This window comes from Eretmochelys imbricata, chromosome 1 (assembly GCF_965152235.1).
Source record: "Eretmochelys imbricata isolate rEreImb1 chromosome 1, rEreImb1.hap1, whole genome shotgun sequence".
In the NCBI taxonomy this organism is placed as follows: domain Eukaryota; kingdom Metazoa; phylum Chordata; order Testudines; family Cheloniidae; genus Eretmochelys; species Eretmochelys imbricata.
This window is the reverse complement of record NC_135572.1, coordinates 4714389-4786477: the sequence shown is the minus strand read 5'-3', so window position 1 is coordinate 4786477 and position 72089 is coordinate 4714389. Positions and strand designations below refer to the sequence as shown.

The 72089-nt window shown below is 45.5% G+C and overlaps 2 protein-coding genes and 1 pseudogene across 2 annotated transcripts; 2 read left to right on the top strand and 1 right to left on the bottom strand.

The window, feature by feature from the left end:
* The window catches only part of LOC144278484 (olfactory receptor 52E2-like), a 928-nt pseudogene extending 50 nt beyond the window's left edge, over nucleotides 1-878 (bottom strand).
* Nucleotides 879-19948: 19070 nt separating this feature from the next.
* LOC144278476 (olfactory receptor 52E2-like) lies at nucleotides 19949-20887 on the top strand. The gene has a single exon (XM_077839797.1). The coding sequence runs from the start codon at nucleotides 19949-19951 to the stop codon at nucleotides 20885-20887; it is 939 nt and encodes a 312-aa protein (XP_077695923.1).
* A 23387-nt stretch (nucleotides 20888-44274) lies between these two features.
* On the top strand, nucleotides 44275-45782 carry LOC144278469 (olfactory receptor 52P1-like). The gene is made up of 2 exons (XM_077839786.1): nucleotides 44275-44320; nucleotides 44800-45782. Exon 2 carries the CDS (start codon nucleotides 44844-44846, stop codon nucleotides 45780-45782), a length of 939 nt encoding a protein of 312 aa, XP_077695912.1. The 5' UTR covers nucleotides 44275-44320; nucleotides 44800-44843.
* Nucleotides 45783-72089: the final 26307 nt, after the last annotated feature.

Genomic DNA, 72089 nt, shown 5'->3' with positions numbered 1-72089 from the left:
TGACCCCGTAAATGTTAGGGTTGAGCATGGGAGGGACGATGAAATACAGGTTGGCCAGGATGATGTGAATGTGGGGAGCAATGCCCTGACCAAACTGCTGTGTCAGAATGGAGAAGAGGGAGTGAGTATAAATGTCAGCATCGCACAGATGTGGGCTGTGCAGGTTTTGAGGGCTTTCATGTGGGCTTTCTTGGAGGAGATTCTGAGGATGATCCTGATGATCAGACCATAGGATAAGGCAATGAGTGTCAGGTCTAACCAGATGACTACAAATGCTGTCACTGAGCTGTACGTCCTGTTGACTGTGATGTCCCCACATGACATCTTTGCCACAGTCATGTGCGTGCAGTACGTGTGGGGGATAATGTGGTTGGCATAGAATGGCAGCCGCCTCAAGAATAGGGGCTTGGGTTGAACGAAGATTACAGCTCTTGTCAAACCCACAAGCTCTAGCTTAGCTATTTGTGCATTGGTGAGGATGGTGGTGTATCTCAGAAGATCACATATGGCAATCTAGCAATTAAAGGCCATTGTCACAAGAATGTCTGAGTGCATAACAGCAATCGTGTGAAGGAAGAACATTTGGGTGAGACAACCATCCATTGTAATTCCTTTCAAACTGAACCAAAATATAAGCAGTGCTTTAGGCACTACATGCCAATGTCTGTGAGTGCCAGTATGCAGATCAGCAGGTACATCAGCTTGTGCAGGGTCTGCTCTTTGCCTACAACAAACAGAACCATGAAATTTCCCAACAGGGTGATAAAGTAGAAAGTAAAGAAAGGGATGGACATCCAGGCATTAGCAGCTTCCAGTCCAGGCATGCCTGCGAGAATGAATATTGAAGAGTCAGAAAGGGTGAGGTTGAAAGCTGCCATGAGGTGGTTGATACATTGATTGGGCTCATAAAAGGTCAAGGTGCCTGTGAAGGGAGAAAAGCCGAGTAAGGAGGGGTTACATTCTTTATAACAAATACTACAGTAAATATTTTCTAGTTATTAACAATCTAAGCAGGGGGTGATCAGTGCATTGCCAACATTTGCAGATGGCACCAGAATATTTAGATCATAGTCAAGTCCAGAGAAGGCCTCAGATGGCACTAAGCAAGCCAAGTCATTGGGTAATATGATGGCAGATGAACTCGATGTTAATAACTGCGATGTGTATTCCCATTGGAAGGAAAAACTTGAATGCCTCAATTTCCTAACAAGGGTCTAGTTTAACTGCATGAGCTCAGGACAGAGAACTGGGCGTCATGGTGTACAGCTCTGTGAAATCCTACTTACACTGCAAACCAAGAGAGAAACTGAGAAAAACATTGGGATCCAGGAAGAGTTGGATGGGGAATCCTACACAAAATACAGTGCCATGAGAACAGTCAGTCAGCGTTTCACCCTCCTCTGGACTTCTCTGTGTAGTACTGGGCACCCTTCTCACATGGGATATTGCAGAACCAGTAGGGATTCAGGGAATGGCAGTGAGAATGATCAAGGACTTGGGGAAACTCTCATATGGACAGAGGTTGAAAAGACTGGGATTGTAATCTTAGAAAGGAGATGAATAAGAGGGGACATGAGAAAAGTCTATAAATTATTGATAGTAGAGAGTACATAACACAATATCAAGAGGACATTCAATTAAACTGAAATGGGAAAAATTCAAAACACCTAACATTTGAAATTAGACTGAGAAACTCATTTGCCCACAAGGTTGCATTTACGAGGAGACTATCCTGTTACAATCATTTAGCTAAATAAATATTTTGGAAAACCTATATGTATATGGTCATGTGTTTCAGGGCACAAGCCAATCTCTAGCTGTTAGGAATTAGGTGACCCCCTCAGGATGGTCAGGTCATACCTGCATCCACCTGCTGCTGGGTTTCTTACACCTTCTTCTGCAGCATTTAGGGCTGTCACTGTGAGAGGGAGGACACTGGACCAAATGGACGATAAGTCTGATCCACAGTACAATTCCTACATTGGAAAAGAGCCAACTTTTCCTCATGGAAACAGACATTATGCTACTGGGCTTTCACTTTGTGCTCAACATCATGGGCATGACGGCCACAAGGGTCTTGGTATTTAAGGCTACAGGCCTCAGAGCCATCCCGTCCATAGGATAGGTTGGGGCAGTCACCCCGGGCCCCACACTTTGGGTGGCTCTGCTCCTCTACCCTGCCCCCACATGACGCGTCGGAGTCATGGCGGCATGGCACTGGGCAGCAGTGCTACCAGCCTGGCCTGGCCAACCACGGCTTGTCTGCCCCACCCATGCTTTAGGGGACAGTTAGGGGCCAGGGCGGTGCAGGGCCAGGGGATAACAGCACTGCTACTGGCCCGGCCCTGCTTTGGCCCACCGGCTCTGGGCATCGCTCGGGGGAGGAGAGCGGATGAGGGCTAACTGGCAGGGCTGGAACAGGGCCAGAGCAAGGACGGGAAGTGGCAGGGGTTTGGGGGAAGGGGTGGAGTGGGGTGGGGGCTTCTCCCAGGCTCCGCAACCCTGAAGGAACTGCCCCGACAAGCCTGCACTTCTGTTCTATCCTTTTTTTTTTTTTTTTGGTGAGAGACTTTCGTGCAGGAACCCATCTTTGTCTGAGATATCAGTGTGACACTCTATACCTCAGGGGAGCACTCTGTAACCCCCATATTCCTCATGTGTATATAATTGTGATCTTGCATCTAAAGTAGATCATGTGAGATATCAGGGGAAAGGCTCTGATCTGCTGAAAGTCTTTGTTCTAGCTAAATATGGATATCATTAGTGCAACTGATGTTAGGAGATCAGGTTGTATGATTGTCACTAAATCATGCTGTAAGTTGGGAATCAGCAGCTCCCCAGAGACAACAGCAAGGCAACGTTTCCAAAGCCTGTGAGGGTGTTGAACAACTATCAACAGCCATTGTCCTGCAAGGGAGTTACACTGCAATGGCTCACCTGAATAAGGCCACACCAGGAGAATTTCTCAACCTCATATGAACTAAGGGTTTAAAAAAACACGGGGCCTCATGCTTGGCCTTTTCTCTTCTCCCCCAACTATGCTGCAAGTAACAAGGATTCTCAGAAGACTGAAGACTCCAACAGAGGAGTCTGGGGGATGTTTCAAGGGTGAAAACACTATACTATGAACTGAAATATAAACTCTGTAACCTAGATGTTGTCCAGGCTCATGGCATTGAGAGTTTAGACTGCATGCTTATGTATATATATATATATGGTAACTAAGTAATGTTTTTCCTGTTGCTTATAATCACTTAAAATCTATCATTTGTAGTCAATAAACTTGTTTTATTGTTTATCTTTACCAGTGAGTTTTCCTGAAGTGTTTGGTAAATTTGTTCAAGTTTGCAAAGGGTGGTGTATATACACCTTGCATTGATGATGTGGTGAACCCAGGGCCAGCCCACGACATTTTGGCACCTGAGGCAGGGAGCTCAAATGATGCCCCCATGCTGCCTCATTTGAGCCAAAACTTTAAAACTCTGCATCCTAGTGGCACCCCCACACAATCTGGCACCTGAGGTGGCCGCCTCAGTTCGCCTCATGATAAGGCCAGCCCTGCATGAACAGATCAATAAACTTTCACTGCTCATCTTGAGCAGTGCAAGATGGTATATTCCTGAGGTACTGTGCTGGAGGGATTTGGCTGGTGCCTTTCCCTGTGTAATTTGTAAGTGGCTCTGAAAGCATTTATGCAATCCAGCGAGGTGTGAACCTTCACATTTGGTTGTGCTGTGTGATAACAGCTCCTGGAGGGGTTTCCTGATATTCAATAGCAAAGGCTGGAGACTTAAGGGGGCACAGCCATCCCACAGTCTCAGGCTGTACCCTGTGGATCCCACCACAATAAGTTTGTTGTTAACTGAGAAGTTTAAGCAGCGACACGTGTCAGCAACACAGCTACTTACCTTTCTCATGCCTGAATATTGGTAAAATTTGCAGATGTCCTAAAAATTGGGTGATCATAAATAGTGAAGAGGACAGGTCACTGATTGGTTGGTCACTCTGGATTGGTTCATAACATGAGTCAAAGCAAACAATATGTGTTAAGCATTGCCAACTTTCACGCTGTATATAAGCACCCCAACTTTCACAATAAGAAAAAATCAAGCTAATCCCGTTTCAAACCAAGGCCAGAAGAAGCCAATCCCTAAAAGAACCACAATACTCTGTGACAAGATCCCTGGCATGCAGTGTGGGACTGTGGTGGGCAGCTGTGCACCTCTGAAACCTTTCCCCCACTTTCCCCTGCTTGCCCCCTCCTTCCCTCACCTTGCCAACACCCAGGTAAGAATCAAGAAAGAAATGGCAACAAAGAACATAAAGGTTTAGAAATAAAATTGGTAAAAAAAAAAATTAGTTAGACGGTAAATATAAATCGGGTGAATAAATTCCCTGTTACTGACCCAGTGTTACTGACCCCGAAGTGTGACTGATACTAAGTAAGGCACCTGTTATTCAAAACAATCTTGTTCAGTGTCTGGCTATCAATATTAAATCCTGATGCCGCAAAGCTACAGGTGCATCATAGAGCAATACAACCAATGGATAAGAGAAGTTGTATTAACCAAAGGGTGACAACCAGCAGTATGGGAAACCTGTAACATGAATGAACAGTACTCATGATGAGTGCAGTAACTCATTATGTTTATAAATAAAGACATTTATATATATAAAGGCCTCATTTGTCATGTCATTACTCCAAATTTCTGTTTTACTTCTCATACACATAGCACTGTGGAACACACTGTAATAATGCCAATAACAGTAAATTGCTATCATATATACACATACTCTCTATGCATAATATACCCATATGTAACATACAATTATATCCACAATAACTATATGCAGCTTCTTGTCTACTGTAATCCTCAGGTTCTTTTCTTCAGAACTGTCGCTTAGCCAGTCAGTCCCCAGCTGTATCAGTACCTAGGATTTTTCCGTCCTAACTGTGGTGTGCCCTAGTTGCCAAGAAGGCTAATGGCATATTGGGCTCCATTAGTATGAGAATTGCCAGCAGATCGAGTGAAGTGATTATTCCCCTCTACAGTGCATTGGTGAGGCCACATCCACAGTATTGCATCCATTTTTGGGTTTAGGAGGGAATCTATGACCACCGCCAACTGTTGCCTCTTCTTGGGAGTGATGGTTGCGGAACCCGCATCCCTGGAACAATGCATCCCATGCCTTCCAGTCAATGGGGTCTCCTTCTGATCCCTGATGGCTCGTCCAAACTGTCATCAGTGTTCTTTGATAGTACTGACCAATGTTGTTCGGCTGTGTGCATACCCTTGTGTGTATGATGTCTCAGTTTCTGCAGGTAACTGAGACAACACTCTGTGATCAAAGATATTGACACAACCACAGATTAGATGAGCAGTGAAGGCTCCCGAGCCCCGGTTTATTGTCATGAAGCACAATGAGAAGCATCCTATATCTTAGAGGACCCTTCAAATAAGACCACTCCAATACAATGGAATGGCTGGAACACTGGTCGATCTGCCAGCATCCCCTGGGCCAAACAAGTTGTTTTATTGTACACTGTTATTTATACCATACTTGGAGTTGGGGTTTTACTGTCCCCCGATGCTCATGCTCATCACCTCTTGACGAGGTCATGTACAACCCTGTGATGTAACCTAAGCTTACCCATCTCCATGTCTGGGGTGGTATAGCCAAAACATCTCTGTTCATCGTGTCATGATACCTTGGAGGTTGGAAGGTTCTAGTTATTGCTCTGGTGTCAGGATGTCTCAGCGCTTCATGTCCCAGGAGCTCCTAATTCTACGTACAGGAGTCCATGATTCTATCCTAGATGTGTTTATTTTTTCAGCCTCAACTCTTTTCCTGCCAGTGGCTGGACTTTTCCACACACACAGTCTGACCGCGAGGCTGGCTGCGCTATGCTGCACCTGTGAGAAGTGTTTGCTTCTAGCCACAGCTCTTGCTCAGGTTGAAGGCCTAGTTCTGGGCCTCTAGTACAAGGTCTTGTTTCAGACTCTCTTTCTACTGTACAAACCATTCTCTGCCATAGTACCTGTGCAGAAAGCCTGAAAACGGTTTCTGACCTCTATGGGCATTGGGGGTACATGAGTTCTCCTCTTTCTTCTACTGGAGGTCACATGCTGCCAATTTTCTTTCCACTTCTATGCTGACCTCTCTGATTCTTCAGCACGCTGGGCCTGCAGAACCAAATGAAGAACATCTTCATTTTGTCTGTTGCAATGCAGGGTTGATACTTGGGTCTCTAGTCTTTTAACCTTCTCTTCCAATATGGAGACCAGCTTGCACTTCATATAGACAAAGTCACTTCTATCCTCTGGGAGAAAGACAAACATGGCACATCCTGTGCAGGTCACAACAGCTGATCACTCACAATCCATATTGTCTTCCATCTAAAAGCATCTTCAAATGTTGTATTTGCTGCTCACAGAAACCTGAAAGACAAAAAATTCTCTGGAAACTCCTCCACTTGATGAAAAGGACCAATAAGGGAAGAAGATTCTTTCAAATCTGTGGGGGGAGGTTTCGTTTTGTGCTCCCTTTGCTGTTCTCTCTTGGACAGAGAGGGACCAGGGTAGGAAAAAACATCTCCTAAAACTTTACCTGAAGTAAGCATCCAAGTGTACAAAAATTGTAAGTAATAGCAAGGAAATGCGTTAGCTTATCTTTTGTTTTGCTTTGTGAATTTTTCCTATGCTAAGAGGGAGGTTTATTCCTGGGTTTTCGTTTTTTTTTTTTTTTTTGGTAACTTTAAATTTTGCCGAGAGGGGGATCCTCTGTGTTTTAAATCTTATTACCCTGTAAAATTACCTTCCATCCTCATTTTACAGAGGTGCTTCTTTTACTTTTTTCTTTATAATAAAGTTCTGTTTTTAAGAATCTGATCGGTTTTTAGTGTCCTAAAAACCCAAAGGTCTGATCTGTGCTCACCTTGTTTACCTATTTGGTTGGTACATGATTCTCAAGCCTCCCCAGGAAAGGGGCTGAAGGGGCTTGGGGGGATATTTTGGGGAAATAGGAACTCCAAGTGGTCCTTTTCCTGAATCTTTGTCTAGGTCACTTGGTGGTGGCAGCAGTACCATCCAAGGACAAGGAAGGATTTGTGCCTTGGGTAAGTTTTTAACCTAAGCTAGTAGAAATAAGCTTAGGGGGTCTTTCATGCTGGTCCCAACATCTGTACCCCAGAGTTCAGAGTGAGGAGGGAACCCTGACAAAGTCCATTATGGGTACCTGTATTTTTCCACAAACTAGACGGGGAACTGTTTTTTGAAACAAAGGATTCCCTCCATATCTTAAAGCTATATGAGCTGATTAGAGGGGCACAGCAGTTTGCATGGCTCCAAGACTGCTCCCCAAAGGTGACATCCCCTAACACTCATACCCTTGGAAGTGAAAATAAGGCCCCCAGGCATCTGTGATCCAGGCATGGAGGAGGGACTATAGCCCAAAGAAAAGATTCAGACATAACAGTTGTTTGATTCCTTTACCACTGTGTTCTCACCTCAGCAGAACACACCTACCAAAAAAAAAAGAATAAAATAAAAATGACCCCTGGGCAACAGATCTCGGAATCTCAGTGAATTCCAGGTGATTTGGAACTTCGGAGTGGTGAAGGAATCACAGAGCGAGCGGAGAAGGCCCATTGTACCAGTTCTGACAGAGGTTAGCACAACCCATTTCTGCATGGATTTCTGAAAGATCAACACAGTATTGAAATACTTCCTTGCTGCAAAGAGTAGAGGAACACTGGGAGATGCCGGATATATATTCAATTTTAGATATCAAAAAGGGACACTGGCAAATACCTTTGATACCAGAATCCTGGGAAAAGAAAGCCTTTTTCAGGCCCTTCAGCTTGCATCAATTCAGGATCATGTGATCTCACAGTGTGGCAGTGACTTTTCAGAGGCTACACACAGAAAAGAAAGCCATCACCAATTGTTAAGATGAACAGTTTGCGAGATTCAGTTTGCCCTGATAATCTGAGCTCCTGGTATCTGCAAATCATTTTTTCATTCCCTGAGGAGGCTCTCAGGATGAATTTTTCCAGGGTCTATTTTCCGCTCTTTAGAGAGCTCAGGGAATTCTCCAGGAGTTCTGGCCAACCAGAGAGTCCTCAGGGACTGTATAGGAGAATCGTAAAGGATGCTGTTCAGCATGCTGAGTGGGAGATGTGAAATTTCTACACCATTTCTTAGGGCTCTGCCTTCCTGTCACTGTAAGAAGATTTCCTCTCTCTGCTGATCAGGATTTTGGTGAGTTGTGTGTTTCTGCATTAAAGTTAGTGCTCAGGGCTCAGTCAGAGACAAGAAACTGATCTTAAAAACAAGAATTTGTCTCAAATGAATTCTAGTCCATTTGTAGTTCCAATTTACCAGGTAAATTCCTTGGTCTTTCTGACAATATTAAACCTTCAGGTTGCCATGGTGGTGAATTTCTACTGAGACGGTTCTTGACTTGAACCTTGGAACCCTTCCTGTGTCCTTCATTCTTTCTCATTAGCTGCCTTTTGGTGGGCTGTCTGATTTTTCCTCTGGTTCGCTCAAGTATTCCAGTTCAGCGACTCCACTGCCCTGTTGGGAAGAGCAGCCAAAGCCTCTGCAGTGGATATCTGTGTTACCAGAGGGTTCACAACAAGAATGGGTCACACACTGGACAGATTCTGCTCTCACATTCTGCCTTCATTGAATCACTCCAGACTAACACTGGCCTCCCTGAGAGAAAATCACAGCCCACATGTTTGAAATCCTATCTTTCATACCCGGTCTCCAAACGCCACATAAACTGGGGATTTCCTTCAGACTCTTTGAGCACCGTGACCCTAACCCTAACACTAACAGAATAGCAGTCTATGGAGCAGGACCCGAAGCCGTGATTTTCACTTCTCAGAGCCAAAAGTTAAACTGTAAGTGTGAATCTGGTCCCAGTGATTTCAATGGCAAAACTCCCAACAGGGGCAGGAATTCACTCTAAATCCACATGCAGGGACTTAAATAAATGGCCTGATTTACACCGGCCATGAGCCTCCAGTAATTTCAACTGGAGTAGTCCCGTGGCCTCAAAGAACGGGTGAGCTTGTTTGGCCTAAAGAAGAAATGAGAGGAGAATTGCTGAAATCTCAAACTCACAGGTTTAAAGGTTAAGAACAATGAGGATAGTAAGTTTTTCAGGAAGGGGTCTACTTTCTCTGTGCCCCCGCATCTCTGGCTCTGGAGAGGATGAGAAGCACCAAAAAGCAGTAAAACAAAAAGCATTTTTCTGGCATGGAGGAAATCTGGCAGGGTTGGAAATCTCAGCAGAGGAGGTCCAGGAATGCACAGTGTGTGTGTGGGTGGGAGGGGGAGCAACTCTGTTGCAATAAACAGTGATACTAGAGTAAATGGTCCTGCCTCCAGAGTCAATCCTTCCAGCTCTCTGAATTTCTACCCCCAACACCCTGCATAGGCTGAGCAGCTGCTGGGGTTCCCTTCGCCCCCGGAAAGGCTGTTCATTCTAATCTCCCTTGTTTCAATGGTGCAGGCAGACATAGAGTTTAACCTTATCTGAAAAGGTATTTCTGTGAGCTTGTCATAAATATAAAGGGAAGGGTAAACCCCTTTGAAATCCCTCCTGGCCAGGGGAAAGCTCCTCTCACCTGTAAAGGGTTAAGAAGCTAAAGGTAACCTCGCTGGCACCTGACCAAAATGACCAATGAGGGGACAAGATACTTTCAAAAGCTGGGAGGAGGGAGAGAAACAAAGGGTCTGTGTCTGTCTGTATGCTGCTTTTGCCAGGGACAGAACAGGAATGGAGTCTTAGAACTTTTAGTAAGTAATCTAGCTAGGTATGTGTTAGATTATGATTTCTTTAAATGGCTGAGAAAAGAATTGTGCTGAATAGAATAACTATTTCTGTCTGTGTATCTTTTTTGTAACTTAAGGTTTTGCCTAGAGGGGTTCTCTATGTTTTTGAATTTAATTACCCTGTAAGATATCTACCATCCTGATTTTACAGGGGGGATTTCTTCATTTCTATTTACTTCTATTTTCTATTAAAAGTCTTCTTGTAAAAAACTGAATGTTTTTTCATTGTTCTCAGATCCAAGGGTTTGGGTCTGTGGTCACCTATGCAAATTGGTGAGGCTTTTTACCAAACCTTGTCCAGGAAGTGGGGTGCAGGGTTTTGGGAAGTATTTTGGGGGGAAAGACGCGTCCAAACAGCTCTTCCCCAGTAACCAGTATTAGTTTGGTGGTGGTAGCGGCCATTCCAAGGACCACGGGTGGAATACTTTGTACCTTGGGGAAGTTTTGACCTAAGCTGGTAAAGATAAGCTTAGGAGGTTTTTCATGCAGGTCCCCACATCTGTACCCTAGAGTTCAGAGTGGGGGAGGAACCTTGACAGAGCTGTTGCTGTCGGGTCTGGCACCTGGTTTTGGACCTGGGTGAGGGGTGTCACTGTGTGGCAGGGCTGGAAGTTGTGGGTGTGGAGGACACACATGGACAGGCGGACAATGCTTGGGGCTGTGGGGGCACGCAGGGGGCAGGTACACACACAAGCAGGCAGTACTGAATGTTGTTGGGGTATGCAGGTAGTACATGGAAAAGCGGGCAGTGCTGGGGCTTGTGGGGAGGTAGGGGGTGCATGACAGGCGGGCAGCGCTGTTGGTTGTGGGGACAAACAGAGCAGTGTTCACAGAGAAGCAGCAGCTCTGGAGTTGTAGAGGAGTAAGCGGGTATACACAGGCAGGCAGTGCAGGGGTGTGTGGGTTGGCAGGGGGTGTACATGGACAGGTGGGCAGTGCTGGACTTTGCAGAGGTAGGCATAGGGTGTATATGGACAGGCAGGCAGTGCTGGGAGTTGTTGGGGCAAGCAGTGGGTACACAGACAATCGGGCAAGCGCTGGAGTATGTGGGGAGGCAGGGGTATGTAGATGGAGAGGTGGAGAGCACTGGGGTTGTGGGGAAGGCAGAGGGTGTACACAGACAGGTGGGCAGCAATGCTGAAATTCATATTTTCAGTTTGATTGTTGGTCCAAGTCCAACACTAGGGACCTTTCCTGGCACCAAGTACCTGTGGGCGGGTCTCAGGGTCTCTTTGCCCCTGTAAGCCACAGAACTGCAGCCTGGGTGTCACAACCTTTGCTCAGTTTGGTTTCCAATTGTTGTTATTGAATGTTATTTACGCAACTTCAGGCATTTCACCAGTGGAAAGAATCATTTTTCTTTGCTCCTCAGATGGTTCAACGTCCCATCATATTCTGACCCACTGTCTGTTCCCTCCTTCCCTATCCCAGGCTGGCCCAATTCCAACATCATCCTGGTCACTGTGGTTAGATGACTGGCTGTGTGTGTGTATTCTCTCTGTGTGCTGTCCCAACTCGGCACACACAGTTGGCACAGTTCACCTGGAGTGAACTCCCCAATGACCAAGAGAGGTTTATTGTCGATAAAGCTCAGTACTAGAATGCTGCAGACTCTAGCAGACGACTAACACATGTATGCCCATAACAATCGAACAGCTCAGTGAACAGCGAGACTTTTTGTTTTTCCCTAGACTAGACAAAGACACTGCTTCTGAGATACATCTTTATATTCCAACACAAACAGGTTATGTACTGTCCCTCTGACATAATTAGTTACTGTCCTCTGATGGGCTAGATATGACCCATCTTATTGTACATGCTGGTTCGATAAAAACATCTGATTTACATCTTTTCATTCTGACCTGATCTTTTCAGAGGGGTCAGTGTGTTCCTGTTATCCTTGGTGAATGTTTTTTTACCATCCTTGATATTGGAATGTTCTGGTACCACTTGATATTGGGATGTGTTTGTGTGAACTGTCTGTGCCCAGCACTCCTTAGGAAGGAGTATTTCTGCAATATCAGCCCCTGTTCTTGTCAGATTCTCTGAGCAGGTCCTACCTCTTCCTCACAGTTTGTCTTTGCTTTATATAAGTAAAGCTTTGTCTACTTTAGCTCAGGCCTCAAGCCTCATACCAGGCCTCTGATATAAGGTCTTATGTCTCAGGCTCTTTTCCTATTACATTCCCCTACTTTTTGTCTTTTTATGGAGAGGATGTTCACCCATCATCCTGGAAAAGCATAATGCATGGACTGAGGATGACCCAGTGGGATAAACAGTGTTATGTGGCCATCTTACTTTCCCATCCGCACATTTATGCCCCATCTGTCCCATAATCTGCACATTCCCTCATACGACCGACGGACAGATTTTATTTTCCAATTATTTTTAGTCCCTTATAGTAGACCTGGGAATGTTTGGCCTGGGATCATGACTGAGAAATGTAGGTTTATGATTGAATTTTGGGGGCAATTTTAGATAATTAATATGTATGGATAATATAGATATGGGGTATATATTTGTATGTTACTTATGGGTATGTGTGCACAGAAAGCATGTATATATATGAAAGCACTTTATATGCAAACAATGATCATTTTCCAGTCTGGGTGGTGAGGTTTGTCCCTTGTGGCAAATTTCTATTAGGGCAATTACGGTTACCACTGTATTATTATTGGCAGTAGCTTGAGTGTTCTGAAATACTGGGATTGGCATTATTACAGTGTGTTCCACAGTGCTATGTGTGTGAGAAGTAAAACAGAAATTTGGAGTAATGCCATTACAGATGTGGCCTGTATATATAAATGTCTTTATTTATTACTGTAATGAGTTACTGCACAGTACTGTTCATTCGTGTTAGAGATTGTCACCTTTTGGTAAATTTCACTGGGCAGGAAACAGGAACGGCTTCTCTGATCCATTGATTGTGTTGCTCTGTGATGCACCAGCAGCTTTGATGCATCAGGATTTAATATTGATAGCCAGACACTGAACAAGATTGTTTTGAATAACAGGTGCCTTACTTAGTATCAGTCACACTTTGGGGTCAATAACACTCATCCTAACAGGAAATCATAGAATCATAGAATCATAGAATATCAGGGTTGGAATCTAGTCATCTAGTCCAACCCCCTGCTCAAAGCAGGACCAATCCCCAGTTAAATCATCCCAGCCAGGGCTTTGTCAAGCCTGACCTTAAAAACTTCTAACGAAGGAGATTCTACCACCTCCCTAGGTAACGCACTCCAGTGTTTCACCACCCTACTAGTGAAAAAGTTTTTTCTAATATCCAACCTAAACCTCCCCCACTGCAACTTAAGACCATTACTCCTTGTCCTGTCCTCCTCTACCACTGAGAATAGTTTAGAACCATCCTCTCTAGAACCACCTCTCAGGTAGTTGAAAGCAGTTATCAAATCCGCCCTCATTCTTCTCTTCTGCAGACTAAACAATCCCAGTTCCCTCAGCCTCTCCTCATAAGTCATGTGTTCCAGACCCCTAATCATTTTTGTTGCCCTTTGCTGGACTCTTTCCAATTTATCCACATCTTTCTTGTAGTGTGGGGCCCAAAACTGGACACAGTACTCCAGATGAGGCCTCACCAATGTCGGATAGAGGGGGACGATCATGTCCCTCGATCTGCTCTCTATGCCCCTACTTATACATCCCAAAATGCCATTGGCCTTCTTGGCAACAAGGGCACACTGCTGACTCATATCCAGCTTCTCGTCCACTGTCACCCCTAGGTCCTTTTCCACAGAACTGCTGCCTAGCCATTCGGTCCCTAGTCTGTAGCTCTGCATTGGGTTCTTCCGTCCTAAGTGCAGGACTCTGCACTTGTCCTTGTTGAACCTCATCAGATTTCTTTTGGCCCAATCCTCCAATTTGTCTAGGTCCCTCTGTATCCTATCCCTGCCCTCCAGCGTATCTACCACTCCTCCCAGTTTAGTATTATCCACAAATTTGCTGAGAGTGCAATCCACACCATCCTCCAGATCATTTATGAAAATATTGAACAAAACCGGCCCCAGGACTGACCCCTGGGGCACTCCACCTGACACCGGCTGCCAACTAGACATGGAGCCATTGATCACTACCCGTTGAGCCCGACAATCTAGCCAACTTTCTACCCACCTTATAGTGCATTCATCCAGCCCATACTTCTTTAACTTGCTGACAAGAATACTGTGGGAGACCGTGTCAAAAGCTTTGCTAAAGTCAAGATACAATATATCCACTGCTTTTCCTTTATCCACAGAACCAGTAATCTCATCATAGAAGGCGATTAGATTAGTCAGGCATGACCTTCCCTTGGTGAATCCATGCTGACTGTTCCTGATCACTTTCCTCTCATGTAAGTGCTTCAGGATTGATTCTTTGAGGACCTGCTCCATGATTTTTCCAGGGACTGAGGTGAGGCTGACTGGCCTGTAGTTACCAGGATCCTCCTTCTTCCCTTCTTTAGAGATTGCAACTACATTAGCCTTTTTCCAGTCATCCGGGACTTCCCCCGTTCTCCACGAGTTTTCAAAGATAATGGCCAATGGCTCTGCAATCACAGCCGCCAATTCCTTTAGCACTCTCGGATGCAACTCGTCCGGCCCCATGGACTTGTGCACGTCCAGCTTTTCTAAATAGTCCCTAACCACCTCTTTCTCCACAGCGGGCTGGCCATCTATTCCCCATGTTGTGATGCCCGGCACAGCACTCTGGAAGCTGATCTTGTTCGTGAAGACAGAGGCAAAAAAAGCATTGAGCATATTAACTTTTTCCACATCCTCTGTCACTAGGTTGCCTTCCTCATTCATTAAGGGGCCCACACTTTCTTTGGCTTTCTTCTTGTTGCCAACATACCTGAAGAAACCCTTCTTGTTACTCTTGACATCTCTCGCTAGCTGCAGCTCCAGGTGCGATTTGGCCCTCCTGATTTCATTCCTACATGCCCGAGCAATATTTTTATACTCTTCCCTGGTCATATGTCCAACCTTCCACTTCTTGTAAGCTTCTTTTTTATGTTTAAGATCCACTAGGATTTCACCGTTAAGCCAAGCCGGTCGCCTGCCATATTTACTATTCTTTCGACACATCGGGATGGTTTGTCCCTGTAACCTCAACAGGGATTCCTTGAAATACAGCCAGCTCTCCTGGACTCCTTTCCCCTAAATGTTAGTCCCCCAGGGGATCCTACCCATCCGTTCCCTGAGGGAGTCGAAGTCTGCTTTCCTGAAGTCCAGGGTCTGTATCGTGTTGCTTACCTTTCTTCCCTGTGTCACGATCCTGAACTCAACCAACTCATGGTCACTGCCTCCCAGATTCCCATCCACTTTTGCTTCCCCTACTAATTCTTCCCGGTTTGTGAGCAGCAGGTCAAGAAAAGCTCCCCCCCTAGTTGGCTCCTCTAGCACTTGCACCAGGAAATTGTCCCCTACGCTTTCCAAAAACTTCCTGGATTGTCTATGCACCGCTGTAGTGCTCTCCCAGCAGATATCAGGAAAATTAAAGTCACCCTTGAGAACCAGGGTGTGCGATCTAGTAGCTTCTGCGAGCTGCCGGAAGAAAGCCTCATCCACCTCATCCCCCTGGTCCGGTGGTCTATAGCAGACTCTCACCACTACATCACTCTTGTTGCTCACACTTCTAAACTTAATCCAGAAACACTCAGGTTTTTCTAAAGTTTCATACTGGAGCTCTGAGCAGTCAAACTGCTCCCTTACATACAGTGCTACTCCCCCACCTTTTCTGCCCTGCCTGTCCTTCCTGAACAGTTTAGAACCATCCATGACAGTACTCCAGTCATGTGAGTTATCCCACCAAGTCTCTGTTATTCCAATCACGTCATAATTGCTATTTATTCGAATATATTCTCCCAATTTATAGTTACCGTCTAACTAATTTTTTTATTATTTTTTCCCCCAAAACCATTGTATTCTTGGTTGCCATTTCTTTCTTGATTGTTACCTGAGTGTTGGCAAGGTGAGGGAAGGAGGGGGCAAGCAGGGGCAAGGAGGGGAGAGGGTTCAGAGGTGCACATTGGCCAACAACAGTCCCACACTGCATGCCAGGGATTTAGTCACAGAGTGTTGTCGTTCTTTTAGGGATTGGCTTCTTTTGGCCTTGTTTTGAAATGAGATTAGCTTGATTTTTGGCTTATTGTGAAAGTTGGGGTGCTTATATACAGTGTGAAAGCTGGCAATGCTTAACACATATTGTTTGCTTTGACGCAGGTTACCAACCAGCCCAGAGTGACCAACCAATCAGTGACCTGTCCTCTTCATTATTTACTATCACCCAATTTTTCAGTCATCTGCAAGTTTTACCAATATTCAGGCACGAGAAGGGTAAGCAGCTGTGTTGCTGACACATGTCACTGCTTACACTTCTCAGTTAACAACTTCTTGTGGTGGGATCCCCGGGGTGCAGTCTGAGACTGTGGGATGGCTGTGCCCCCTTAAGTCTCCAGCCTGGGCCGTATCTCACAATGCCTTGTGAGTGAAGAGCAGGAAACCCCTCCAGGAGCTGTTATCACACAGCACAACCAAATGTGGAGCTCCACACCTTGCTGGATTGCATGCATGCTTCCAGAGCCACTTACAAATTACACAGGGAACGGCACCAGCCAAATTTCCCCAGCAGAGTACCTCAGGAATATACCATCTTGCTCTGCTCAAGATGAGCAGTGCAAGTTTATTGATCTGTTCATGCTGGGCTGGCCTTAAACTGAGTCGAACTGAGGTGGCTGCCTCAGGTGCCAGAATGTGGGGAGGTGCCACTAGGATTCAGAGTTTCAACATTTTGGCCCAAATGAGGAGGCATGGGGGTGTAATTTGAGCTCCCTGCCTCAGATGCCAAAATGTTGTGGGCCGGCCCTGGGTTCACCACATCATCAATGCAAAGTGGATATACACCAGCCTTTAAAAACTTGAACGGATTTACCAAACACTTCAGGAAAACTCACTGGTAAATATAAACAATAAAACAAGTTTATTGACTATAAAAGATAGATTTTAAGTGATGGGGGAGAAGAGAAAAGGCCAAGCATGGGGCCCCTGTGTTCTTTTTGATACCCTTATGTCAAGGTTCCTCCCCCACTCTGAACTCTAGGGTACAGATGTGGGGACCTGCATGAAAAACCTCCTAAGCTTATCTTTACCAGCTTAGGTCAAAACTTCCCCAAGGTACAAAATATTCCACCTGTTGTCCTTGGACTGGCCGCTACCACCACCAAACTAATACTGGTTACTGGGGAAGAGCTGTTTGGACGCGTCCTTCCCCCCAAAATACTTCCCAAAACCTTCCACCTTACTTCCTGGACAAGGTTTGGTAAAAAGCCTCACCAATTTGCCTAGGTGACTACAGACCCAGACCCTTGGATCTTAAGAACAATGAACAATCCTCCCAACACTTGCACCCCCCCTTTCCTGGGAAATGTTGGATAAAAAGCCTCACCAATTTGCATAGGTGACCACAGACCCAAACCCTTGGATCTGAGAACAATGAAAAGCATTCAGTTTTCTTACAAGAAGACTTTTAATAAAAATAGAAGTAAATAGAAATAAAGAAATCCCCCCTGTAAAATCAGGATGGTAGATATCTTACAGGGTAATTAGATTCAAAAACATAGAGAACCCCTCTAGGCAAAACCTTAAGTTACAAAAAAGATACACAGACAGAAATAGTTATTCTATTCAGCACAATTCTTTTCTCAGCCATTTAAAGAAATCATAATCTAACGCATACCTAGCTAGATTACTTACTAAAAGTTCTAAGACTCCATTCCTGGTCTATCCCCTGCCAAGAAGACTACAGACAGACACAGAGCCTTTGTTTCTCTCCCTCCTCCCAGCTTTTGAAAGTATCTTGTCTCCTCATTGGTCATTTTGGTCAGGTGCCAGCGAGGTTACCTTTAGCTTCTTAACCCTTTACAGGTGAGAGGAGCTTTCCCCTGGCCAGGAGGGATTTCAAAGGGGTTTACCCCTCCCTTTATATTTATGACACCTTAGTTCATGTGCTTGGAGAACACAGGTCCAGCATATCTGGTGGGCATTGCGTAAGCCAAGGTTGAGAAATTCTCCTGGTGTGACCTTATTCAGGTGAGTCATCGCAGTGTAACTCCCTTGCAGGACAATGGCTGTTGATGGTTGTTCGACACCTGACCAGGCTTTGGAAACGTTTCCTTGCTGTTGTCTCTGGGGCTGCTGATTCCCAACTTACAGCATGTTTTAGTGACAATCATACAACCTAATCTCCTAACTTCAGTTGCACTAATGATATCCATATTTAGCTAGAACAAAGACTTTCAGCAGATCAGAGCCTTTCCCCTGATATCTCACATGACCTGCTTTATATGCAAGATCACAATTATATACACATGAGGAATATGGGGGTTACAGAGTGCTCCCCTGAGTTATAGAGTGTCACACTGATCTCTCAGACAAAGATGGGTTCCTGCACGAAAGTCTTTCACCAAAAGAAAAAAAAAAGAAGGAAGGAACAGAGGTGCAGGCCTTCTAGGGACACCCCCCACACACACTCCACAACACCCCAGGCCCCGACCCCACTCCAACCCTTCTCGAAACCCCTGCCTCTTCCAGTCCTTGCTCCACCCCCTTTCCACCCCGCCCCTAAGCCCCCACCCCCTCTACTCCCCAAGCGATGCCAGGAACCGGTCAGCCAGAGGAGGGGCAGGCCAGTAGAGCTTCTGCCATACCCTGGCCCTGCACTGCCCTGGCCCCTACCCATCCCTTAAAATGGGGGTGGGGCAGACAAGTCGGCATTGGCCAGACCAGGCTGGTAGCACTGCTGCCCAGTGGGGGCAGGGTGGAGGAGCAGGGCCACCCAAAGTGTGGGGCCCGGGGTGACTGCCCCAACCTATCCTGTGGACGGGATGACCCTGAGGCCTGTAGGCTTAACTACCAAGACCCTTGTGGCCGTCATGCCATTCTGTTGAGAACAAAGTCAAAGCCCAGCAGCATAATGTCTGTTTTCACGGAGAAAAGTTGGCTCTTTTCCAACATAGGAATTGCATTGTAGATCAGACTTATGATCCGTCTAATCCAGTGTCCACCCTCTGACAGCGACAGCCCTAGATGCTGCAGAAGAAGGTGAGGAAACCCAGCAGCAGGTGGATAAATGGATGACCTGACCATCCTGATGGGGGTCACCTAATTCCTAACAGCTAGAGATTGGCTTGTGCACTGAAACACGTGACCATATAGGCTTTACAAAATATTTATGTAGCTGAAATGACTGTAACTGGATAGTCTCCTCAAAAATGCAACCTTGTGTGGAAATGAGTTTCTCAGGCTAATTCTACTTTTTAGATGTTTTGAATTTGCCCCATTTCAGTTTAATTGAATGTCCTCTTGATATTGTGTTATGTACTCTTTACTATCAGTAATTTATAAACTTTTCTCATGTCCCCTCTTATTCATCTCCTTTGTAAGACCCAGTCTTTTCAACCTCTCTCCTTGATCCATGTGACAGTTTCCCAAAGTCCTTGATCATTCTCTTTGACATTCCCTAAATCCCCACTGGTTCTGCAATATCCCATGTGAGAAGGATGCTCAGTACTACACAGAGGAGTACAGAGGAGGGTGAAACATTCATTGACTGATCTGACTGCATTGTATTTTCTGCAGGATTCCCCATCCCACTGTTCATGGATCTGAATTTTTTTCTCAGTTTCTGTCTGGGTTTTCAGTGTAAGTAGGATTTCAAAGAGCTGTACACCATGACCCCCAGTTCTCTGTCCTGAGCTCATGCAGTTAAATTAGAACGTTGTTAGGAAATTGAGGCATTCAAGCTTTTCCTTCCAATGGGAATACATATCACAGTTATTGTTCATCTGCCATCATATAACCCCTTCACCTGGCTTGGTTAGCTCCATCTAACACCTACTCTGGACTTAACTATTATCTGAATATTCTGGTGCCATCTGTAAACGTTGGCAACGCAATGCTCACACCCTGTTTAGATTGTTAATAACTATAAAATATTTACTGTAGTATTTGTTATAAAGCATGTAACCCCCCTTATTCTGCTTTTCTCCCTTCACAGGCATCTTAACCATTTATGACCCCAATCAATGTATCAACCACCTCATGGCAGCTTTCAACCTCACCCCTTCTGACTCTTCAATATTCATTCTCGCAGGCATCCCTGGACTGGAAGCTGCTAACGCCTGGATGTCCATCCCTTTCTTTACCTTCTACATTATCACCCTGTTGGGAAATTTCATGGTTCTGTTTGTTGTAGGCAAAGAGCAGACCCTGCACAAGCCGATGTACCTGCTGATCTGCATGCTGGCGCTCACAGACATTGGCATGTCTACCTCTGTAGTGCCTAAAGCACTGCTTATATTTTGGTTCAATTTGAAAGTAATTACAATGGATGGCTGTCTCACCCAGATGTTCTTCCTTCACGTGATTGCTGTTATGCACTCAGCCATTCTTGTGACAATGGCCTTTGATCGCTACGTTGCCATATGTGATCCTCTGAGATACACCACCATCCTCACCAATGCACGAATAGCTAAGCTAGGGCTTGTGGGTTTGACAAGAGCTGTAATCTTCGTTCTGCCTGAGCCCCTGTTCTTGAGGAGGCTGCCATTCTGTGCCAACCACATTATCCCCCACACATACTGCACACACATGACTGTGGCAAAGATGTCGTGTGGGGACATCACAGTCAACAGGACGTACAGCTCAGTGACAGCGTTTGTAGTCATTGGGTTAGACCTGACACTCATTGCCTTATCCTATGGTCTGATCATCAGGACCGTCCTCAGAATCTCCTCCAAGAAAGCCCACCTGAAAGCCCTCAAAACCTGCACAGCCCACATTTGTGTGATGCTGACGTCTTATACTCCCTCCCTCTTCTCCATTCTGACACAGCAGTTTGGTCAGGGCATTGCTCCCAATGTTCACATTATCCTGGCTAACCTATATTTCATCGCCCCCCCCATGCTCAACCCTATCATTTACGGGGTCAAAAGCAAGGAGCTTCGTGACAAAGTGGGCAAATACACCTGCAGAAAGTGATCACTGGGTACCACTGACTTTAAACCTGCATGACAAGAGGAAGAAGGATATCTCCTCATCAGTCAAGGACAATTTGATTCCACATTGGCTGAGCTCAACATTGTGGGAGTTCACAGTCTGAGAACTTCCTCATACCTAAGATCTTATAACTCCATGACCAAGCATGGTTTTGTCCATTTCTGAGTTCCCTCTCTCTGACCATTATCTGATTTCTTTCAGCATCACCCATAAGCCCCCACCCTACACTCCCTGCTACTCTTAGGTCTGACCAAAGGTCCATCCAGTCCAGTATCCTGTTTACCATCAGTGGCCAATGCCAGGTGCCCCAGAGGTAACAGGTAATTATCTAGTGATCTCTCTCCTGTCATCCTTCTCCAGCTTCTGACAGAGGCTAGGGACACCATTCTTTACCTATCCTGGATAATAGCCATTAATGGACTTAACCTCCATGAATTTATCCAGTTCTTTTTTAAACCCTGTTATAGTCCTAGTCTTCACAACCTCCACAGGCAAGGAGTTCCACAGGTTGATTGTGCACTGAGTGAAGAAGAACTTCCTTTTATTTGTTTTAAATCTGCTGCCCATTAATTTCATTTGGTGGCCACTGATTCTTATATTATGGGAACAAGTAAATACATTTTCCTTATTCACTTTCTCCACACGACTCATGAATTTATAGACTTCTATCATATCCCCCCTTAGTCTCCTCTTTTCCAAGCAGAAAAGTCCTAGCCTCTTTAATCTCTCCTCAGAGGGGACCCGTTCCAAACCCCTAATCATTTTAGTTGCCCTTTACTGAACCTTTTCTAATGCCAGTATATCTTTTTTGAGATAAGGGGACCACATCTGTATGCAGTATTCAAGATGTGGGCATACCATGCATTTATATAAGGGCATCTGTCTTCTTCTCTTTTCCTTTTTTAATGATTCCTAACATCCCGTTTGCTTTTTTGACTGCCACTGCACACTGCACGGACATCTTCAGAGAACTATCCACAATGACTCCAAGATCTTTGTCCTGAATAGTTGTAGCGAAATTAGCCCCCATCATATTGTATGTATAGTTGGGGTTATTTTTCCCAATGTGCATTACTTTACATTTATCCACATTAAATTTAATTTGCCATGTTGTTGCCCAATCAGTTAGTTTTGTGGGATCTTTTTGAAGTTCTTCGCAATCTGCTTTGGTCTTAACTATCTTGAGCAGTTTAGTGTCTGTCATAAATATAAAGGGAAGGGTAAACCCCTTTAAAATCCCTCCTGGCCAGAGGAAAACTCCTCTCACCTGTAAAGGGTTAAGAAGCTAAAGGTAACCTCGCTGGCACCTGACCAAAATGACCAATGAAGAGACAAGATACTTTCAAAAGCTGGGAGGAGGGAGAAAAACAAAGGGTCTGGGTCTGTCTGTGGGATGCTTTTGCCAGGACGGAACAGGAATGGAGTCTTAGAATTTACTAAGTAATCTAGCTAGATATGCGTTAGATTATGATTTCTTTAAATGGCTGAGAGATTATGTTGTGCTGAATAGAATGGATATTCCTGTCTGTGTGTCTTTTTGTACCTTAAGGTTTTGCCTAGAGGGAGTCTCTATGTTTCAAATCTAATTACCCTGTAAGGTATTTACCATCCTGATTTTACAGAGGTGATTCTTTTTTTACTTCTTACTTCTTCTATTAAAATCCTTCTTTTCAGAAACTGAATGCTTTTTCATTGTGCTCAGATCCAAGGGTTTGGGTCTGTGGTCACCTAAGCAAACTGGTGAGGATTTTTACCAAACCTTCCCCAGGAAGTGGGGTGCAAGGGTTGCGAGGATTTTGGGGGGAAAGACGTTTCCAAACTCCTTTTTTTTCAGGAACCCAGATAAAGTTTGGTGGTGGCAGTGGAAATCCAATGGCAAAGGGTAAAGTAGTTTGTACCTTGGGGAAGTTTTAACTTAAGCTGGTAAAAGTAAGCTTAGGAGGGTTTTCATGCAGGTCCCCACATCTGTACCCTAGAGTTCAGAGTGGGAAAGGAACTTTGACAGTATCGTATGCAAACTTTCCCACCTCGCTGTTTACCCATGTCTCCAGATCATTTATGAATAAATGGAATAGGATTGGTCCTAGGACTGACCCCCTTGGGAACACAACTAGTTACCCCTCTCCATTCTGAAAATTTACCATTTATTCCTACGCTTTGTTCCCTGTCTTTTAACCAGTTCTCAATCCATGAAACAATCTTCCCTCTTATCCCATGACAACTTAATTTACGTAAGAGCCTTTGTTGAGGGACCTTGTCAAAGGCTTTCTGGAAATCTAACTACATTATGTCCACTGGATCCCCCTTGTCCACATGTTTGTTGACTCCCTCAAAGAACTCTAATAGATTAGTAAGACATGATCTCCGTTTACAGAAACCATGTTGACTTTTGTGCAACAATTTATGTTCCTGTATGTATCTGACAATTTTATTCTTTACTTTTGTTTCAACTAATTTGCCCGGTGCTGACATTAGACTTACCGGTCTGTAATTGCCAGGATCACCTCTAGAGCCCTTCTTAAATATTGGCATTACATTAGCTATCTTCCAGTCATTGGGTACAGTAGCTGATTTAAAGGACAGGTTACAAACCATAGTTACTAGTTCCACAATTTCACATTTGAGTTCTTTCAGAACTCTTGGGTGATGCCATCTGGTCCTGGTGACATGTACCCAGTCAATATGGGGATAATTGAAATCCCCCACTATTATTGAGTTTTTTATTTTGATAGCCTCTCTAATCTCCCTTCGCATTTCATCATCACTATCACTGTCCTGGTCAGGTAGTCAATAATAGATCCCTACTGTTATATTCTTATTAGAGCCTGGAATGACTATCCAAAGAGATTCTTTGGAATATGTGGATTCATTGAAGATTTTTACTTTGTTTGATTCTACATTTTCTTTCACATATAGTGCCACTCTCCCCCCTCCCCCCAACCCCTCACGACCTGTTCTGTCTTTCCAATATATTTCATACCCCGGAATGATTGTGTCCCATTGATTGTCCTCACTCCATCAGGTTTCTGTGATGCCTATTATATCAATATCCTCCTTTAACACGAGGCACTTTAGTTCACCCATCTTATTATTTAGACTTCTAGCATTTGTGTACAAGCACTTTAAAAACTTGTCACTGCTTATTTGTCTGCCCTTTTCTGATGTGTCAGATTTGTTATGTGAATGTTTCTTGTCTGTTCTGGCCCATACTTTATCCTCTTCCATTCTCTCCTCCTGACTAAAACCTAGAGAATCTCTATCAATAGAATCTCCTCTAAGAGAAGTCTCTGTCAATCCACATGCGCCTCTGCAGCAATCGGCTTTCCCCCACCCCGCCTCTTAGTTTAAAACTGCTCTGCAACCCTTTTAATGTGAAGTGCCAGCAGTCTGGCTCCGCTTCTGTTTAGGTGGAGCCCATCCTTCCTGTATAGGATCCCCTATGCCAAAAGTTCCCCCAGTTCCTAATAAATCTAAACCCCTCCTCTCTACACCATCGTCTCATCAATGCATTGAGACTCTGAAGCTCTGCCTGCCTGCCTGGCCCTGAGCGTGGAACTGGTAGTATTTCTGAGAATGCCAGTGTAGAGGTCCTGGATTTCAATCTCTTTCCTAGCAGACTAAATTTGGCCTCTAGGATGTCTCTCCTACATCATTGGTACCTACATATACCATGACCACCGGCTCCTCCCAAGTACTATACCCCAACATCATCTGGAAGGAGGATACCAACTATGGGAAGGTTTCCCTCTCTTCCTGTTGGCTGCTCTCCTTCTCTGGGCCTTTCATCCTTCTTAACAGCTCAGGGGCTGTCTGATCGGAGGTGGGACAAATCTACAGTGTCCCGGAAAGCCTCATCAACATACCTCTCTGCCTCCCTTAGCTCCTCCAGTTCCACCACCCTGGCCTCAAAAGCCCGTACATGGTCTCTGAGAGCCAGGAGCTCCTTGCACCGAATGCACACATACGCCACCCACCCACAGGGCAGGTAATCCTATATGCTACACTGAGCGCAATAAACAGGATAACCCCCACTCTGCTGCTGTCTTCTGCCTGCATTTTCTCCTACAGCTACCTAGGTTAATGATAGGGTTTTTGTTTAAATCAAGAAGTTTTTATTATAGTTTAGTTTAAAGGATTTAAAGAATGGCAAGTGTACCTCACCCCCTTTCCACTCCCCTTCCAAACTCCCTCTCGAAACTCCCTGTTAGCGGTCCCTGGTTGCAAAGGTCGCTGGTCGCTTGCTCAATGCTTTATAAAACCCTGTCCTTCTAGATAGTCCTGCCCCCCTGACTAAGGCACAGCCAATGAACAGAGTCTTCTAAATCTCAAACCTCTTTTAGAAGCTCACATCTTCCAACTGCCGCCCAAAGCACATGGTCCTTACAAACAAACAAACAAACAAACAGAAGCTCAGCACAAAGCAAGTAACCCCCAAACACAAACACACAAAGTATCAAGAAATTACCCCAAGGGTCCGTATTTGCTCCTTCTTCACCTGGAAAACTCCCTCTTGAAACTCCCTGTTAGCAGTGCCTGGTTACAAAGCAGCCTTTCTGTGACTTCCAGATCAATAAAAGATACTGAAACTTTCTGACACAAGGTGGCTTTGCATTAGTCCCTATGTGAACAGGGCTCTGGATCAGTTTGGACAAACAGAAGCTATGGTTTCAGATAGACAAAGTCAAAGAAAGAAACTACAAGGCTGAACTTCTTTATCATACGTGCACAAAATGTACCTAATTTCCCTATATCCAATCCTTCAGGAAGCCTGGATGATAAACCAAATGTTTAATTTTGGAAGTGCTAATACAAAAATCTGCTGCACGAATTGAGAACATTCTACTGGAGTTTGTTGTTGAGAGTTTTGAAATTGTTTTTGAGAACGGGACTGCTGTGTTAAACTACGATATCGCCTTTGAGTCAAATAACTTAGAATCATAGAAGATTAGGGTTGGAAGAGACCTCAGAAGGCCATCTACTGCAACCCTCTGCTGAAAGCAAGACCAACCCCAACTAAACCATTCCCAAATCTTACCCAACTAAATCAAAACGCACCACCTTGCACAGATGATTTTGGAGTTGCTTTTCAGATGGAATTTTTACAATACACACTGGCCATTTCTGTGGTCAAAGAAACCAAAAATAGGTGTTGAGATTTCATGACGGAGTTTGTGGAACAGGACAAGCAAGTTATGCAGCTCTGAGTTGAAGATCTCGAATACACGGATGTCACTGAGGAGAAAGACTTTAGTGAACTTGGCTTGTTTTCTCTTTCTTTGCTGTCACGACCTTTTGGCAGTGGGGAAGCAGAAAGATTGTTTTCTCAGATGAACTGGAAAAAAACAAAAGTTCACAACAAGATGCAAGAGGAACTTTAAAAAACATTCTTCATGTCAGGACGTAGATGCAATGAAACAAAATCTGTTGTGAAGAGTTTACATCAATAAAATAAATCATTGCACGTGTCACTGCTGATGTATAACCAGCAGGAGAAATAGTCTACTTTTGACGACGACAGCAGAGATGAAATATTACCTTTTAGAGGCTAACAGAAACAAACTAATTCAACTCAAAATATGGACATTGGCTACCATGATTCAATGCATGAGAAATAAATAATCTAGTACTGTTATTGTTGTTTTTGCACTACATATGTTTTGAACTACATCTGGGTTATTTTTAACACTGTCATTCACCGTTTTTGGTTTCAAACATCTGCCAACCCTCAATCGGGAGGCAAGTACCAGTACTAGGGTTTTTAATGTTAATTTGATTTTCAGGCAGCAGCTATACTGTAAGAAGCTTGAGGCCAGGTTTGAAAATTTATCAGTATCGTACCTAGAAAATACTCATTTAAAATCCCAGCTATGTCAGTAGATAAGGAAATGTCTAGGAAGACGCAGTTATGTTTATCTCTTTTTATTTCTTTATGGCTTGTGGATTTTTCTGTGCTAAATCCAGGTGTTTTTGTTTTGCTTGGTAACCTTTAAGCTATCCCGAGAAAGCTATTCTTCGTGCTTAATTCCTGCAGTTACTCTTTTAAAATCTAGCAACAACCTGAGTTTCCAGATGTATTTTCTTTCTTCTTTTTTAAATAAAATTTACCTTTTTTAAGAACATGATTGGATTTCTCTGTCTTAAGAGAGTTTGACACATGCTTGTTAGTTAGCTGGTGGCAACAGCTGATTTCTTTTTTCTTTTCCTTTCTCAGCTCTTCCCTGGAGTGGTTATGAAAGGGCTTGAGGTTACCCCACAGGAAGGAATTCCCAAGTGCCCCTTCCTGGGCTCTCAAAGGGGGCTCTGCACTTGGGTGGTGGCAGCAGCTACCAATCCAAGGTCTGAGAAAAGCTGTAACTTTGACAGTGTAATACAAGCCTGGAGTGGCAAGTATTAATTTTTAGAGTCCTTGTGGGCCCCCACCTTCTGCACTTGAAGTCCCAGAGTGGGGAATCAGCCTTGATAGCACCATACTAACCAAGGGGGCTGCAGCCTGCTCCCATCCCTCCCCAGTAGAGAGGTGATACATGGTAAGTCAAAAAAATAGAGAACTGGCAGAAGCGTCAGAATCTGGGGGGATATGGGCTGTTATAACAGGGATAAGGGAGAGATGACAGAATTTGGGGGAGAATTAAATCAGTAGTATACATGTTTGTATACTAATGCGAGAAGTATGGGAAATAAGCAGGAAGAACTCGAAATGCTAATAAATAAAAAACAACTATTACATAGTTCAGGGGTTCTCAAAATGAGAGTCGGCTCCCCTCAGGGGTCATGAGGTTCTTACATGGGGGTCAGCCTCCACCCGAAATCCCGCTGTTAGCTGTCAGCCTCCACCACAAATCCTGCTTCACCTCCAGCATTTTAATGGTGTTAAATATATTAAAAAGTGTGCTAATTTAGAAGTGGGGGTTGCCTAGATGCTTGCCATGTGAAATGGGACACCAGTGCAAAAGTTTGAGAACCACTGAGACAGTTGGCATCAGAGAGACTTGGTGGGATAACACGCATGACTGGAATATTGGTATCGCAGGGTACAGCTTGCTCTGGAAGGACAGGGAGTAAAAATAGGGAGGAGGTGTTGCCTTATATAGTAAAAAAATGTACACACTTGGACTGAGGTTGAGATGGAGATAGGAGGCAGACTTACTGAAATTCTCCTGGTAAGATAAAAGGTGTAAAATCAAGGTTGATGTCATGGTAGAGGTATACTGCAGACCACCTAACCAGGAAGAAGAGGTGGATGAAGATTTTTTTAAACAACTAACAAAATCATTCAAAGCACAGGACTGCATAGTTATGAGGAACTTCATCTACTGAGACATCTGTTGGGAAAATAACACAGCAGGGCCCAGATCATCCAACAAGTTTTTGGAATGTGTTGGAGACATTTTTATATTTCAGAAGGTGGACAAAGCTACTAGGTTAGAGACTGTTCTACATAAGAACGTAAGAATGACCATACTAAGTCCCACCAAAGGTCCATCTCGCCCACTTCTGACGGTGGCCAGTGTCCCAGAGGAAATTAACAGAGCAGTTAATCGTCAAGTGATCCATCCCCTATCACTCATTCCCAGCTTCTGGCAAACAGAAGCTAGGGACACCATCCCTGCCCATCCTGGCTAATAGCTATCCTCCATGAAAAATTTATCTAGTTCTTTTTTGAACCTTGTTAAAGTCTTGGCCTTCACAACATCCTCTGGCAAGGAGTTCCAGAGTTTGACTGTGTGTTGTGTGAAGAAACAGTTCCTTTTATTTGTTTTACCCCTGATGCTTATTAAGGCAGCAGCTTTAAAACAAAGATTTTGATCTAGATTTGATCTTGACAAATAGGGAAAACCTGTTTGAGAATTTAAAAGTGGAATGCAGCTTGGGTGAAAGTGATTATGAAATGGCAGAGTTCATGATTCAAAGAAATGGTAGGAGGGAAAACAGCAAAATAAAGATAATGGATTTCAAGAAGGCAGACTTTAGGAAACTCAGGGAGCTGGTTGGTAAGATTCCATAGGAAGCAAAAAGAAAAGGAGTACTTGTGGCACCTTAGAGACTAACCAATTTATTTGAGCATGAGCTTTCGTGAGCTACAGCTCACTTCATCAGATGCTCCTGAGCCCCAGTTTATTGTAGTAAAGCACAATGAGAATCATCCTATATCTTAGAGGACCCTTCAAATACAAGCACTCCAATACAATGGAACGGCGGGAACACTGGGTGGACCTGCCAGCATCCCCTGGGCCAAACAAGTTAGAATCATAGAATATCAGGGTTGGAAGGGACCTCAGGAGGTCATCTAGTCCAACCCCCTGCTCAAAGCAGGATCAATCGCCAACTAAATCATCCCAGCCAGGGCTTTGTCAAGCCTGACCTTAAAAACTTCTAAGGAAGGAGATTCCACCACCTCCCTAGGTAACACATTCCAGTGTTTCACCACCCTCCTAGTGAAAAAAGTTTTTCCTAATATCCAACCTAAACTTCCCCCACTGCAACTTGAGACCATTACTCCTTGTTCTGTCATCTGCTACCACTGAGAACAGTCTAGATTCATCCTCTTTGGAACCCCCTTTCAGGTAGTTGAAAGCAGCTATCAAATCCCCCCCCATTCTTCTCTTCTGTAGATTAAACAATCCCAGTTCCCTCAGCCTCTCCTCATAAGTCATGTGTTCCAGACCCCTAATCATTTTTGTTGCCCTTAGCTGGACTTCTTCCAATTTTTCCACATCGTTCTTCTAGTGTGGGGCCAAAACTGGACACAGTACTCCAGATGAGGCCTCACCAATTTTGAATAGAGGGGAAAGATCACGTCCCTCGATCTGCTGGCAATGCCCCTACTTATACAGCCCAAAATCCCATTGGCCTTCTTGGCAACAAGGGCACACTGTTGACTCATATCCAGCTTCTCATCCACTGTAACCCCTAGGTCTTTTTCTGCAGAACTGCTGCCAAGCCATTCGGTCCCTAGTCTGTAGCGGTGCATGGGATTCTTCCGTCCTAAGTGCAGGACTCTGCACTTGTCCTTGTTGAACCTCATCAGATTTCTTTTGGCCCAATCCTCTAATTTGTCTAGGTCCCTCTGTATCCTATCCCTACCCTCCAGTGTATCTACCTCTCCTCCCAGTTTAGTGTCATCTGCAAACTTGCTGAGGGTGCAATCCACACCATCCTCCAGATCATTTATGAAGATATTGAATAAAACTGGCCCAAGGACCGACCCTTGGGGCACTCCAAGTTGTTTTATTGTACACTGTTATTTACACCATAGTGGGAGTAGGGCTTGTACTACCCCCCTGACGCTTGTGCTCCTCACCCTCTGTGATGTCACCTAAGCCTATCCATCTCTCTGGTGTCAGGATATCTCAGTGCTTCATGTACCAGGGGCTCCTAATGCTAGGCACAGGAGTCTATGATTCTCTCCTAGATGTGTTTATTTTGCAACCTCAACTCTTTTCCTGCCACTGGCTGCACTTTTCCACACACAGAGTCTGACTGAGAGGCTGGCTGCACTGTGCTGCACCTGTGAGCAGTGCTTGCTTCTAGCCACAACACTTGCTCAGGTTGAAGGCCTAGTTCTGGGCCTCTAGTGCAAGGTCTTGTTTCAGACTCTCTTTCTACTATATGAACCATTCTCTGCCATAGTACTTGTGCAGAGAGCATGAAAATGGTTTCTGACCATTATGTGCATTGGAGGTACATGGGTTCTCCTCTTTCTTCTACTGGAGGTCACATGCTGCCAATTTTCTTTCCACTTCTACGCTGCCCTCTCTGATTCTTCAGCACGCTGTGCCTGCAGAACCAAATGGAGAAACTCTTCATTTTCTCTGATGCAATGCAGGGTTGATACTTGGGTCTCCAGTCCTTTAACCAGCTTGCACTTCCTACAGACAAAGTCACTTCTGTCCTCTGGGAGAAAGAAAAACATGGCACATCCTGTGCAGGTCAAAACAGCTGGTCGCTCACTATCCATATTGTTTTACTTCTAAAAGCCTCTTCATATGTTGTATTTACTGCTCACAGAAATCTGAAAGGCAAAAAACTCTGTGGTAACTCCCCCCAGGCAAATTCCTTGTGTTTGCCTCTCCTCTGATTGTCGCTTCAAATAGCCTTTGGATAATGGCTGCTTTAACTCAGCAGGACATCCAAGGTAATGTGACCAGAGCACATGGCATGAAACTCCATTATGGGTTGCTCTATTTTTCCACAAACCAGAAGTGGAATTTTTTGGGGTGGGAATAAAGAATTTCCCCCATATGTTAAAGCTATATAAGGTTGGATGTGACATTCGGGGGAGGGATAGCTCTGTGGTTTGAGCATTGGCCTGCTAAACCCAGGGTTGTGAGTTCAATCCGTTAGGGGGCCATTTAGGGATCTGGGGCAAAAATTGGGGATTGGTCCTGCTTTGAGCAGGGGTTGGACTAGATGACCTCCTGAGGTCCCTTCCAATCCTGATATTCTATGATCATCTAGTGGTGTCACTCCTCACAGAAGAGAACTCCTGGAAACACCCGTGAAAGACAACAAGGAGTCCAGTGGCACCTTATTAAAGACTTATAGATGTGTTTGGCCATAAGCTTTTGTGGCAAGTTGCATCTGAAAAAGTGGATTTTTTATCCCTGAAAACTTATGCCCAAATAAATCTGTTAGTCTTTAAGTTGCCACCAGATTCCTCGTTCTTTTTATGGATACAGACCAACATGGCTACCCCTCTGATACTTGTTACCAAGAAAAAAAGACTGAAGTGAGAAAAGTGCTGGTACCAGGCTGAAAGCATTTCTAGCCTGTATATAGAAACCCAATGGATTGATTGTGTCACCCGCCAGGATGAAAAGAAAAGGAGTACTTGTGGCACCTTAGAGACTAACAAATTTATTAGAGCATAAGCTTTCGTGAGCTACAGCTCACTTCATTGGATGCATAAAGTGGAAAATACAATGGGGAGATTTTATATACACAGAGAACATGAAACAGTGGGTGTTACCATACAGACAATAACAAGAGTGATCAAGAAAGGTGAGTTATTAACAGCAGGAGAGTGGGGGAGGAGGGGGACTTTTGTAGTGATAATCAAGGTGGGCCATTTCCAGCACTTTACAAGAACAGTAGGAGGGGGAATAAACAAGCGGAAATAGTTTTACTTTTTGTAATGACACATCCACTCCCAGTCTCTATTCAAGCCTAAGTTAATTGTATCCAGTTTGCAAATTAATTACAATTCAGCAGTCTCTCACTGGAGTCTGTTTCTGAAGTTTTTTTGTTGAAGAATTGCCACTTTTAGGTCTGTAATCGAGTGACCAGAGAGATTGAAGTGTTCTCCGACTGGTTTATGAATGTTATAATTCTTTACATCTGATTTGTGTCCATTTATTCTTTTACGTAGAGACTGTCCATTTTGACCAATGGACATGGCAGAGGGCATTGCTGGCACATGATGTCGTATATCACATTGGTAGATGTGCAGGTGAACGAGCCTCTGATAATGTGGCTGATGTTATTAGGCCCTGTGATGGTGTCCCCTGAATAGATATGTCGACACAGTTGGCAACGGGCTTTGTTGCAAGGATAGGTTCCTGGGTTAGTGTTTTTGTTGTGTGGATGAAAAAGTGCTAACTCATCTCCAATCTATCAAGTATTTTAGGCTGAGTTTGCTGGGTATTTTATGTGCTAGGTAATCTGTTTTGACCTCTTTACAACCACTTTTAATCGCTTAAAATCCATATTTTTGTAGTTACACTTATTTTTTCGTTTATCTAAATCAGTGTGCCTTTGAGTGACTGGAGAAAATCTCAGCTTGGTTAACACAGACTTGTTGCATATTATTCCCACACCAAGGGGAGGGCAAACTCTGCTAATGAGCTCACATTGTACAGATCCCTGTGCAGTACAAGACAGTATAAATGTGGGTTTATACTCCCGTGGGGGTTGTGAGCCTCAGGAGTTAGCAAATTGGCTGATGTCTTCTGTTTGCTTTGGGTGGCTTAGGTAAACCCTCAGGAAGTTCAGTTTGGGTGTGTGGTCCCTCGGCTGTCATGATGGGTAATAATATGGCCTGGTGAGGCTGTATCACCAGCAAAGCAGTGTGAACAAGGGCCAGCCCAGTTGGGTGATTCGAAGGGCACAGCAGTTTGCACGGCTCCCAGATGGCTCCCCATAGCTGACATCCCATAACACTCAGACCCTCTGGAGTGCAAATTAGGCCCCCAGGCATCTGTGATGCAAGCACAGGGGAGGGACTGCAACCAGAAGAAAAGATCCAGACATAGCAGTTGTTTGGTTCCTTTACCAGTTTGTTCTCGCCCCAGCAGGGCACGCCTATATAAAATAAAATAATAAAATAAAAATGTCCCCTGGGCAACAGATTTGGGAATCTAAATGAATTCCAGGTGATTCTAGACTTCCAAGTGGTGAAGGAATCACAGAGTGAGTGGAGAAGCCCCATTTCAGAGGCTACACACAGAAAAGAAAGCCCTCTTCAATTGCTAGGCTGAACGGTCTGCAAGATTCAGTTTGCTCTGATAATCTGAGCTCCTGGTATCTGCAAATCATTTCTTCACTCCCTGGGGAGGCTTTCAGGATGAATCTTTCGAGGGTCTATTTTCCGCTCTTCAGAGAGCTCAGGGAATTCTCCAGGAGTCCTGGCCAACCAGAGAGTCCACAGGGACCGTACAGGAGAATCATAAATGATGCTGTCCAGCATGCCGAGTGGGAGATGTGAAATTCCTACACCGATTCTCAGGGCTCTGCCTTCCTGTCACTGTAAGAAGATTTCCTCTCTCTGCTGACCAGGATTTTGGTGAGTTGCGTCTTTCTGCATTAAAGTTAGTGCTCAGGCCTCAGTCAGAGACAAGGAACTGATCTTAAAAACAAGAATTTGTCTAGATGATTTCTAGTCCATTTGTAGTTCCAATTTACCAGGTAAATCCCTTGGTCTTTCTGACAATACTAAACAGTTCAAGTTGCCATGCTAATGAATTTCTGCCTAGATGATTCTTGGACTTGAATCTTGGAACCCTTCCTGTGTCCTTCATTCTTTCTCATTAGCTGCCTTTTGAGGGGGGGGGGGGATGTCTGTTTTTTCCTCTGGTTCGCTCAAGTTTTCAAATTCAGTGACTCCACTGCCCTGTTGGGAAGTGCAGCCAAAGCCTCTGCAGTGGGTATCTGTGTTACCAGAGGGTTCACAACAAGAATGGGTCACACACTGGACAGATTCTGCTGTCACATTCTGCCTTCAGTCGGTCACTCCCATTTGACACTGGACTCCCTAAGAGCAAAATCAGGGCCCACATATTCGAAGGAAATCCCCAGTTTATGTGTCCCTAACCCTAACCCTAACAGAATAGCAGTCTCTGGAGCAGGACCTGAAGCCATGATTTTCACATCTCAGAGCTGAAAATTAAAAAGTAAAAGTGAATCTGGTTCCACTGATTTCAATGGCAAAACTCCCAACAGGGGCAGGAATTCACTCTAAATTCACATGTAGGGACTTAAATAAATGCCCTGATTTACACCGGCCATGAGCCTCCAGAGACTTCAACTGGAGTTGTCCCGGGGCCTCTAAGAATGGGTGAGTTTGTTTGTCCTAGAGAAAACTGAGGGGAAAATTGCTGAAATCTCAAACTCACAAGTTTAAAGGTTAAGAACAATGAGGATAGTAAATTTTTCATGGAGCAAGAGGGCTCTGCTTTCTCTGTGCCCCTGCATCTCTGGTTCTGGAGAGGAAATCTCAGCACAGGAGGTCCAGGAATGCACAGTGTGTGTGTGTGGGCGGGAGGGGGAGTGCACTATCCATAGCAACTCTGATGCAATAAACAGTGATAATAGAGTGAATGATCCTGCCTCCAGAGTCAATCCTTCCCACTCTCTCAATTTCTACTCCCAACACCCTGCATAGGCTGAGCAGCTGCTGGGGTTCCCTTCGCCCCCAGAGAGGCTGTTCATTCTGATCTCCCCTGTTTCACTGGTGCAGGCAGACACTGAGTTTAACCTTGTCTGAGAAGGTATTTCTGTGAGCTGTCGCTGTCGGGTCTGGCACCTGGTTTTGGTCCTGGGTGAGGGGTGTCACTGTGTGGGAGGACTGGAAGTCGTGAGTGTGGAGGCCCCACATGGAGAGGCAAGCAATGCTCGGGGCTGTGGGGGCAGGCAGGGGGAAGGTGCACAGACAAGCGGACGGCACTGTTGGTTGTTGGGGCATGCAGGTGGTACATGGAAAAGTGGGCAGTGCTGGGGCTTGTGGGGAGGCAGAGGGTGCATGGACAGGCGGGCAGCGTTTTTGGTTGTGGGGGAAATAGCATAGTCAACACAGAGAAGCAGCAGCTCTGGGAGTTGTGGAGCAATCAGGGGGTATACACAGACAGATAGGCAGTGCTGGGGGGTGTGGAGGAAGGCAGGGGGTCTACAAGGACAGGTGGGCAGTTCTGGACCTTGCAAAGTTGGGCATGGGATGTATATGGACAGTCAGGCAGTTCTGGGTGTTGTTGGGGAAGCAGAGGGTGCACGGACAATCAGGCAAGTGCTGGAGCATGTGAGGGGGCAGGGGTATGTAGACGGAGAGGTGGGAAGCACTGGGGGTTGTGGGGCAGGCAGAGGTTGTTCATAGACAGGTGTGCACCACTGCTGAAATTACTATTTTCATTTTGATTGTTGATTCAAGTGCAACGCTGGGATCTTTCATGGCCCTGAGTACCTGTGGGTGCGCCTCAGGACCTCTTTGCACCTGCAAGCCACAGAACTGCAGCCTGGGTTTCACAAACTTTACTCAGTTTGGTTTCCAATTGTTTTTATTGAATGTTATTTACGTAACTTCAGGCATTTCACCAGCAGAAAGAATCATTGATCTTTGCTCCTCAGCTGGTTCAACCTCCCATCATATTCTGACCCACTGTCTGTTCCCTCCTTCCCCATCCCAGGCTGGCCTGATTCCAAGAGCACCCTCACCCTGGTCACTGTGGTTAGATGTTTGGCTGTGTGCTGTTCCAGCTCTGCACACACAACTGGCACTGAGAAATATAGATATGGTGTGTATATTTGTATGATACCTATGGGTATGTGTGCATAGAAAGTATGTGTGTATATGAGAGCAATTTATATCTAAACAACAATCCGTTTCCAGTCTGGGTGGTGAGGTTTGGCCCTTGTGGCAAATTCCTATTAGGGCAATTATGGTTACCACTGTGTTATTATTGGCCGTAAGTTGAGTGTTCTGAAATACTGGGATTGGCATTATTACAGTGTGTTCCACAGTGCTATGTGTGTGAGAAGTAAAACAGAAATTTGGAGTAATGCCATTACAGATGTGGCCTGTATATATAAATGTCTTTATTTATTACTGTAATGAGTTACTGCACAGTATTGTTCATTCATGTCATTCATCCATTTTGCTGGTTGTCACCTTTGGTAAATTTCACTGGGCAGGAAACAGGAACAGCTTCTCTGACCTGTTGGTTTTATTGCTCTGTGATACACCGGTAGCTTTGCAGTGTCAGGATTTAATATTGATAGCCAGACACTGAGCAAGATTGATAGGAATAACTTGTGCCATACTTAGCATCAGTCACACTTTAGGATCAGTAATATCAGGGAATTTATTCGCCCGATTTATAGTTACCATTTTTTACGGGGAGATGTCAGGAAACCGGTAAAGTGCCTGAAACCACTGTGGCTTATTGCTAAAAGCAGCCAAGTCCGCAGGCCCTAAAGTGGCCATGTAGCAAACTCAGCTGACCAAGGCAGGAGGGGAGGGGGTTTTGAGTGCCACAGAAAGGGCAGCTTGACCCCAAACCCTTCCTGATAGGAATTGTGTTGAAGTGGCTGATACATGCATTTTAGAAGAGCAGGATGTGCCCCAGGAATATCTATTGGGTCTTCAGGGCTGTAAACTCTGGAAAAACCCACACCTGGTTAATCAATAATCAGAAGGAACGTTTGCTTTACCATTGAAACTGCTTACTTAACAAGACTTCCTTAAGGGATATGTCATTCTATTACTAATGTATGAAGAAGGGAGGAAAGTTTGAGGTAGTGGGGGACTCTTTTTGGACTCTCCCCCTGGATATATCTTGCAGTCCCCACCAGCAGATGGAAGATTTGGCCACCGGAAGCCTGCCGCTGTTTCACTCGAGAGCCACACTCAGCTTTGGTAATTATCAAGGGTTGGGGGTGTTTTACTAACCTGTTGCCAACATGTGTAAGTGCTTGAGACTAAGTCAAGTTTAGCTTTAAATGAAAGCACTCTTGTGTCGTCCTGTTTGTGCCAGCCGTTGATCAGTCGGACGGCCGTGTCTCCCCTGATTTATTTCCTGACACCACCTCGCACAGAGTAAAAGTTACCAAGAGCTTCGGTTGAAAGAACCCTGGGTAACAGAATTTGGAAGCCCCAGCGAGGATTGGTAGAGAGGAAGGAGACGGATGGTACAAACAGTTTGTAGTTTGTCCATTGCAATCGGAGGTAAAAAAAGGCAGGGTGGGGTAGCTCCCTACAAGTTCCCGAGTTGCAGTTTGCAAGTTAATTTACAGATAAATTCCATTACTGGGACTCAGAACTCAGGCTCATTGTCTGCTTGAGTGGAGAAATTATGTCCAGAGACAGGGAACCAGCTCCAGGATACAGCCCCAAAGATCAGAGCTGCCAGACCTTAACACTCTGCCAATGACACCGTGCAGAAACTGGAGTCCCCTAGATGGACCTGATTCTGACTGGCCATCAGGAAAAGTCCATCTGTCTTACTGGGAGTGATGAGCACTGTACGTGTAGCGTGTGACGTCTCTTTTTGGTGATTCTTAAGAAGTAGAGGTTAGGTAGGATATTACTAGTAGGGTTCTATCACTGGTAAAAGACCCCATAACCCCACAAAGGACAAAGCCCTGAGTCCACAGGGAAAGGGATTTTGCTCTGAGTCCACAGGGAATAGGTATTGGCCTGGAGGCCATGGAGCCTGGAGCCCACAGAGGGGTAAAGTTAGGTGCTTTTTGCCTGGTGCCCTAGGAACTGGGAAAAGGTGGGTGCCCTTGAATGTGTGAGTAACAGAGAATTTTGTGCGGGTAACAAATTTGGTGGAGAGAATGCAGGCAGCCTAAGGGCTTTTGGACTGAACTGACAGAGTCTAAGACAGTAAACAGCAGTGATCCTTTATTTCCGGTAACAAAAGAGCAGATAAGAGCTGTAGTAAAAGAATAATACATTAAAAAAAGACATGCCTCTTTGGAGAGACAGCAGGGGTGAGGTGCACAAAAAAGAGAAGCAACATTAGAAACACTGAGCCTTAAGGTGGCTCTGAGTAATCAGACTGTCACTTTGATAAAGGTACATGAAAATTCTGTGAGCACAAAAGAAACAATTACACCTTATGTAAAAATTGATGTGACTAGTCTAATGCTATAGAAGTTAAACTATGAAAGGAAGGTGCATGTTTCCCAGGACACGTGCAGTGTATATTGGAGAAGGGGCAAAAGAAATGCAAACAAAGCATACTACTTCACTAAAATCCTATTCAGTCTCTAAAGGGAGCCACAGTAGGTTGTGCTTATGCTCAAATAAATTGGTTAGTCTCTAAGGTGCCACAAGTCCTCCTTTTCTCTTTGCGAATACAGACTAACACGGCTGCTACTCTGAAACAGTAGGTTGTGTTTTCTTTTTCAGATCACTGTGTGTTTTGGAAGCAGGAAGTGAAAAGAAATCAAAACTCGGGTGGAAGTTGATTGTGTCCCTTTTAAGAGAGGGTCTCTGAGCTGCTGATGGCTTTGGATCCAAAAGCAAGCCAGACAGCATCTGTGTTAATGCAAACTACCTGAAAACAAAAGGCTCAAATTATGACCCTGTAGAGGAAGGTGGAAAACGAAGTCAAACCTAAAAATAAGAGAGGGAAAGGTTAACCCTACGTAGGAAAAAAATATTGTGTGTGTGTATGCAGTGCTAAAATCTGAAGTTTTGACAGATTTGATGTTAATATTAAACACTGGGATAAATGTAATATCAATAAGTACCCCTATAACAATGTATAGTGAGTCTGATTTTTGGAAAAACCTTTAAGGTCATATGGTAACAACGCTTTTCAGCTATCACCTGTGAATACACTTAAAGCTTAGCACAGCAGAAAAACATTACAAACCTGGTCTGCTGTATAAGAAGGAAAACTGAGGTACATGACCTCATGAATTTAATAACTGAACAGTGGGATAATTTCCCCTAAACCCTTAAAAGGTAAGAGCCAATGAAACCTGGTCTGCCTATAGGAGAAAAACAAAGGAAAGCATGGAGGTAATTCCTCTGATTTGCCTGCACTCAGCAAGGATATTTGTAAATGGAAGGGATATTTTAAGCAATAACCTGCCATCCCAAAAGGGGTAGAAACATGTTCTTTTTGTCTTTCGGAAAATCAGGAAAAGCTGGTACCAGCTGAAGAGCAACCCAGAATACCATGGATCTACTGTCATGATGAAGATTGGGTTTTCTGTTTTCTGTTTTGTTTTGTGGTGGTTGTCTTGTTGCTAGCATTGTTGTGTATTGTGTTACAAAAAAAGGAAATACTGCATCAGGAAGAAAAGGATTAACAAGCATTTTAACTATATTTACAGAAATGCCAGTCTGTTAACAGGAAAACATCCTTAGGTGGTAAAGGCACATTTAAAAGCAAAATATGCATGAGACACAAGGCTTATCTGTTGGTGGGAATAAAAGGATGGACATACAACGTTTTTAAAGCACAAAGTGAAATTACCAAGGGAAAAAAAGGGTATGTAAATACACTGGTTACTAAAAGAATAAGACTTGCCAATTAGTACTTCTTAGTCAACTTCCAGCATGCAAGCCCAGCTGAATGCACCTGGGTGTTGTGTTACATTGGATGTAAGGAAAGAAGAGCCATTGCAACACCTTCCCTAATACTGTCTCAATGTGAACGACTGAAGGTTATTGGAGTTGCCGAGCAGCCGGGAGGGGTGGGTAGCCCAAAGAAAAGGCTCCCAATAAACGTATTGAACTGCTTTGGGTGGAACTGGATTAGAAGTGGGAGTGCTGGATGCTACTAACATAGAGGTACTGGCAAACAAATGAAGTTATGTTATAAATGTTTCTGTCATATTATAGCAATCAGGGGATGTGATTTGGAATTTCATGTACCTGAATTTAAATATAGTCAGTTAAACATGTCGTATACTTTGTGTTCTCTTGTATTGCCTGTGCCCCTTGGAATGGATTTAACTGCTTTACAAACATTGCTTGTACTCCCTGATTTACAGAACCAGCCATATACTGCAAAACAAGAAGGGCACAGGGTCATGGTTACTCTTCATCGTAATGCCAATGAAATTAAAAGGGTATTTGCAAGAATTGGTCAGGACCTGTCACACCACTAGTGGGAAGTCTTATTGGGATGGTCCCCCACTGGCACAGGCATCCTGAATTTGGCTCTACACCCCATCATAGTAATCTTGGGGTACCAAATAGTAGTGGTTTTTGTTACCAGCCTAATGACATGCTGGACCTGGCACAAAATCCGGCGATTTCAAGTCCCCCAACAGATGAGTCAGTGGTTACTGCCACTGGCACTTGTATCCCTGGGAAGGAAACACATTGAACTTTTCTCCCCTCCCTCAAATGAGAGAGTAGGCTAAAATGACCATTTGTTAGTTGCTGTGCTGGTGTGCTAAGTATGGGATACCAAGAAGAAGATCATTTGCTCGGTCTCAGCTGAGAGCCTTGAGCTTTCATTGGATCTCAATTCAGGTGCATCCAGAAAAGGTGTGACAGCGATCATGTAAAGGCCCCCTTGTGTAAAAGATGACCTTTAAGGAGGAGAACTATAGGGGGAGATGTCAGCAAACCATTAAAGTGCCTGAAATCACTATGGCTTATTGCTAAAAGCATCCAAGTAAGCAGGCCGTAAAGTGGCCATGTAGCAAACTCAGCTTGACCTCGGCAGGAGGGGAGAGGGGTTTGAGTGCCACAGAAAGGGCAGCTGAACCCCGCGTCCTCCCTGATACAAATGGTGCTGAAGTTGCTGGTTCATGCATTTTAGAAGAGCTGGATGTGTCCCAGGCATGTCTATTGGGGCCTCAAGACTGCAAACTCTGGAAAACCCACACCTGGTTCATCAATAATTAGAAGAAAGCCTCTTGCTTGCCCCTTGGAACTGCTTGCTTAACAATTTTTTCCTTAAGGGACATGTCATTCTATCACTAATGGATAAATAAGAGGGGAAAGTTTGAGGTAGCTGGACTCTTTTTGGACTCTCCCTCTGTATACATCTTGCAGTCCCCACTGGCAGACAGAAGATTTGGCCACCGGAAGCCTGCCGCTGTTTCACTTGAGAGCCACACTCAGCTTTGGTAATTATCAAGGGTTGGGGGTGTTTTACTAACCTGATGCGCACGTGTGTAAGTGCTTGAGACTAAGTAAAATTTAGCTTTAAGTGAAAGCACTCTTGTGTCGTCCTGTTTGTGACAGCCATTGATCGGTCAGACGGCCGTGTCTCCCCTGATTTATTTCCTGACACCACCTCGTAAAGAGTAAACGCTACCAAGAGTTTTGGGTTGAAAGAAACCCGGGTAACAGTGTCACTAATATTTTTTTACCAATTTGTTTTTTCCAAACTGTTGTCTTCTTTGCTGCCATTTCTTTCTGGTTGTTACTTGAATGTTGGCAAGGTGAGGGAAGGAGGGGGCAAGCAGGGGAAAGTGGGGGAGAGGGTTCAGAGGTGCACAGCTGCCCACCACAGTCTCACACTGCATGCCAGGGATTTAGTCACAGAGTGTTGTGGTTCTTTTAGGGATTGGCTTCTTCTGGCCTTGTTTTGAAATGGGATTAGCTTGATTTTTGGCTTATTGTGAAAGTTGGGGTGCTTATATACAGTTTGAAAGTTGGCAATGCTTAACACATATCGTTTGCTTTGACTCAGGTTACCAACCAATCCAGAGTGACCAACAAATCAGTGACCCGTCCTCTTCATTATTTACGGTCACCCAATTTTTGTGTCATCTGCATATTTTACCAATATTCAGGCATGAGAAGGGTAAGCAGCTCTGTCCCTGACACATGTCACTGCTTATACTTCTCAGTTAACAACTAACTTATTGTGATGGGATCCCCGGAGTGCAGCTTGGGACTGTGGGATGGCTGTGCCCCCTTAAGTCCCCAGCCTGGGCCGTGTCTCACAATGCCTTGCGAGTGAAGAGCAGGAAACCCCTCCAGGTGCTGTTATCAGAAGCAAAACCAAATGTGGAGCTCCACACCTAGCTAGATTGCATGAATGCTTCCAGAGCCACTTATGAATTGCACAGGCTGGGAGCTGGGGGGATTTGGCTGATGCCTTTTCCTTTTATCTCAGGAATATGCCATCTTGCTCTGCTCAAGACGAGCAGTGCATATTTATTAATTGTTTCACCACATCATCAATGGAAAGTGGATATACACCAGCCTTTGCAAACTTGAACAGATTTACCAAACACTTCAGGAAAGCTCCCTGGTAAAGATAAACAATAAAACAAGTTTATTGACTACAAACGATAGATTTTAAGTGATTATAAGCAATAGGAAAAACGTTAGTTACCATATATATATATATATATACATAAGTACTCAGTCTAAACTCTCAACCCTATCAGACTGGACAACATCTAGATTACACAGTTTATATTGCAGTTAATAATATAGTGTTTTCACCCTTGAAACATCCCCCAGACTCCTCTGTTGGAGTCTTCAATCTTCTGAGCATGCTTGTTGCTAGCTACATAGGTGAGGAGAAGAGAAAAGACCAAGCATGGGGCCCCTGTGTCCTTTTTTATACCCTTAGTTCATGTACTTGGAGAACACAAGTCCAGCATATCTGGTGGGCATTGCATAAACCAAGGCTGAGCAATTCTCCTGGTGTGGCCTTATTCAGGTGAGTCATTGCACTGTAACTCCCTTGCTGGACAGTGGCTGCTGATGGTTGTTCGACACCTGCCCAGGCTTTGGAAACGTTTCCTTGCTGTTGTCTCTAGGGAGCTGCTGATTACCATCTTACAGCATGATTTAGTGACAATCATGCAACCTGATCTCCTAATGTCAGTTGCACTAATGATATCCATATTTAGCTAGAACAATGACTTTCAGCAGATCAGAGCCTTTCCCCTGATATCTCACATGGCATGCTTTATATGCAATATCACAATTATACATACATGAGGAATATGGGGGTTACAGAGTGTTCCCCTGAGGTATAGAGTGTCACACTGATGTCTCAGATGAAGATGGGCTCCTGCACGAAAGTCTCTAACCAAAAAAAAAAAAAAAAAAAAGGATGGAACAGAAGTGCAGGCCTGTCAGGGCAGTTTCTACGTGGTTGCGAATCCCGGGACAACCCTCCCCAAATCCACCCCAGACCCCAACCCCACTCCACTCCTTCCCCCAAACCCCTGCCTCTTCCCGTCCTTGCTCCACCCCATTTCACCCCAACCCCTAAGCCCTCTTCCGGTCTCCCATCCCGCGTGATGCCAGGAGCTGGTGGGTCAGAGAAGGGCCGAGCCAGTAGAGCTGCTGCCATCCCCTGGCCCTGCATCACCCTGGCCCCTACCCATCCCCTAATGTGGGGGTGGGGCAGAGAAGCTGGGCTTGGCCAGGCCAGGCCAGTAGCACTGCTGCCCAGCCCCATGCCACCCTGACCCTGAAGCGTCCCCATGAAGTGGGGGCAGGGTGGAGGAGCTGTGGATGGGACAGCTCTGAGGCCTGTGGCCTTAAATACCAAGACCCTTATGGCCATCGTGCCCATTCTGTTGAGAACAAAGTCAAAGCCCAGCAGGATAATGTCTGTTTCCATGGGGAAATGTTGGTTGTTTTCCTACATAGGAATTGCATCATGGATCAGATTTATGGTCCATCTAATCCAGTGTCCACCCTCTGACAGTGACAGCCCTAAATGCTGCAGAAGAAGGTGTAAGAAACCCAGCAGCAGGTGGATGCAGAGATGACCTGACCATCCTGAGAGGGTCTCCTAATTCCTAACAGCTAGAGATTGGCTTGTGCCCTGAAACACGTGACCATATAGGCTTTTCAAAATATTTATTTATCTGAAATGATTGAAACTGGATAGTCTCATCATAAATTCAACCTCCTATGGAAATGAGTTTCTCAGCCTAATTCCACGTTTTACTTCATTTGAATTTGCCACATTTCAGTTTAATTGAATGTCCTCTTGATATTATGTTATGAGACAGGGAAATACATTCTCCATCTGCTCTCTACCAGTCATTAATTTATAGACTTTTCTCATGTCCCCTCTTATTCAACTCCTTTGTAAGATAACAATCCCAGTCTTTTCAACCTCTCTCCTTGATCCATATGAGAGTTCCCCCAAGCCCTTGGTCATTCTCATTGCCCTTCCCTGAACCCCTCTAGTTCTACAATATCCCATGTGAGAAGGGTGCCCAGTACTACACAGAGGAGTCCAGAGGAGGGTGAAACACTGACTGACTGATCTCATGGCACTGCATTTTTCGTAAGATTCCCCATTCCACTGTTCCTGGATCCCAATGTTTTTCTCAGTTTTTGTCTGGATTTGAAGCGTAAGGAGGATTTCACAGAGATGTGCACCATGACGCGCAGTTCTCTGTCCTGAGCTCATGCAGTTAAATTAGAACCTTGATAGGCATTTGAGGAGTTCAAGCTTTTCCCTCCAATGGGAATACACATCGCAGTTACTGACATCGAAGTTCATCTGCCATCATATTACCCATTCACCTGGTTTGGTTAGTGCTATCTGAGGCCTTCTCTGGACTTGACTATGATCTAAATATTCTGGTGCCATCTGTAAATGTTGGCAATGCACTGCTCACCCCGTTTATAACTATAAAATATATATAAACTATAAAACATTTACTATACTAATTGTTATAAAGAAGGTAACCCCTCTCATTCTGCTCTTCTCCCTTCACAGGCAGCTTGACCTTTTATGAGCCCGATCAACGCATCAACCACCTCATGGCAGCTTTCAACCTCACCCCTTCTGACTCTTCAATATTCATCCTAGCGGGCATCCCTGGCCTGGAAGATGCTCACATCTGGATGTCCCTCCCTTTTTTTACCTTTTACATTATCTGCCTGTTGGGAAATTTCATGGTTCTATTTGTTGTAGGCAAAGAGCAGACCCTGCACAAGCCGATGTACCTGCTGATCTGCATGCTGGCGCTCACAGACATTGGCATGTCTACCTCTGTAGTGCCTAAAGCACTGCTTATATTTTGGTTCAATTTGAAAGGAATTACAATGGATGGCTGCCTCACCCAGTTGTTCTTCCTTCACGCGATTGCTGTTATGCACTCAGCCATTCTTGTGACAATGGCTTTTGATCGCTACATTGCCATATGTGATCCTCTGAGATACGCCACCATCCTTACCAATTCACGAATAGCTAAGATAGGGCTTGTGGGTTTGACAAGAGCTGTTCTCTTCATCCTGCCTGAGCCCCTGTTCTTGAGGAAGCTGCCATTCTGTGCCAGCCACATTGTCCCCCACACGTACTGTACGCACATGACTGTGGCAAAGATGTCGTGTGGGGACATCACAGTCAACAGGACATACAGCTCAGTGACAGCGTTTGTAGTCATTGGGTTAGACCTGACGCTTATTGCCTTATCCTACGGTCTGATTGTCAGGGCCATACTCAGAATCTCCTCCAAGAAAGCCCACCTGAAAGCCCTCAAAACCTGCACAGCACACATCTGTGTGATGGTGATGTCTTATACTCCCTCCCTCTTCTCCACTCTGACACAGCGGTTTGGTCAGGACATTGCTCCCCATGTTCACATCATCTTGGCCAACTTCTATTTCTTCATCCCCCCCATGCTCAACCCTATCATTTACGGGGTCAAAACCAAAGAGCTTCGTGACAAAGTGGGCAAATACACCTGCAGAATGTGATCACTAGGTGCCACTGACTTTAAACCTGCATGACAAAAGGAGGAAGGATATCTCCTCATCAGTGAAGGGTAATATGTTCCAGTTTGGTTGAGATCAACATTGTGGGAGTTCACAGTCTGAGAACTTCCTCACACCTATCTTATATCTCCATGATCAAGCACTGTTTTGTCCATTGCTAAGTTCCCTCTCTCTGACCATCACCTGATTCCTTTCAGCACCACCCATCAGCCCCCACTCCACATACCCTGCTACTCGGCCGTTCCATGACTTCCAGACCACTAAAAGATACTGAAACTTTCTTACACACAGTGGCTTTCCATTAGTCCCTGTGTGAACAGGGCTCTGGATCAGTTCTGGCAAACAGAAGCTATGTTTTCTGATAGCCAAAGTCAAAGAAAGAAACTACAAGGCTGAACTTCTTTATCATACGTGCACAAAATGTACCTAATTTTTCCATATCCAATCCTTCAGGAAGCCTGGATGATAAACCAATTGTTCAATTTGGGAAGTGCTAATACAATAATCTGCTGCACGAATTGAGAACATTCTACTGGAGTTTGTTGTTGAGAGTTTTGAAACTGTGTTTTTGAGAACGGGACTGCTGTGTTAAACTACGATATCGCCTTTGAGACAAATAACTTAGAATCATAGAATCATAGAATATTAGGGTTGGAGGAGACCTCAGAAGGCCATCTACTGCAACCCTCTGCTGAAAGCAAGACCAACCCCAACTAAACCATTCCCAAATCGTACCCAACTAAATCAAAACACACCACCTTGCACAGATGATTTTGGAGTTGCTTTTCAGATGGAATTTTTACAATACACACTGGCCATTTCTGTGGTCAAAGAAACCAAAAATAGGTGTTGAGATTTCATGATGGAGTTTGTGGAACAGGACAAGCGAGTTATGCAGCTCTGAGTTGAAGATCTTGAACACACAGATGCCACTGAGGAGAAAGACTTTAGTGAACTTGGCTTGTTTTCTCTTTCTTTGCTGTCACGACCTTTTGGCAGTGGGGAAGCAGAAAGATTGTTTTCTCAGATGAACTCCATAGTGGGGTGGTTGCCCCACTCCTGAAGAAAAGGGGATAAAAGCAGCCCTGGAGACGGCTGTGGCTGAGGAAAAGCAGTTAGAACACCTGAGTAAGTAGCTGACCACAGGTGTGGCCAGCTCAATCAGGGCCCAGCTGTACCTAATAAGAGGGCTGTGGGCCAGAAGCTGAGGAGTCTTTCTCTAGCAGTGGAGAGAGAAGGACCTATCTGCCTGGGAGCAGTGTACCAGAGGTAGAGAAGTGCTGGAGAAAGGCAAGAGGAGCTGGGAAGCTCCAGCCTGGCATCTCCCCAGGCTGCATGCCTTTTGCAAGGCCTAAAGCGCTGCAGGGAAAGGCAGCAGGCCCAAACCCTCCTTGCCAGTGATGGGTGGTTTACAGACTGCGGTCTGCCCCATTGAGCGGGGGCTAGATGGTGACTGGCAATAGCCACTGAGGCAAGGTGGGAATAGAGGGTTGGGGGTTCCCCTGGGCAAGGAGACCCAGAGTGTGGGGGCAGTGCCAGGGGGCAGCACCCCAAGGTAAAGTGCTACCAGGGTCTGGGAGGGATATGGGAGCCTGAGGCAGGCGAACCACTGGCAGGAGGCACTCCATATACTGGAGAGATAATTCCCAGGATGACCAGCAGGAGGCACGGCACCGCTGAGTCCTCAACATAATGACAGGTTTCTAAGGTGCCACAAGTACTCCTTTTCCTTTTGAGTCCTCAACCTCGCTACAAACCAGATAAAAAGAAAAGTTCACAACAAGATGCAAAAGGAACTTTAAAAAACATTCTTCATGTCAGGGCATTGATGCAATGATACAAAATCTGTTGTGAAGAGTTTACATCAATGAAAGAAATGATTGCACGTGTCACTACTGATGTATAACTAGCAGGAGAAATATTCTACTTCTGAGGAAGACGGCAGAGATGAAATGTTGCCTGTTAGAGGCTAACAGAAACAAACTAATTCAACTCAAAATATGGACATTGGCGACCATGATTCAATACATTAGAAATAAATAATCTCGTACTGTTACGATTACTATACTCTCGTACGTATTGTTGTTTTTGCACTACATAAGTTTTGGGCTACATCTCGGTTATTTTTAACACTGTCATTCACCATTTTTGGTTTCAAACATCTGCCCACCCTCAGTCGGGAGACAAGTACCAGTACTAGGGTTTTGAATGTTAATTTGATTTTCATCTCACTTTGTTGCTAATGTGAGTGAACTCCTGCTGGGGCTTGTGGGGTTTTTTGGTTGGTTGGTGTCATAAATATAAAGGGAAGGGTAAACCCCTTTGAAATCCCTCCTGGCCAGGGGAAAGCTCCTCTCACCTGTAAAGGGTTAAGAAGCTAAAGGTAACCTCACTGGCACCTGACCAAAATGACCAATGAGGAGACAAGATACTTTCAAAAGCTGGGAGGAGGGAGAGAAACAAAGGCTCTGTGTCTGTCTGTATGCTGGGTCTTGGCCAGGGATAGACCAGGAATGGAGTCTTAGAACTTTTAGTAAGTAATCTAGCTACGTATGTGTTAGATTATGATTTCTTTAAATGGCTGAGAAAAGAATTGTGCTGAATAGAATAACTATTTCTGTCTGTGTATCTTTTTTGTAACTTAAGGTTTTGCCTAGAGGGGTTCTCTATGTTTTTAAATCTAATTACCCTGTAAGATATCTACCATCCTGATTTTACAGGGGGGATTTCTTTATTTCTATTTACTTCTATTTTTTATTAAAAGTCTTCTTGTAAAAAAACTGAATGCTTTTTCATTGTTCTCAGATCCAAGGGTTTGGGTCTGTGGTCACCTATGCAAATTGGTGAGGCTTTTTATCCAACATTTCCCAGGAAAGGGGGGGTGCAAGTGTTGGGAGGATTATTCATTGTTCTTAAGATCCAAGGGTCTGGGTCTGTAGTCACCTAGGCAAATTGGTGAGGCTGTTTACCAAACCTTGTCCAGGAAGTGGGGTGCAAGGTTTTGGGAAGTATTTTGGGGGGAAGGACGCGTCCAAACAGCTCTTCCCCAGTAACCAGTATTAGTTTGGTGGTGGTAGCGGCCAGTCCAAGGACAACGGGTGGAATATTTTGTACCTTGGGGAAGTTTTGACCTAAGCTGGTAAAGATAAGCTTAGGAGGTTTTTCATGCAGGTCCCCACATCTGTACCCTAGAGTTCAGAGTGGGGGAGGAACCTTGACATGGTGGCAGAGGTGGGATTAACCTGAAATCATTTTGAGATCCAGTTGAGATTTTTTGAACTAGAAATACAGATTTTAAAACGGAAATTTTTTTTTCCTTTGGAAAGCAGCTGAAACTGAAAGCTGAAACTGTGGCCAAGCAGAGACAAAAGGGGATTATCTTTGTGAATTGCAGGTTTTCTTTGCCTGGAGGCAGGGTACTTAACTCCTGCAGGGAAATTCACAGTCTTCCAACCCAGAGTTTTTTTTTCTTTTCTTCCTAAAAGTAAATAGGGTGTGTGTGTTCTACCCATTTGCTTTTTCTTTGGGCTGGGTAAGCAGGTTTCCAAGTAGTTGGAGGTTTTTTGCTTTAATTTGGGCCCAGAGCAGAGACAAGGGAATTGTCTTTTTCTGTAGGCTGACAATCACTATCAGAGAATAGGTATTCTATTCCAGCACAGCAAAATTTTACAGCCAAGTTTTGTTTGTTTATTTCTAAACCTCGGGTGTAAAGTTAGTTAAAAACAGAGAGGTTAGAATGACCAAATCCTCAGCTCGACTACAGCTGGAATTAGCCAAATTTCAGGCTGAGGAAAAACAAAGGGAACATGAAAGACAGATAGAACTCATGCGGCTGGAGAAGGAGGCACAGGAGGCTGCCCACAAGAGGGAAATGGAGGCAAGGAAGCATGTGGAGGAGGAGAAGGAAAAAGAGAGGAAGCATGTGGAGGAGGTGGAGAGGATAAAGGCCCAGCAGAATATACCAACAAACCCTAGCAATCCTTCTCCAGGTACCACTTCCCATCCCAGAAAGTTCCCCACCTACAAGGCAGGTGATGATACTGAGGCCTTCTTAGAAAACTTCGAAAGGGCCTGCCTTGGGTACAACATCTCTACTGACCAATACATGGTAGAGCTGAGGCCGCAGCTCAGTGGACCCTTAGCTGAGGTGGCAGCTGAAATGCCTAAAGAACACATGAACAAGTATGAACTGTTTAAATCCAAGGCGAGAGTCAGAATGGGGATAACACCCGAGCAATCTCGTCGGAGGTTCAGAGCCCTAAGGTGGAAACCAGACGTGTCATTTACCCGACATGCCTACCACATTGTGAAACATTGGGATGCCTGGATATCAGGAGCAAGTGTTGAATCTCCAGTAAATTTGCCCTTCCTAATGCAAATGGAACAATTCTTAGAGGGTGTTCCTGAGGAAATAGAAAGATACATCCTAGATGGGAAACCCAAAACTGTAATTGAGGCAGGAGAGATTGGAGCCAGATGGGTGGAGGTGGCAGAGAAGAAGAAAACTGGTCGCAGTTGGAGCGGAGACCAGAAGGGACCACCCCAGACCACACCCTATTACCGGGGGCCGCCCAAAGCCCCACCTACCTCCCAAAGAACCCTCCAGACCCCTTATCGTCCCACCACCCTGTTCTCCAGCAACCCTCCTCGCCCCAGTGACCCGTCAGCTGGACGATGTTTTAAGTGTAACGAGCTGGGGCATGTGAAGGCCAACTGCCCCAAGAACCCCAACAGATTACAGTTCATTGCACCGGAATCACACCAGAGGTCCACAGGCCCAGATACCTCCCAGATACCCTTGGAGCGGAGGGAAACTGTGAGTGTGGGCGGGAAGAAGGTCACCGCGTGGAGGGACACCGGAGCACAAGTGTCAGCTATCCATGCTTCCTTAGTGGACCCCAATTTAATCAACCCAGAGATCCAAGTGACGATTCAACCCTTCAAGTCCAACTCTTTCAATTTGCCTACAGCCAAGTTGCCTGTCCAGTACAAGGGCTGGTCAGGAATGTGGACTTTTGCAGTCTATGATGATTATCCCATCCCCATGCTGTTGGGGGAAGACTTGGCCAATCATGTGAAGCAGGCCAAGAGGGTGGGAATGGTCACCCGCAGCCGGGCTAAACAAGCCGTGAGGCCTAGCTCTGTTCCGGAAACTTCTATCAGGACCTAGTCAGAGGTGATGGACCCGGACCCCAGGCCAATGTCTGCAACAGCAGTAGTGGATCCAGTCCCAGAGACCCAGACGGAACCAGTCCCAGAACCGGAACCAGCCAAACAACCAACACCAGACCCCGTGCCAGCACTGAATCCAGTACTTGCAACCTCAACACCAGAGGGCCCCACCGAACCTGAACTGGCAGCAGCCGATAACCCTACACAAGAGGCTCAGCCGGAGCCTGAATCCCAACATAGTGCACCAGCGGAGAGCGGTTCACAGTCAACAGAAACAGCTCCATCCCCTATATCGCTTCCAGAGGGACCAAGCCTAGGTCCACAACCCAATGAGGAACTGATGTCCCCAGCATCAAGGGCACAGTTCCACACCGAACAGGAAGCAGATGAAAGCCTCCAGAGAGCTTGGACGGCGGCACGGAGCAACCCACCGCCTCTCAGCTCTTCTAATCGATCCAGGTTTGTTGTAGAAAGAGGACTTTTATACAAGGAAACTCTTTCTGGTGGACACCAGGAAGACTGGCATCCTCAGAGACAGTTGGTAGTTCCAACTAAATACCGGGCCAAGCTCTTGAGCTTAGCCCATGATCACCCTAGTGGCCATGCTGGGGTGAACAGGACCAAAGACCATTTGGGGGGGTCATTCCACTGGGAGGGAATGGGCAAGGATGTTTCTACCTATGTCCAGTCTTGTGAGGTGTGCCAAAGAGTGGGAAAACCCCAAGACCAGGTCAAAGCCCCTCTCCAGCCATTCCCCATCATTGAAGTTCCATTTCAGCGAGTAGCTGTGGATATTCTGGGTCCTTTTCCGAAAAAGACACCCAGAGGAAAGCAGTACATACTGACTTTCATGGATTTTGCCACCCGATGGCCGGAAGCAGTAGCTCTAAGCAACACCAGGGCTAAAAGTGTGTGCCAGGCACTAGCAGACATTTTTGCCAGGGTAGGTTGGCCCTCCGACATCCTCACCGATGCAGGGACTAATTTCCTGGCAGGAACTATGAAAAACCTTTGGAAAGCTCATGGGGTAAATCACTTGGTTGCCACTCCTTACCACCATCAAACAAATGGCATGGTGGAGAAGTTTAATGGAACTTTGGGGGCCATGATACGTAAATTCGTAAATGAGCACTCCAATGATTGGGACCTAGTGTTGCAGCAGTTGCTCTTTGCCTACAGAGCTGTACCACATCCCAGTTTAGGGTTTTCCCCATTTGAACTTGTATATGGCCGTGAGGTTAAGGGGCCATTGCAGTTGGTGAAGCAGCAATGGGAGGGATTTACACCTTCTCCAGGAACTAACATTCTGGACTTTGTAACCAACCTACAAAACACCCTCCGAACCTCTTTAGCCCTTGCTAGAGAAAACTTACAGGATGCTCAAAAAGAGCAAAAAGCCTGGTATGATAAACATGCCAGAGAGCGTTCCTTCAAAGTAGGAGACCAGGTCATGGTCTTAAAGGCGCTCCAGGCCCATAAAATGGAAGCATCGTGGGAAGGGCCATTCACGGTCCAGGAGCACCTGGGAGCTGTTAATTATCTCATAGCATTCCCCACCTCCAACCGAAAGCCTAAGGTGTACCATATTAATTCTCTAAAGCCCTTTTATTCCAGAGAATTAAAGGTTTGTCAGTTTACAGCCCAGGGAGGAGACGACGCTGAGTGGCCTGAAGGTGTCTACTACGAAGGGAAATGTGCTGGTGGTGTGGAAGAGGTGAACCTCTCCATGACCCTTGGGCATATGCAGCGACAGCAGATCCAGGAGCTGTGCACTAGCTACGCGCCAACGTTCTCAGCCACCCCAGGACTGACTGAACGGGCATACCACTCCATTGACACAGGTAATGCTCACCCAATTAGGGTCCACCCTTACCGGGTGTCTCCTCAAGCTAAAACTGCTATAGAACGGGAGATCCAGGATATGTTACAGATGGGTGTAATCCGCCCCTCTGAAAGTGCATGGGCATCTCCAGTGGTTCTAGTTCCCAAACCAGATGGGGAAATACGTTTTTGCGTGGACTACCGTAAGCTAAATGCTGTAACTCGCCCAGACAACTATCCAATGCCCCGCACAGATGAACTATTAGAGAAACTGGGACGGGCCCAGTTCATCTCTACCTTGGACTTAACCAAGGGGTACTGGCAGGTACCGCTAGATGAATCTGCCAAGGAAAGGTCAGCCTTCATCACACATCTCGGGCTGTATGAATCTAATGTACTCCCTTTCGGGCAGCGAAATGCACCCGCCACTTTCCAAAGACTTGTAGATGGTCTCCTAGCGGGATTAGGAGAATATGCAGTCGCCTACCTTGACGACGTGGCCATATTTTCGGATTCCTGGGCAGACCACCTGGAACATCTACAAAAAGTCCTTGAGCGCATAAGGGAGGCAGGACTACCTGTTAAGGCTAAGAAGTGTCAAATAGGCCTAAACAGAGTGACTTACCTTGGACACCAGGTGGGTCAAGGAACTATCAGCCCCCTACAGGCCAAAGTGGATGCTATCCAAAAGTGGCCTGTCCCAAAGTCAAAGAAACAGGTTCAATCCTTCTTAGGCTTGGCCGGTTATTACAGACGATGTTTGGTAAACAGCCTCACCAATTTGCCTAGGTGACTACAGACCCAGACCCTTGGATCTTAAGAACAATGAATAATCCTCCCAACACTTGCACCCCCCCTTTCCTGGGAAATGTTGGATAAAAAGCCTCACCAATTTGCATAGGTGACCACAGACCCAAACCCTTGGATCTGAGAACAATGAAAAAGCATTCAGTTTTTTACAAGAAGACTTTTAATAAAAAATAGAAGTAAATAGAAATAAAGAAATCCCCCCTGTAAAATCAGGATGGTAGATATCTTACAGGGTAAATAGATTCAAAAACATAGAGAACCCCTCTAGGCAAAACCTTAAGTTACAAAAAAGATACACAGACAGAAATAGTTATTCTATTCAGCACAATTCTTTTCTCAGCCATTTAAAGAAATCATAATCTAACACATACGTAGCTAGATTACTTACTAAAAGTTCTAAGACTCCATTCCTGGTCTATCCCTGGCCAAGACCCAGCATACAGACAGACACAGAGCCTTTGTTTCTCTCCCTCCTCCCAGCTTTTGAAAGTATCTTGTCTCCTCATTGGTCATTTTGGTCAGGTGCCAGTGAGGTTACCTTTAGCTTCTTAACCCTTTACAGGTGAGAGGAGCTTTCCCCTGGCCAGGAGGGATTTCAAAGGGGTTTACCCTTCCCTTTATATTTATGACAGTTGGTTGTTTGTTTTTTGAAAATCAGATCTCTACTATCTATCAAAGAAAAAAAATCATTTGCTACTTGATGTATAGACCACTGTGTTAAAATAAAAACCCACCCCTTTGTTTCAATAAATAGATTGGGCTTCTTTAGGGTTAGTTTTTAAGTGAGTTTGGGCCATTAATGCAGTAGAAATCTGGCAACCACAAGCCCAGAGATATGCCAGAGGCAGCAGAGGAGCACAGAGGCAGAGGTCGGGGGCTGAAGCAGACCTGAGGCAGGAGCTGGGGCAGCATAGAGCAGCTACTCCTCTGGGGAATCAGGGCTGAGCTACAGCACGCAGCTGCGGGGCCAGAGTCAGGACAGTGGGTGTCGGCCCTGGCACAAGTAACACAGAAGCCGAGGGTGATGAGTGGGTGGGGGAAGCAAGGTGGGGCCATGGGCAGAGGGCCCAGCACAGGGAGAGGTTGCTAGACAGGAGTGCTTTGAAGGCTGGATTCAGAGAGGGGGCTGTGAACCCGATGCAGGGGGAGGGTGATGCTGTGGGGAAGGTGCCTGCCACCTAGACCTTTAGGGCCTGTGGCCACCCACAGAGCAAGTGTTTTACCCATGGTATCAGCACAGCGCATCCAGGGCTGGGAGAGAGGCCTGGGATGTGTGAGGAACAGACTATGAACTTTTCTTGCATTCCAGAGATGTGTGGTTTTGATGTTTCCCATGCCCATAGAGTTTCCCTGAACATTTTCCCTTTGTTCCTTATTTTTCTTACCATTGCTGTTTAATAAATGAATGTCATGAAGTGATCAGCAGGTCAGGGAAGTGCTGGTGCAGAGAGAGTGACCCAGAGTGTGGGCCCCCTAGCCCTTCATAGAATCATAGAATAACAGAGTTGGAAGGGACCGCTGGAGGCCATCTAGTCCAACCCCCTGCCCAGAGCAGGACCAACCCGAACTACATCATCCCAGCCAGGGCTTTGTCAAGTCTGACCTTAAAAACTTCTAAGGAAGGGGATTCCACCACCTCCCTAGGTAACCCATTCCAGTGTTTCACCACCCTCCTAGTGAAAAAGTTTTTCCTAATATCCAACCTAAACCTCCCCCACTGCAACTTGAGACCATTACTCCTTGTCCTGTCATCTGCTATCACTGAGAATAGTCTAGATCCATCCTCTTTGGATCCACGTTTCAGGTAGTTAGAAGCAGCTATCAAATCCCCCATCACTCTTCTCTTCTGTAGACTAAACAAAACCAGTTCCCTCAACCTCTCCTCATAAGTCATGTGTTCCAGACCCCTAATAATTTCTGTTGCCCTTCACTGGACGCTCTCCAATTTCTCCACTTCCTTCTTGTAGCGTGGGGCCCAAAACTGGTCACAGTACTCCAGATGAGGCCTCACCAATGTCGAATAGAGGGGAAAGATTACGTCCCTCGATCTGCTGGCAATGCCCCTACTTATACACCCCAAAATGCCATTGCCCTTCTTGGCAACAAAGGCACACTGTTGACTCATATCCAGCTTTTCATCCACTGTCACCCCTAGGTCCTTCTCTGCAGAACTGCTGCCTAGCCATTTGGTCCCTAGTCTGTAGCGGTGCATGGGATTCTTCCATCCTAAGTGCAGGACTCTGCACTTTTCCTTGTTGAACCTCATCAGATTTCTTTTGGCCCAATCCTCCAATTTGTCTAGGGCCTCTGTATCCTATCCCTACCCTCCAGCGTATCTAGCACTCCTCCCAGTTTAGTGTCTTCCGCAAACTTGCTGAGGGTGCAATCCACACCATCCTCCAGATCGTTAATGAAGATATTGAATAAAACCGGCCCCAGGACCGACCCCTGGGGCACTCCACTAGATACCGGCTGCCAGCTAGACATGGAGCCATTGTCACTACCCGTTGAGCCCGACAATTTAGCCAACTTTCTACCCACTTTCTAGTGCATCCATCCAGCCCATACTTCTTTAACCTGCTGACAAGAATTCTGTGCGAGACTGTGTCAAAAGCTTTGCTAAAGTGGAGGAATAACACATCCACTGCTTTCCCTTCATCCACAGAACCAGTTATCTTGGCATAGAAGGCAATTAAATTAGTCAGGCATGACTTTCCCTTCGTGAATCCATGCTGACTGCTCCTGATCACTTTCCTCTCATGTAAGTGCTTCAGAATTGATTCCTTGAGGACCTGCTCCATGATTTTTCCGGGGACTGAGGTGAGGCTGACCTGCCTGTAGTTCCCAGGATCATCATTCTTCCCTTTTTTAAAGATGGGCACTACATGAGCCTTTTTCCAGTCTTCCGGGACTTCCCTCGATCGCCATGAGTTTTCAAAGATGATGGCTAATGGCTCTGCAATCACATCCGCCAATTCCTTTAGCACTCTCGGATGCAACGCATCCGGCCCCATGGACTTGTGCACGTCCAGTTTTTCTAAATAGTCCCGAACCACTTCTTCCTTCACAGAGGGCTGGCCACCTCCTCCCCATGCTATGCTGCCCAGTGCAGTCCTAAGAGATCACAGTGAGACTGGGAGTCAAACGCAATGTGTGTTATGGACAGTCCAGGTGAAGACCCAGGGTGACGTCCTAAAGGGGGCACTGTTTGATACCTCCCACCTGATCTGATCTGCGAACCAAGAGCCAGCTGGGCTTACAGAGGCAGGCAGGCAGGCAGGGAGGCAGGCAGGCAGGCAGACAATAGACATGCAGCACTGGAAAGAGTGAACCCATGCGCCAGCTTGAGCTGGCAGACACTCATCCAGGTAACTCCTCCAATGGAAGCAGGGGTGCACAGGGCTCCCCACTCTCCCAGGACAGAGGGCCCACTGCAATACAGTCATGCCTGGAGTGGGGCTGGGCTGGAAGAAGCTCCCAATCAGATCTCTCGGATGGGTGGCTGAGGTTGGTGGGGGGAAGGATGAGGGGTGCACGTTCCATGTGTCCTAGCTGACCACACGGTCTATGTGTCCTAGCTGAGCACTTGGAGCCTCCCGGCTATCTAGGTTGCAGTGGGGCCTGCACTATTGTCCCCTAAGAGCCCCATACTTGCTCAGGAAAGGGCTTGCTCTTTCTCCCTGGCAGTGTTGGTAGGTAGGGGAGCACACACCTGGCTCCACACAGGTTAGCACCTGTGATAAATGACGGGGGGAGGGTAGCTCCCTTTTGTGATCACCCAACCATTCAGTTAGCTACAGAATCCTCCTTAGCATCTGTACCCTGATTGCCTTGCCTGTAAAGGGTTAAAAAGTCTCACCGCTATGAAGTGAGTGGGCACCTGGCCAAAAGAGCCAATGGGAAGGCCAGAACTTTTTTTTTTTAAATTGTGAATCCCCCACCCCCCTCGCTTTGTCTGAGTACTGTTCTCTCCGCTAGAAAGAAACAGACAGCAGCTACACTGTAAGATGCTTGAGGCCAGGTATGAAAAATCATCAGTATCATACCTAGAAAATACTCATTTAAAACCACAGATATGTAAGTAGACAAGGAAATGTCTAGGAAGATGCAATTAGGTTTATCACTTTTTATTTCTTTATGGCTTGTGGATTCCTTTTTGCTAAACCCAGGTGTTTTTGTTTTGCTTGGTAACCTTTAAGCTGGACCCCAAGAAAGCTATTCTCGGTGTTTTACCACCATCCTAGTGAAATAGTGTTTCCTAATATCCAACCTAAACCTCCCCCACTGCAACTTGAGACCATTACTCCTCGTTCTGTCATCTGCCACCACAGAGAACAGTCTAGATCCATCCTCTTTGGAACCCCCCTTTCAGGTAGTTGAAAGCAGCTATCAAATCCCCCCTCATTCTTCTCTTCCGCAGACTAAACAATCCCAGTTCCCTCAGCCTCTCCTCGTAAGTCATGTGCTCCAGTCCCCTAATAATTTTTGTTGCCCTCCGCTGGACTCTTTCCCATTTTTCCACATCCTTCTTGTAGTGTGGGGCTCAAAACTGGACACAGTACTGCAGATTTGGCCTCACCACTGACGAATAGAGGGGAATGATCATGTTCCTCGATCTGCTGGCAATGCTCCTATTTATACAGCCCAAAATGCCATTGGCTTTCTTGGCAACAAGGGCACACTGCTGACTCATATTCAGCTTCTCGTCCACTGTCACCCCTAGGTCCATTTCTGCAGAACTGCTGCCAAGCCGTTCAGTCCCTAGCTGTAGCGGTGCTTGGGATTCTTCTGTCCTAAGTGCAGGACTCTGCACTTGTCCTTGTTGAACCTCATCAGATTTCTTTTGGCCCAATCCTCCAATTCTTCTAGGCCACTCTGCATCCCATCCCAACCCTCCAGCATATCTACCTCCCCCACGAGCTTAGTGTCATCTGTGATCTTGCAGAGGGTGCAATCCATCCCATCATCCAGATCATTAATAAAGATGTTGAACAAAACTGGCCCCAGGACTGACCCCTTGGGCACTCCGCTTGATACCGGCTGCCAACTAGACATCGAGCCTTTGATCACTACCCTTTGAGCCTGATAATCTAGCCAGGTTTCTATCCACCTTATAGTCCATTCATCCAATCCATACCTCTTTAACTTGCTGCCAAGAATACTGTGGGAGACTGCATCAAAGGCTTTGCTAAAGTCAAGATAACTTGCTTTTCAAAATCTCCAATGATGGAGATTCCACAGCCTCCCTAGGCAATTTATTTCAGTGCCTAACCAGTTAGGAAGTTTTTCCTAATGTCCAACCTAAACCTCCCTCGCTACAATTTAAGCCTGTTGCTTCTTGTCCTATCCTCAGAGGTTAAGAACAATTTTTCCCTTTCTTCCTTGGACCAATCTCTTATGTACTTGAAAACTGTTATCATGTCGCCTCTTAGTCTTCTCTTTTCCATACTGAAAAAAAAAACAATTCTTTCATTCTTCCCTCATAGGTCATGTTTTCTAGACCTTTAATCATTTTTGTTGCTCTTTCTGGACTTTTTCCAATTTGTCCACATATTTCCTGAAATGTGGCACCCAGAACTGGACACGATACTCTAGATGAGGCCTGATCAGTGCAGAGTTGAGTTGAAAAATTACTTCTCATGCCTTGCTTTCAACACTCCTGCTAATACATCTCAGAATGATGATTGCTTTTTTTTGCAACAGCATTACACTGTTGACTCATATTTAGCTTGTGGTCCACTATGACCCCCAGATCCTTTTCCTCAGTACTCGTTCATAGGCAGTCATTTCCCGTTCTGTATGTTTGCATCCAATTGTTCCTTCAGAAGCAGAGCAATTTGCATGCGTCCTTATTGAATTTCATCCTGTTTATTTCAAACCATTTTTCTAATTTGTCCAGATCATTTTGAATTTCATCCTATCCTCCAAAGCACTTGCAACCCCTCCCAGCTTGGTATCATCCACAAACTTTGTAAGTGTACTCTCTATGCCAGACCTACAACTGATCCCTGAGGAACCCCACTTGTTATGCCCTTCCAGAATGACTGTGAGCCACTAATAACTATTCTCTTTCAATGATTTTCCAACCAGTTATATAACCACCTTACAGTAGCTCCACCTAGGTTGCATTTAAGAGTGACCAGGGCTCTGGTTTTCAACTGGAATACCTGGTTGAAAAGGGACCCTGGAGGCTCTGGTCAGCACTGGCAACTGGATTATTAAATGTCCCATCAGTGGTGCTGCAGAACCAAGGTAAACTAATTCCTACCTCTTCCAGCCCCACCCTGCACTGCACCGCAGTAGCAGCCAGCAGGTCTGGCTTCTACCTATGGGGGCCAGGGAGCTTCATGTGCTGCCCCCTCCCTGAGCATTGGCTCTGCACTCCAATTGGCCAGGAACCAGCCAATGGGACCTGGGGGGTGGTGCCTGCAGGTGAGAGAAGCAGGCCGAGCCTCCCCCAGAAGCTGGACCTGTTGGCTGCTTGCAGCCCGGGGAGCAGTACGGAGCCAGGACAGGCAGGTAAACCCATGCCCCAACCCAGAGCCCTCCCAAACCCGCAGCCCCCTCTGACATCCCAAACTCCTTATCCCTGGCACCAGCCCAGAACTTGCACCCCCAGCCCAGAGTCCTGACCTCCTCCCACACCCCAAACTCGTGTCAGAGGATTTGGAAAACGCAAATGTACTCAATGCTTTCTTTGCTTCTGTCTTCACGAACAAGGTCAGCTCCCAGACTGCTGCACTGGGCAGCACAGCATGGGGAGAAGGTGACCAGCCCTCTGTGGAGAAAGAAGAGGTTAGGGACTATTTAGAAAAGCTGGACGAGCACAAGTCCATGGGGGCCAGATGTGCCGCATCCAGTGGTGCTAAAGGAATTGGCGGCTGTGATTGCAGAGCCATTGGCCATTATCTTTGAAAACTCATGGCGATCGGGGGAGGTCTCGGATGACTGGAAAAAGGCTAATGTAGGGCCCATCTTTAAAAAAGGGAAGGAGGAGGATCTGGGGAACTACAGGCCAGTCAGCCTCACCTCAGACCCCTGAAAAATCATGGAGCAGGTCCTCAAAGAATCAATCCTGAAGCACTTACATGAGAGGAAAGTGATCAGGAACAGCCAGCATGGATTCACCAAGGGAAGGTCATGCCTGACTAATCTAATCGCCTTCTATGATGAGATTACTGGTTCTGTGGATGAAGGGAAAGCAGTGGATGTATTGTATCTTGACTTTAGCAAAGCTTTTGACACGGTCTCCCACAGTATTCTTGTCAGCAAGTTAAAGAAGTATGGGCTGGATGAATGCACTATAAGGTGGGTAGAAAGTTGGCTAGATTGTCGGGCTCAACGGGTAGTGATCAATGGCTCCATGTCTAGTTGGCAGCCGGTGTCAAGTGGAGTGCCCCAGGGGTCGGTCCTGGGGCTGGTTTTGTTCAATATCTTCATAAATGATCTGGAGGATGGTGTGGATTGCACTCTCAGCAAATTTGCGGATGATACTAAACTGGGAGGAGTGGTAGATACGCTGGAGGGCAGGGATAGGATACAGAAGGACCTAGACAAATTGGAGGATTGGGCCAAAAGAAATCTGATGAGGTTCAATAAGGATAAGTGCAGGGTCCTGCACTTAGGATGGAAGAACCCAATGCACAGCTACAGACAAGGGACCAAATGGCTAGGCAGCAGTTCTGCAAAGAAGACCTAGGGGTGACAGTGGATGAGAAGCTGGACATGAGTCAGCAGTGTGCCCTTGTTGCCAAGAAGGCCAATGGCATTTTGGGATGTATAAGTAGGGGCATAGCGAGCAGATCGAGGGATGTGATCGTCCCCCTCTATTCGACATTGGTGAGGCCTCATCTGGAGTACTGTGTCCAGTTTTGGACCCCACAGTACAAGAAGGATGTGGATAAATTGGAGAGAGTCCAGCGAAGGGCAACAAAAATGATTAGGGGTCTGGAACACATGACTTATGAGGAGAGGCTGAGGGAACTGGGATTGTTTATTCTGCAGAAGAGAAGAATGAGGGGGGATTTGATAGCTGCTTTCAACTACCTGAGAGGTGGTTCCAGAGAGGATGGTTCTAGACTATTCTCAGTGGTGGAAGAGGACAGGACAAGGAGTAATGGTCTCAAGTTGCAGTGGGGGAGGTTTAGGTTGGATATTAGGAAAAACTTTTTCACTAGAAGGGTGGTGAAACACTGGAATGGGTTACCTAGGGAGGTGGTGGAATCTCCTTCCTTAGAAGTTTTTAAGGTCAGGCTTGAGAAAGCCCTGGCTGGGATGATTTAGTTGGAGATTGGTCCTGCTTTTGAGCAGGGGGTTGGACTAGATGACCTCCTGAGGTCCCTTCCAACCCTGATATTCTATGATTCTACGATTCTATGATGAGATAACTGGCTCTATGGATGAGGGGAAAACAGTGGACATGTTATACCTTAATACTGGGTTGTATTAGTAGGAGCATTGCAAGCAGAAGGAGTGAAGTGATTATTCCCCCCTATTCGGCACTGGTGAGGCCACACCTGGAGTACTGTGTCCAGTTTTGGGCCCCACACTACAGAAGGGATGCAAACAAATTGGAGAGAGTCCAGTGGAGGGCAACAAAAATGATAAGGGGGCTGGGCACATGACTTATGAGGCAAGGCTGAGGGAACAGGGGTTATTTAGTCTGCAGAAGAGAAGAGTGAGGGGGGATTTGAGAGCAGCCTTCAGCTACCTGAAGGGGGGTTCCAAAGAGGATGGAGCTTGGCTGTTCTCAGTGGTGGCAGATGACAGAACAAGGAGCAATGGTCTCAAGCTGCAGTGGGGGAGGTTTAGGTTGGATATTAGGAATCACTATTTCACTAGGAGGGTGGTGAAGCACTGGAATGGGTTACCTAGGGAGGTGGTGAAATCTCCATCCTTAGAGGTTTTTAAGTCCTAACTTGACAAAGCCCTGGCTGGGATGATTTAGTTGGTGTTGGTCCTGCTTTGAGCAGGGGATTGGACTAGATGACCTCCTGAGGTCTCTTCCAACCCTAATATTCTAGGATTCTAAATTCGCTGTTCTGCGGTTTCCTGTAATGCACCTTCTGCCGGCAGCTCACCAGACAGAGATAGGACCCCATATCCTGTGTTTGTACTTTGTCAGACATGAGCCCTGTCTGGTAAACTGCAACTTCAGCCCCACACAATTAACACCCGGGAAAAGGAATTTCATGAGCTCATTTCCTCATTTGGCTCACAGCTACAGTGATAAGAATATGTCTAAAGGGTAATAAAGCTGGTTGGGTGCCTTTGTCACGGAAACGTTCTGGTGGGTTTTTTTAATGAACAACATCAAGGTCTGCTGAATTAGCAGGTTGCCTTACCTGTGAATACTGATAACACAGGAGCCCCAAGGACAGAAGTACTGAGCAGCCCGAACAGCGTTACCAAAGCAAAGACATTCCAGCCCTCAGCACTTAACAGCAGCCAGCTGACACTCTGAGCTCAGGGGTGAGCTGCAGACTGCTGACTTATATCCAGCTTCTTGTCCACTGTAATCCCCATGTGCTTTTCTTCAGAACTGCCGCTTAGCTAATCAGTCTCCAGCCTGTAGCAGTGCCTGGGATTTTTCCATCCTATGTGTGGTGTGCCCTTTTTCCCAAGAAGGCTAATGGCATATTGGTCTGCATTAGTATGAGAATTGCCAGCAGATTGAGGGAAGTGATTATTCCCCTCTATAGGGCACTGGTGAGGCCACATCTGGAGTAGTGCATCCAGTTTTGGATTTAGGAGGGAGTCCATGACCACCAACTGTCAACTCTTCTTGGGAGTGGTGGTCATGGAACCCACATCCCTACAACAATGCATCCCATGCCTTCCAGTCGATGGGGTCTACTGCTGATCCCTTCCCACAGATGGCTCCTCCAAACTGTCCTTAATGTTCGTTGAGAGTGCTGACAGATGTTGGGCTGTGTGTGTACCCCTGCCTGTATGCTGTCTCAGTTTCTGCAGGTAACTGAGACAACACTCCGTGATCGAAGAAATTGACACAACCACAGTTTAACTGAGCAACGAAGGCACCCAAGCACTGGTTTATTGTAGTGAAACACAATAAGAAGCATCCTATATCTTAGAGGACCCTTCAAATATGAGCACTCTGATACAATGGAACAGCTGGAACACTGGGTGGACCTGCCAGCATCCCCTGGGCCGAACAAGTTGTTTTATAGTTCACTGTTATTTACACCATACTGGGAGTAGGGATTGTACTGCCCCCCCCCGACGCTTGTGCTCCTCACCCTCTGACAAGGTCATGTACCACCCTGTGATGTCACCGAAGCCTACCCATCTCCATGTCTGGGGTGGTATAACCAAAATATCTCTGTTCATTGCGTAATGATACCTTGGAGGTTGGAAGGTTCTAGTTATCTCTCTGGTGTCAGGATGTCTCAGTGCTTCATGTACCAGGGGCTCCTAATGCTACGTACAGGAGTCTATGATTCTATCCTAGATGTGTTTATTTTTCAGCCTCAGCTCTTTTCCTGTCAGTGGCTGGACTTTTCCACACACAGTCTGACTGAGAGGCTGGCTGAGCTATGCTGCACCTGTGAGCGGTGCTTGCTTTAAGCCACAACTCTTGCTCAGGGTGAAGGTCTGATACTGGGCCTCTAGTGCAAGGTCTTGTTTCAGACTCTCTTTCTACTGTACAAACCATTCTCTGCCAGAGTACCTGTGCAGAGAACCTGAAAACAGTTTCTGACCTCTATGGGCATTGCGGGTACATGGGTTCTCCTTTTTCTTCTTCTGGATGTCACATGCTGCCAATTTTCTTCCCCCTTCTGCGCTGCCCTCTCTGATTCTTCAGTATGCAGTGCCTGCAGAACCAAATGAAGAAAGTCTTCATTTTCTCTGATGCAATGCAGGGTTGATACTTGGGTCTCTAGTATGGAGACCGGCTTCCACTTCCGATATGGAGATCAGCTTGCACTTCATACAGACAAAGTCGCTTCTATCCTCTGGGAGAAAGACAAACATGGCACATCCTTTGCAGGTCACAACAGCTGATCACTCACAATCCATATTGTCTTCCTTCTAAAAGCCTCTTCAAATGTTGTATTTACTGCTCACAGAAACCTGAATGGCAAAAAACTCTGTGGTAACTCCCCCCAGGCAAATTCCCTGGGTTTGACTCTCTTCTGATTGCTGCTTCAGATAGCCTGTGGATAATGGTTGCTTTCACTCAGCAGGACATGTGACCAGAGCACATGACATGGAACTCCATTATGGATAGGTGTATTTTTTCCAGAAACTAGAAGTTGAATTTTTTGGGGGAGGAACAAAGGATTTCCCCCATATGTTAAAGATATACAAGTTTGGGTGTGACATCATCTAGATTCCTCACTCCCCACGCAAGAGAACTCCTGGAAACACCCGAGAAAGACAATGAGGAGTCCAGTGGCACCTTAAAGATTAACAAATGTATTTGGGCATAAACTTTTGTGGGTAAAAAACCCACTTCTTCAGATGCACGTTGCATCTGAAGAAATGGATTTTTTACCCACAAGAGCTTATGCCCAATTAAATCTGAAGAAGTGGAGTTTTCTACCCACAAAAGCTTATGCCCAAATAAATCTGTTTGTCTGTATCCACAAAAACAACGAGGAGTCCAGTGGCACCTGAAAGACTAACATGGCTACCCCTCTGACACTTGTCTCCCGAGAAAAAAAGACTGAACTGGGGGAAGTGCTGGTCCCAGGCTGAAAGCATTTCTAGCCTGTGTATGGAAACCCGGTGGACTGCTTGTATCACCAGCTAGGATGAAAAACTGCTAATTCATATCCAATCTATGTTGTATTTTAGGCTTAGTTTGTTTGTTTTTTTTATTTGCTAGGTAATCTGCTTTGACCTGGTTAGGATCACTTTTAATTGGTTAAAATCCATTGTTTTTTAGTTACACTTTTTTATTTAAATCTAAATCAGTGTGCCCTTGAGTGTCTGGAGAAAATCTCAGCTTGATTAACATGGACTTGTTGCATATCCTTCCCACAAAAAGGGGAGGGCAAACTCTATTAATGAGCTCCATTGTACAAATCCCTGTGCAATGTAAGACAGTATAAATGTGGGTTTATACTGCGTTGGGGGTTGGGAGCCTCAGGAGTTGGGAAATCGGCTGATGTCCATTGTCTGCACTTCGGTGGCTTAGGTAAGCCCTCAGGTAGCTCCGTTTGGGTGTGTTGTCACCCTCTGCTGTCATGCTGGGTGATAACAGGACCTGGAGACACTGAATCACCAGCAAAGCAGTGTGAACATGGACCAGCCCAGTTGGGTGATTAGAGGGGCACAGCAGTTTGCACGGCTCCCAGACTGCTCCCCGGAGGTGACATCCCCTAAGACTCATACCCTCTGGAATGCAAATTAGTCACTCAGGCATCTGTGATGCAAGCGTGGGGGAGGGAATGTAGCCGGAAGAAAAGATCCAGACATAACATAAAATAATAAAATAAAAATGGCCCCTGGACAACAGATTTGGGAATCTCAGGGAATCTCAGTGAATTCCAGGTGATTCGGGACTTCGGAGTGGTGAAGGAATCACACAGTGAGTGGAGAAGCCCCATTGTATTAGTTCTCACAGAGGTTAGTACAACCCATTTCTCCATGGATTTCTGAAAGATCAACACAGTATTGAAATACTTACCTGCTGCAAAGAGTAGATGAACACTGGGAGCTGCCAGATATATATTCAATTTAAGATCTCACAAAGGGACACTGGCAAATACTCTTGATGCCAGAATCCTGGGAGAAGAAAGCCTTTTCCAGCCCCTTCAGCTTGTATCAATTCAGGATCATGTCATCTCACAGTGTGGCAGTGACTTTGTAGAGGCTACACACAGAAAAGAAAGCCATCATCAATTGCTTAAATGAACAGTCTGCGAGATTCAGTTTGCCCTGGTAATCTGAGCTCCTGGTGTTTGCAGATCATTTCTTCACTCCCTGGGGAGGCTTTCAGGATGAATTTTTTCAGGGCCTATGTTCCGTTCTTCATGGAGCTCAGGGAATTCTCCGGGAGACCTGGCCAACCAGAGAGTCCTCAGGGACAGTACAGGAGACACAAAGGATACTGTCCAGCATGCCGAGTGGGAGATGTGAAATTCCTACACCGATTCTCAGGGCTCTGCCTTCCTGTCACTGGAAAGAGATTTCCACTCTCTGCTGATCAGGATTTTGGTGAGTTTCTTGTTTCTGCATTAAAGTTAGTGCTCAGGGCTCAGTCAGAGACAAGGAACTGATCTTAAAAACAAGAATTTGTCTAGATGATTTCTAGTCCATTTGTAGTTCCAATTTACCAGGTAAATCCCTTGGTCTTTCTGACAGTACTAAACCTTCAGTTTGCCGTGGTGGTGAATTTCTACTCAGACGGTTCTTGACTTGAACCTCGGAACCCTTCCTGAGTCCTTCTCTCTGTCTCATTCGCTGCCTTTTGGGGACTGTCTGTTTTTTCCTCTGGTTCGCTCAAGTTTTCTAATTCAGCGACTCCACTGCCCTGTTGGGAAATGCAGCAAAGCCTCTGCAGTGGGTATTTGTGTTATCACAGGGTTCACAAAAAGAATGGGTCACACACTGGACAGATTCTGCTCTCACATTCTGCCCTCAGTAGGTCATTCCCATTTGACACTGTCCTCCCTGACAGCAAAATCAGGGCTCACATGTTTGAAATCCTCATCTTTCATACCCGGTCTCAGAACGCCACATAAACTGGGGATTTCCTTCAGACTCTTTGAGCACCGTGACCCTAACCATAACAGAATAGCAGTCTCTGGAGCAGGACCTGAAACCGTGATTTTCACATCTGAGAGCCGAAAGTTAAACAGTAAAGGAGAAACTGCTTTCACTGATTTCAATGGCAAACTCCCAACAGGAATTCACTCTAAATTCACATGTGGGGATTTAAATAAATGCCCTGATTTACACCGGCCATGAGCCTCCAGTGACTTCAACTGGAGTCGTTCTGTGGCCTCGAAGAATGGGTGAGCTTGTTTGGCCTGAAGAAAAACTGAGAAGAGAATTGTTGAAATCTCAAACTCACAGGTTTACAGTTTCAGAACAATAGGGATAGTAAATTTTTCAGCGAGCAGGAGGGCTCTACTTTCTCTGTGCCCCTGCATCTCTGGTTCTGGAGAGGACAAGAAGCACCAAAAAGCAGTAAAAAGAAAAGCATGTTTCTGGCACAGAGGAAACCATGCAGGGTTGGAAATCTCAGCAGAGGAGGTCCAGGAATGCACAGTGTGTGTGTGTGGGCGGGAGAGGAAGTGTACTATCCATAGCAACTCTGATGCAATAAACAGTGATAATAGAGTGAATGGTCCTGACTCCCGAGTCAATCCTTCCTGTTCTCTCAATTTCTACCTCCAACACCCTGCATAGGCTGAGCAGCTGCTGGGGTTCCCTTCACCCCCAGAGAGGCTGTTCATTCTGATCTCCCCGGTTTCACCGGTGCAGGCAGACACTGAGTTTAACCTTGTCTGAGAAGGTATTTCTGTGAGCTGTCGCTGTCTAGTCTGGCACCTGGTTTTGGTCCTGGGTGAGGGGTGTCACTGTGTGGCAGGGCTGGAAGTTGTAAGTGTGGAGGCCCCACATGGAGAGGCAAGCGATGCTCGGGGCTGTGGGGGCAGGCAGGGGGAAGGTGCACAGACAAGTGGGCAGCACTGAGGGTTGTTGGGGCATGCAGGTGGTACATGGAAAAGCGGGCAGTGCTGGGGCTTGTGGGGAGGCAGGGGGTGCATGGACAGGCGGGCAGCGCTGTTGGTTGTGGGGGAAAACAGTGCAGCATACAGAGAGAAGCAGCAGCCCTGGGAGTTGTGGAGCAGTCAGGGTGTATACATAGACAGACAGGCAGTGCTGGGAGTTGTGGGGGAAGGCAGGGGGTCTGTAAGTACAGGTGGGCAGTTCTGGACCTTGCAGAGTTAGGCATGGGGTGTATATGGAGAGGCAGGCAGTGCTGGGTGTTGTTTGGGAAAGCAGTGGGTACACAGACAATCAGGCAAGCGCTGGAGTATGTGGGGAGGCAGGGTTATGTAGATGGAGAGGTGGGGAGCACTGGGGGTTATAGGGCAGGCAGAAGGTGTACACAGACAGGTGGGCAGCAATGCTGAAATTCATATTTTCAGACATCAACAATGGTAACATTTAAAATGATTCAATCTCCCTGGACACTCAGTAACAGACTTAAAAGTGGCCACTCTTCAACAAAAACAGACTTCAATGAGAAACTGCAGAGCTGGGATTAATTTACAAATGTGACATTGTCAGACTGTGTCGGAACGGAGACTGGGAATGGCTGGCTCACTACAAAAAGTAATTTCCCCCACTCTTTGATATTCACACCTTCTCGTCAACTGTTGGGAGTGGGCCACATCCACCTTGATTGAATTGGCCTCATTAGCACTGGTCCTCCACTTGGTAAAGTAATTCCCAAATTTTAATGTGTTAGTATATTTATACCAGCCGACTGTAATTTCCACTCCATGCATCTGACAAAGTGGGTTATAGCCCAAGAAAGTTTATGCCCAAATAAATGTCTTTAAGGTGCCACTGGACTCCTCATTGTTTTTTCAGCCTAATTCCACATTTTTCATGTTTTGAATATGCTACATTTCAGTTTAACTGAATGTCCTCTTTATCTTGTGTTATGAGACAGGGGAAACACATTCTCGATATATTCTCTGCCAGTCAGTAATTTACAGACTTTTCTCGTGCCCCCTCTTGTTCATCTTCTTTCTAAGGCAAAAATCAGTATTTTCAACCTCTCTTCATATGAGAGTTTCCCCAGGGCCTTGATCATTCTCATTGCCCTTCCCTGATCCCCCTCTAGTTCTGTAATGTACTGTTTCAGAAGGGTGCCCAGTATGACACAGAGGAATCCAGAGGAGGGTGAAACATTGACTGCTCTCATGGAATCGTATTTTGTGTATAATTGTCAACCCTATTGCTCCTGCACTGCAGTGTTTTGCTTCATTTCTGTCCAGAGTTCATACAGTTAAATTAGAACCTTATTAGGTGTTTGAGGAGTTCAAGCTTTTCCCTCCAATGGGCATACACATCACAGTTTATTGACATCGAAATTCATCTGCCATCATGCTGCCCATTCACTGGCATGGTTAGCTCCATCTGACATCTCCTTTGGACTTGACTGTGATCTAAGTACTCTGGTGTCATTTGCAAATGTTGGCAACTTTCCAGATTTTTAATAACTACAAAATATTAACCATAGTATTTGTTAAAAAGCCTGTAACCTCCCTCACTCTGCTTTTCTCCCTTCACAAGCATCTTGACTTTTTCTGAGCCCAATCGATGCATCAATCAACTGATGGCAGCTTTCGACTTCACCCCTCTGACACTTCATTATTCATCCTAATGGGTATCCCTGGCCTGGAAGCTGTTCTGTGTCATGCTGACATCATATACTCCCATCCACTTCTCCATTCTGACACACCGGTTTGGTCAGGGCATTGCTCCGCATGTTCACATCATCTTGGCCAACCTCTGTTTCATCATACCACCCACGCTCAACCCTATCATTTACAGGGTCAAAACCAAAGAGCTTTGTGACAAGTGGGCAAATGCACCTGCAGAAGGTGATCACTGGGGGCCACTGACTTTAAACCTGCATGACAAGAGGAGGAAGGATATATCCTCATCAGTCAAGGATGCTCTTTTTCATTTTGGCTGAGCTCAACGTTGTGGGAGTTTACAATCTGAGAACTTCCTCACACCTATTGTTTTTTCATTCCATGATCAAACACTGTTCTCTCTGTTGCTGAGTTTCTTCTCTTTGACCATCACCTGTTTTCTATCAGCATCACCCATCCTTCCCCACTCCCACACATCCTGTTACTCAGCCTTTCTATGACTTCCAGAACACCAAAAGAAAACTGCAGCTTTTTGACACAAAGTGGCTTTCCATTAGTCCCTGTGTGAAGAGGCTTCTGGATCTGTTCAGACAAACAGAAGCTATGCTTTCAGATTGCCAAAGTCAAAGAAAGAAACTACAAGGCTGAACTTCTTTATCAAATATGCAGTGATCCAGTTAACAAAATTTACCTGATCTTTCTATGTCCAATCCTTCAGGAAGCCTGGAAGATAAACCAAATGTTTCACTGGGAAAGTAGCAATACAGGAAAGCTGCTGCAGGAATTGAGGACATTCTAGGAGAGCTTCTTGTTGACAGTTATGAAACGGTGTGTTTTTGAGAACATGACTGCTGTGTTAAACTATGATATCGCCTTTGAGTCAAATAACTTAGAATCTTAGAAGATTAGGGTTGGAAGAGACCTCAAAAAGCTATCTAGTCCAACCCCCTGCTCAAAGCAAGACCATCCCCAACTAAATCATTCCCAAATCCTACCCAACTAAATCACAACTTACTGACTTGCACACATGATTTTGGAGTTTTGTTTCAGATGGAATTTTTACAATACACACTGGCCATTTCTGTGGTCAAAGACACCAAAAATAGGTGTTGAGATTTCATGTTGGAGTTTGTGAAACAGGGCAACCAAGTTTAGCAGTTTGGGGTTGAAGATCTTGAACTTATGACCACCCCTGAACTGATCCATCCCTGGTTGCTCATTCCCAGCTTCTGGCAAACAGAATCTAGAGACACCATCCCAGGAAATAACTATTGATGGACCTATCCTCCATGAATTTATCTAGTTCTTTTTTAAATCTTGTTAAAGTCTTGGCCTTCGTAACATCCTCTGGCAAGGAGTTCCATGGGTTGACTGTATGTTGTGTGAAGAAAGACTTCCTTTTATTTGTTTTAAACCTGCTGCCTATTAAGGATCATCTTCAATGATCTAAAAATTGAAAAAGAGTCCTACAAAAAGTGGAAACTAGGTCAAATTATAAAGGATGAATATAAACAAATAATACAAGCATGTAGAGACAAAATTAGAATAGCCAAGGCACAAAACAAAATCAAACCAGATAGAGACATAAAGGGCAACACGAAAACATTTTACAATTACATTGGAAGCAAGAGGAAGATCAAGGACAGGGTAGGCCCATTAATCAATGTGGTGGTGGTGGGGGAAACAATAACAGAAAATGTGGAAGTGGCAGAAGTGCTTAATGACATCTTTGTTTCAGTTTTCACCAAAAAGGTTGTGGTGAATGCCAGTGAAAATGAGTTGGGATCAGAAGCTAAAATAGGGAAAGAACAAGTTAAAAATTACTTACACAAGATAGATGTCTTCAAGTCACAAGGGCCTGATGATATGCACCCTAAAATACTAAGGAAGCTGACTGAGGAGATATCTGAGTCATTAACGATTAACTTTGAAAAGTCATGAAAGACGGGAGACATTCCAGAAGATTGGAAAATGGCAAATATAGCACTGATCTATAAAGGGGGAAATAAGGACAATCTGGGGAATAACCAGCTGAGAGCCAGCTTAATATCAGTACCCGGAAAAATAATAGAGCAAATAATTAAGCAATCCATTGGCAAACATAAGGTGATAAATAACA

Coding starts and splice junctions, on each gene's coding strand:
- LOC144278469 (XM_077839786.1), top strand. CDS start 44,844: ATGGCAGCTTTCAACCTCACCCCTTCTGACTCTTCAATATTCATCCTA.
- LOC144278476 (XM_077839797.1), top strand. CDS start 19,949: ATGGCAGCTTTCAACCTCACCCCTTCTGACTCTTCAATATTCATTCTC.